The sequence below is a fragment of the Pezoporus occidentalis genome, unplaced genomic scaffold, assembly GCF_034315485.1.
Source record: "Pezoporus occidentalis ecotype Australia unplaced genomic scaffold, CSIRO_AGI_Poc_V1 ctg81, whole genome shotgun sequence".
NCBI lineage: Eukaryota > Metazoa > Chordata > Aves > Psittaciformes > Psittacidae > Pezoporus > Pezoporus occidentalis.
Window position 1 is genome coordinate 1,931,575 of NW_026916170.1, and position 63,564 is coordinate 1,995,138.

General features: G+C 38.5%; 1 protein-coding gene and 1 long non-coding RNA gene across 9 annotated transcripts; one reads left to right on the plus strand and one right to left on the minus strand.

The window, feature by feature from the left end:
• Window positions 1-13,208: 13,208 nt before the first annotated feature.
• Window positions 13,209-32,810, minus strand: PNPLA4 (patatin like phospholipase domain containing 4). Of its 7 annotated transcripts, none has more exons than XM_062603842.1 (9): window positions 32,733-32,810; window positions 31,200-31,504; window positions 30,267-30,393; window positions 24,613-24,797; window positions 20,754-20,848; window positions 20,444-20,579; window positions 19,417-19,482; window positions 15,694-15,846; window positions 13,209-13,768 (listed from the first exon to the last, which is right to left on the minus strand). In XM_062603842.1, the coding sequence occupies exons 2-9, from the start codon at window positions 31,356-31,358 to the stop codon at window positions 13,637-13,639; spliced, it is 1,053 nt and encodes a 350-aa protein (XP_062459826.1). In that variant the 5' UTR covers window positions 31,359-31,504; window positions 32,733-32,810; the 3' UTR covers window positions 13,209-13,636. The 7 variants fall into 7 exon arrangements, with proteins under 7 accessions (XP_062459826.1, XP_062459827.1, XP_062459825.1 ...); XM_062603843.1 differs by having other exon boundaries at window positions 13,209-13,714; window positions 32,713-32,785; XM_062603841.1 differs by having other exon boundaries at window positions 32,713-32,783.
• Window positions 32,811-33,365: 555 nt separating this feature from the next.
• LOC134156069 (uncharacterized) lies at window positions 33,366-42,747 on the plus strand. Of its 2 annotated transcripts, none has more exons than XR_009961818.1 (3): window positions 33,366-34,049; window positions 39,694-40,791; window positions 42,552-42,747. It is a non-coding gene; the product is annotated as an uncharacterized LOC134156069 (long non-coding RNA). The 2 variants fall into 2 exon arrangements; XR_009961817.1 differs by lacking the exon at window positions 42,552-42,747 and having other exon boundaries at window positions 39,694-39,805; window positions 40,666-41,009.
• Window positions 42,748-63,564: the final 20,817 nt, after the last annotated feature.

Below are 63,564 nucleotides of genomic sequence, written 5' to 3' on the forward strand. Positions count from 1 at the left end.
GTGGTGGCAGTTCATACACTCCTTACACATGTAGATAGCTAAATGTAGGTGTTTGAGTCTCAAGCTTACTCCACCCCTACTCAGAGAAAATGAAAGAAGCCTCCAGAATGTGGAAGTATGTTTCATCACAGAGGAAATACAAACTCTGCATGTAGATGTGTTCACAGAGTTAGCAGGTTCCAGATTCTCTGTATGGAAATTCTCATATTCCTGATTTCTAGCTGTTCTGACTAAATCAGATGCTACCCAGTAATGTTCATTAACAGTTTTCTTAATTGCCTTTTTTTTTATCAAATCAAGCTATTCTCCTTCAATGATCTTTGTTTAAACAGTAATTAGTTTTCTATTTATTAGTAACACACAGCAATCCTGAAATTAGCTGACTTCATAAACAATTTGCTTTAACTCAATTTTGCAAGCTGCAGATCCACTGCAGGCACACTGCTGGCATCCCTGTCCACACCTGCTTATTGAAAGAAACACTGCATAAATTTGGTCTCCAGGTTTTAAATGATTAATGGCATTTTTAATTCATAGTGGTTAGTAAAGAGATGCATACACATGGCAAATGTTCTGGTATTGATGCAATTTCCTTTCTTGGCTATAAGAACCAGGAGTTTCTAAATAATTAAGCTAAGCTTGTGAATTTGGTCAGATGAGACTACATACTTTTACCATTTTTCATCTGTGATTTCACCCAGTTTCTCTCATAACTGTGAAAGTAGGGTACAGTTAAAGTATTTGTGTTTCCTTCTTGAATTTCATTTTTACTCCCATTCTGTGCTGGTTGTCATTAGAATGGATCCTGCAGTGCCTTTAACCTTCTACTAGGCTAGACAATAGATTCCTACAAAGGCACCCAGCAGTTCACTGCATTAACTGGGGAATCTGAAGATTTTCACTGGAATCTTCAGGAACAATCACTGGTCATACAGCATCTTTGGAGATCAGGTAGGTTCTCTCAGTGTGCTATCCTCTCACACCTTGTACATCTGATTAGAAACCACAGAGAACTCCTGAGGCCATACACATTATAATCAGCAACAAAACTTTCATTACGAAGCTTTTTTTTAGTGTTAGCCTGCTTTGTTGGACTCTAAATTTATGATGAATAAACCTAAACAATAAACTGAATACGAGTTATGCTACTTGTTTAAGGAACTGCTGAGGAGATGGCTACTTTAAGATGTTATATACTGTAAAGTAGCTCTTCTGGGGTAGTTGTCAAACCATAATTTCACACAGAGACATCCACCTTCAGTTTTACAGACCTAAAAATGTTTGATTGCTTCTCACAGACAAATAACTCCAGATAAGGATTGGTGAAGACATATTACTGTCTTAGACTGCTTGAGTCTTCCCTTATGCCTTGTTATCCTTCTTCATTGCTTCTGCTGGAAATTGGCACAGTATTTATTTTCTCATCTCTTGGTTATACCCTTATACCTCTTCAGAAAAAAGGTATGTATTTGTTTTTCATTTAGAAATTACATACTTATGCCACTTCTCCAGGTATCAATCACAGAGCAGGGAGGCAACTCTCACCACTCATGTAAGTCTTAGCATAGCAAAAAATAATGCTGCTAAGAGAGGAGCTACAACCTCTCTTAAATTCATTCATTAAATCCACCTATCTTTTTCACCAGTCCTTTGGAAGGACAATAATGATCTCGAAACAAGGCCTTTTTAATATGCATTGTCATTGTTATAGCCCTATATCTAATCCCTATTTTAGCATAAAATTAAAAGATACTTTTCAGGTAATCGCATTCAATATCCTAAATTCCCTGAAATTATAACTGAAGTTGGTAATGAGAAACCACACATGAATTGACAGAAAATCTGAATGTGATTTTACTTACATATTAGTATCTCTCTAATATTTTCACAAAACTGATTCTTGTTTTCAGCATCATGAGATGATCCTGAAATAGATCTACACATTGATCCCCTAGTCCTTAGGTATGTCACAGATGTGCATTTCTTTTGAAGATTTAGAAGGTCATTGTTCATGTCTTAACTTGTCTTATGTTTCAAACTGTAAAATTCTTCTCTATCAGCCATTTCATGCTCAGGAAGAATATAAAATATTCAAATATTAGTATCTCTCCGGTGCTAGAGCGTAAAAGCCCTTTTTATGCAATGGCATTTTAATAGTTCTTGTTCTATGCCATAAAAGAGCATTTTTGGATTCCATCTCATTTAAACTTTTCATTAGTTCACATCTTTCATCATGTTTTCTTGATCACAACTTTCACTTGCATAGCTAAGTACAAATGTCTTCTGATTTCTCCGCATGAAAGTGCTTATTAGGCCACATTCACATCACTCCTATGGGACACAGTTTCTTCTCAAACATCATTAATGAATAGCAAAAAAGACTTGAGCATGTACTTATCTTTAAGCATGTACATAAATCTTCTCATTAGCTGAAACTCAAGGCTCTGGCAGGATTTCAGCTCATTACCAATTTTCTCTAGTATTTTAGAAAAATAATATATACTTTTTGTCTTGTGTAACAGTAACGCATGAACTTCAAGGCAAATAAAATACCAATTTTTATTGGCTTTGTTAGTCACAATTCTAGGTAAGCCTTTCTGTTTGCTGAACACTCCACCAGTAAACCAATGCTCATTTACAGCCTGAAATACTACTTAGTATAGTTCAGCACTATTGTGATTATATAGTATTAAAATCGGGTTAAACTTTGGCTGGCCCAAATTCATTCGATCAAAACACTGAGATAAACACAGAGTATAGAATAAATCTATTGCTATCTAATTAAATTAATTTTCTGGAGAAAAAAAATAAACACCCTTTTTGTCTGGTACTGAATTGTTCCTTAAATAGACATGTGAATCCCAGATTAGCTACATTAAATTACTTAATGCTTGTCTTTGATAAGTTTTCTCTGAATCAGTTATTTCGTATTCAAGTCAACATCTTAAAGTCTCATTTATCACTGTTGTTCAAAATGTTATACATAAAACTAAAGTGTTACCTGAGGAATTAACATGTAGAAATGGGAAATTTGAAGAGCTTTCCACTTCTTTTGACTTTCTCTTCAACCTGATTAGTATCAGATATGATCACTAAGAATCATAACCAATTAGATATTCAGATGTTGGTAAAAATAATGAAATGTATCTGTTTATTTGCTGATAACAAAATGAGGTAACAAATGTTTGGGCTTTTTTTGTGATGTACCATTGAATTAATGTGGATTAAAAGAATGGAATTCTTTAAGTCGTAAGTGCAAACAACTAGAATTATTAGAGTATACATCAGTGATTTAAGATCAGCTTAACAAACATCTCTAAAAGTTATCACTGAGAAGACATCGTTAAATAGTGCCTACTGGAAAGTTAGAGGGTTTGGTTGTAGTCTTAATGCTGAAGCCTCTGAAAACATACTGTTGTGGTTTAAGTCCAGTCGGTAACTCAGAAAAACCATGCAGCCGTTTGCTCACTCCCCTCCCTTCCTCCCCCGCTCCCAGAGGGATGGGGAGGAGTATCGAAAGAATGTAACTCCCATGGGTTGAGATAAGAACAGTCCAGTAACTAAGGTATAACACAAAACCACTACTGCTACCACCAATGATGATAAGAGAAATAACAAGGGAAGAGAATACAACTGCTCACCACCCGCCGACCAATACCCAGCCCAACTTAGCAGTGATCTAGCCCTTCCGGGTAACTGCCTCCAGTTTACATCCTGGGCATTACATGCTGTGGTATGGAATACCTCTTTGGCTAGTTTGGGTCAGGTGTCCTGTCTCTGCTTCCTCCCAGCTTCCCCTCCTCCCTGACAGAGCATGAGACTCAGAAAGTCCTTGGTCAGAGTAAACGTGACTTAGCGACAACTAAAGACATTGTTATCAGCACTGTTCCCAGGCAGAAAAGTCAAAACCACAGCACTGCACCAGCTATTAAGAAGGAGAAAAATGACTGCTACTGCTGAACCCAGGACAGATACATAAAGTTTTAAGTAGAGAATCAGTTGACAGTGACCTCCAGGTAGGACTCTGTAAACATGACAGAGGGGCGGGAGAGTCGGAATTTGATTTTAACCCTGAATAAAGGGGTTTTAAGGTGTCCAGCTTTAAAGCATGTCAGTCACAAGAAACAGATTCAGATAGGTTATTCCAAAATGGAGATGTTTTACAGCATCTTACATTCTTACAGCAGGAGAATTGCGTGCATGTTGTTAATTTTTGTTTAGTCTAAAAAGACATGACTAGAATAGGAATAACATGACAGAACAGGAATAAATGGCTCTTTAAAAACATTTTATTGATTTGTTCTTCTATTTTTAAAAGCATGTTTTGTCTGCTCTTTGTAATGAGTTTCCTAGCGATTGCCTCTGGAAGAAGGAATGTCTAAATGCATTATCAGTTTAGCCTTCTGTATCCTTTGCAATTAACATCAAATTTATTTCTTGAGGTGTATTATATTGTTCATGGTGGGTTTTTTTTCCTCTCTTTTACTTCTAGCTGTAAAATCACAGTCATAGATCTACTTCCACATTTTCCCAGTAATTTTTCTCACTGTTGCCTGTGAATGTGCAAGAATATTCTCTCAAAATATTCATCATCTATGGATTCATCCTCCTTCTGCATTAACTGTATAGAATTAGTTTATGTTCACACAATATCCATACAAGGCTTTAATTGAAAAATCAAAAAAATACCCAAAGACTCGGGGGTTGATGTCAGGAACTACCAAAGCTAAAAAATTATGGAAATTGAAGACTGTTTTGAGATGCATAGAAAGTATTCCAAGCAGTGAGTCTGAGTAAACTTAAATAATCCTTACATATAATTTAATACAAACAAACATTGAGGTTTTTTTTTTACAAAGTACCCATTACTGTTGTGTTTGTTTCATTTTTATTTTTTACACTGTTTAGCTGCAATTGTGTTTCCTTGTTTTCCAGTATTTCTGCCCATAATAAAGGGCATGCAAATATTTAAATAATCATATATTGAAATAATACGATACAATTAACAGAGCGTTAACATTACTTTTAATAAAGGTAACAATGACCTTTAGTTTCCCTTGGTCTAATCCCATTTTAATGTAATCCTGTTTTTTTTTGCGATGCCTATCTCCAGAACAATTGTAACTGCTATTTTTCCCCAGATCTTCAAATTCACAGCATGCAAATGGATTTTTCATATCTTTCCATTAGTTTAATAGCCCGCGATCGGCGGGCCCGAAGGGGAGCTGATCTTTTACCACACCCTGCACAGGATGAACCACAGGCCCTCCAGAGGTTGAAAAATGAAACAACTATTAATTTCATTGTAAACTTCCCTAAACTGTGTCAGGAGGAACAAAAGCGCTGGCGGGTTCTTACTCTTAAAAAAACATACGAAGTAGAGAGAGAAAAAAAGGAATGAAAGAAGAACAGAAAACAAAAGAAATAGGCTCACCACCCCATGGATCCAGCAACATCTTGTTGGTCAGTGAGTGGAAATTCTTTCAGCTGTGGCCCCTGTGGTCATTGTCCCCACTACGGTAGAGAGTGGCGGGATGCGCGCACATGGCTGCAGGATGTCGGTTTTGTCTATATTTATAGGGTCCGTTGGAGCCCTCCCCCAGGTGAAGCTCATCCGCAGGGGGTCTGGTGAGCCCCAGGCCCTGTTCACGCTGTGCCCTGGCAGGCACCGCAGGGTCTGTCGCTGTCTCCAGGCAGTTTGTTGCCAGGCAGTTCATCGCCAGGCAGCTCATCTTCACGGCCTCAGGGCAAACAGCACAGGGGGGCAACCCCCACCTTCCTGGAGCAGGATCCCTGCTCTGTGCCCGGCAGTCTGCCCAAGCGATAGGAAGATGTCAGATCCTTCTGTCTTGTAAGTTGTTTTGAGACAAACACAACAAGGGGCTCTTGACCATCACAAGAGGGACAGACAGACTGTGCTTGAGTGTTTGGAGGGGAGGACAATCATGACAATTCCCCCCCCCTCCCCCTTTTTTTGTTCTATTTGGGCAGTGGGAATTAAACAGTGGTCTTCCTCCTCTACCTAAACTGGGAACTAACTGCATCTGCAGTCAAACATATTTAAGCTTCCAGAGTTAGTAACTCAAAACCTTGACTGTGGATGAAAATAGGCAATTCATTTCTTCTCCAGCAAAACTATCTCTTCAGAAGGACTTCAAATTTACTATTTTAAGAATCTCATAAAAATAAAATCCTCATTGCATTGATGTCTAACTTAAAGTTAAAATTATAAATTGGGTTAAATATTAAGGGATAATTAAATAAACAGGGAATGTTCACACATTTAACATGGAGCTTTAGAGAAGTGAGAAATAGCCTCTCCACCTGTTGTGGTTTAAACCCAGTCAGGTAACTCGTTCGCTCACTCCCCCCCCCTTTCTTGCCCTCCCCCTGCTCTCGGAGGGACGGAGAGGAGAATCAAAAAGAATGCAACTCCCACGGGTTGAGATAAGAACAGTTTAGTAACTAAGGTATAACACAAATCACTACTGCTACCACCAATAATAATAATGATAAAGGAAATAACAAGGGAAGAGAATACATCATCTCACCACCAGCCGACCGATAACTCGCCCCCCCAGCCCCACCAAGCTCTGACCGATACCTCCTCCAACCCTGCAGTCTCCCAGCCCTTCCGGCTAACTCACAGTTACATCCTGGGCATGATGTGCTGTGGTGTGGAATACCTCTTTGGTCAGTTTGGGTCAGGTGTCCTGTCTCTGCTTCCTCCTGGCTTCCCCTCCTCCCTGGCAGAGCATGAGGCTCACAAAGTCCTTGGCCAAACCAAAACATCCTTGTTATCAGCTCTGTTCCCGAGCTGAAAGTCAAAACACTGCACTGCACCAGCTACCAAGAAGGGGAAAAATGACTGCTACTGCTGAACCCAGGACATTATCCACCCCTTATTCCATACCATTCACGTCATGCTCAGATCCCACATTTTCAATATACCATCACTCTTATCTCGGTGCACTCTTAACTTAGTGCATGGACCAGTCCCTATAAAGCTGCTGCGTCCATCTGGTCCATGTCAGGCTCCATCTCTTGTAACAGTCTTCCAGAGCAGGAGAGACTGTGTGCAGTGTTCACACTCGTGAATAACCTGGGCAATAGTGTCCATTGCTAGGTCCACCCCTTGATCATGAGTCCATCTCTATGTTGCATCTCTGCTCGGATGGCCTGAAATGCCATGGGCCCACCAGGCTCAAAATAATTCACTGTCCCCTTCAGCAGTTTCTGCAGCTTGTTGCTGGGGACTCCATACAGCTGCCTTCCATCTCCGACGCTTCCAAAGCACTGGAGGGGCCCAGTGGACTAGATACTTGCCCATACTGTCCCACACACCCTGCCACTCATGACTGTCCAGCCTTGGGGAAAATCTCTTGGTCCTCCTGTATCGTTGTCTAACCCCAGACAAGACCCAAACCTGACTCTGCTTAACTTTTGAGATCAGACAAAATGGTTGTGGGTAGCACACAGTCTGTGTGTGTGCCAACATGCTGATCCCCATCACAATCAGCAGGCAGGTCCCAAGGATACCCAAAGGCCATTCAAAACCTTCAGAACTCTCAGTTGATGCTGCTGTACTTGTCACTGGGGCTGGTGCAGCTGCTGTGCTTGCCGGCTCTCCCACCACCAGCTTCTCTTTTCCTGAGTCCAGCTCTTCCTCCTCTGCCTTGCTGGGAAATGCTGCGTGGTCTCCTGCATCCTCCTGGGGCGCGGCAGGCGGCTTCCAGGGGATGCTCTCTGCCGTCGCGGGGCTCAGCTCGGCCGCGGGGCTGGGCTCCTCCACGGGGCTCGGCTCCTCCGCGGGGCTCGGCTCCTCCGCGGGGCTCGGCTCCTCCGCCGCCTTCTCCCGCTGCTCGGCAGCCGCCTCCTTCCTCTCCTCGACCGCCCCGACCTCCTCCACCGGCAGCCGTCCCCTCGCGGCCTCCGGCCCCGCTCCCGCCGCCGCTCGGTCCCCGGGGCCGCTCTCCCGGGCCGGTTCGGCTGCCGCCGGCTCCCGGGGCCGCTCCCCCTCGGCTCCCCGCAGCCTCACGAAGATGGAGAGTAGGGTGAGGGCCAGGACGGTGAAGAGCAGCCGGACGGCCAGGTACAAGTCCACGGCCACGTCCGTCCCGCCCTGCTGCTGGAGCCCACCCGTATTACAAGCCATTGCCATAAAGCACAGTGAGACAAGAACCTTAGCCCAGGCCCCACACTTGATAAACACTAACACAGCAAATACCGGCTCTACGTAAGTTACAACATTCTGAAGCTGTGAGATCAAGAGAAACAACTCTGAGAGCCAATAAATCGTCATTGCGATGAGTGACTATTAATCCAGTCAAATCTGTCGTTATCTCAACCCTTCGAGCCCCACGTTGGGCGCCAAAAAAAAACTGTTGTGGTTTAAACCCAGTCAGGTAACTCGTTCGCTCACCTCCCCCCCTTTCTTGCCCTCCCCCTGCTCTCGGAGGGACGGAGAGGAGAATCAAAAAGAATGCAACTCCCACGGGTTGAGATAAGAACAGTTTAGTAACTAAGGTATAACACAAATCACTACTGCTACCACCAATGATAATAATGATAAAGGAAATAACAAGGGAAGAGAATACATCATCTCACCACCAGCCGACCGATAACTCGCCCCCCCAGCCCCACCAAGCTCTGACCGATACCTCCTCCAACCCTGCAGTCTCCCAGCCCTTCCGGCTAACTCCCAGTTACATCCTGGGCATGACGTGCTGTGGTATGGAATACCTCTTTGGTCAGTTTGGGTCAGGTGTCCTGTCTCTGCTTCCTCCTGGCTTCCCCTCCTCCCTGGCAGAGCATGAGGCTCACAAAGTCCTTGGCCAAACCAAAACATCCTTGTTATCAGCTCTGTTCCCGAGCTGAAAGTCAAAACACTGCACTGCACCAGCTACCAAGAAGGGGAAAAATGACTGCTACTGCTGAACCCAGGACACCACCCTTTAAAATACAAGGCTTGACGTCCATCTGAGCCAAAGATGCAGTTCTGTGAAGAGAACTGAAGGCAGCAGTCACTGAATCAAAGTCACCTTAAAGTATAAGAAGCACACAGAGGTCAATGACTGCAGTGAAAGCTTCCAGCTCTGGCATTTTGGCAAAAATCGCAAGAATTCATACCTAATCTAGCAGACGAAACTAGAAGGACATTTAAGAAGCATCTCAGTCAGATAACTCAGATACTCAAATAGGGCTGTTTTCTTTCCACTTTATAAAACTGCCTCCAGTTCAGATAAATGGACCTTCAAATGAAGGTCAACATGTTTTCTGCACTTTTTCACGTTTCTCAGAAACACTTGATCTATTTTCAACATAGTGTTTGCAAAGAAGTTGGAAGAAGTTCCATTCTGAAAGGTTAAATATTCAGAAAGTTCTGGGGACTGAATACAAGTAATAGGTAGTGTGTTCCAGTGCCTAACACCAACAGCACAAGGATAATAAAAAGACATTATTTGTTATGTTGCAGTCAGCAAGGTCATGTTTTTTTATGGCAGCTTGGAGGAAGTCCAGAGGAGGGCCATAAGGACAATAAGTGGACTGGAGCACATAGAATCATCTGAGGATTTGTAGATCTTGCCTGCTTAAATATAATTCTGTATGGGATATTTAAATGAGAAAAAAATACCTTAGCATATACTTAACAATCTTCAGTAGTATTATCAGAACAGATATATTAACATTGTGCTTCATCTTAAAAATATGTTCACCCTCAGGATAAAACAATACCTTATCCTATCTCATCTTCTTGTGCCTGTACTAATGATTTTCAATAGAATTTGTGAAATCTGAGTTAAACAAAAAAAAACAACAAAAAACCCAGTGGTCTCCCAGGCAATACAGCCATCAGAGCTAGTAGTGTTTCAGCAGAAAAGGCACTTTTTAAAAATAAAAGTATTTTTTGCAATTATCTTCATTGCAATCGCTTATTAACTGCATAATGGTACAAAGTAGGTATGAGCTTTAGCAAGTTTAATTTCCTTCAGTCTTTTAAGATTATTATTAAAGTATTTTTTAAAAAGTTACGCAGCCTATTTGTGTGGCAAGTCCATGAGAAGATGATACTCTGACAAAGTGCGGGTTCTGCTTCCATCCACAGGATTACACCTAAAGCACCTCTAAGAAAAGAAACAACAGAGTCTATTTGAGAAGTATTCTTAAAATTATACACTCATATTTAATTTTGTTTTGACAAAAGAGATCATTAACCAATTTTCAACTTCATGTATTAAGACTTTTTGAAAGAGGACTACCTTATGCTTTTGTAAGAAACTTAAGCAAGCTCGCTAGGATCTTTTCAGAAGAACTGATTTATGACGTTCTAACAGAAAATTCCAGCTATTAGTCAGCATAATTAGCCAGGAAAGATCTAGATCAAAGTGCTAAACCCCCTGGAACGTTCTCTATTCAGAAAGGTTAATATTCACTTCTTGAAGAATATGACATTTAATAGAAAACAAATTCTAAGAGACTCTGATCTTGTTAGATTTCTGTTTCACTTTTAAGTAGAAAAATATTTGACCAATCAAAATGTACAGTTGCCCAGTAAGACTATATAGAGCAAAGATTTTAAACAGGTTTGTTTTGGTGTGTTTTTTGGTTTGGGTTTTGTTTTTTTTTTTTTGTTAGGGACAAGTACAGCCATCTGTATTCCAATTAGGAATGCTGGGATGGCGTATGGATAGGGTTAATACTAATACAGATGACAATACTTAGGAGACTATCTAAAAAGGATCAGATCTTTTCCCATGAAACAGACTGACATAAGTAAAGGTACTTGTTGGCCTTCTTAACCTAGAAGCCATCTTTGCAAACATTACTTGGTTACTCACTTGTCCAGCAAAAGTGAGTGGCACTTACATGCTGTAGAACTGGAAACAACATTCCCCACACCTACAGGTCTCTACTCTAAAATGGTTTTGGAAAAAAAAAAATCCAGCATCCCAACATTGCCAACATTCAGATATGGAAAATGCACTTGGAAGTTAAGAGATTTCGAAAAAGAAATCTCCAAACTCAAACATTGCAATAGTGAGTCAGTAAATACAGACTTAAACACAAAACTGAATTAGGAGGCTTTGAAGTTTACAAAGATAGGAAGAAATCACAACTAATTCAGACAATTAGCAAGACTAAACTAGGAAGCATAATTACCTTTAATAAGGTTATGTCTCTGTTGTAAAAATGCTAATTTTATTCGGAAAAAAAAGGGTTTCCTTTAAACTTCACACCTGATATTTTCAAGGTGATACAGTGGAGGGATTGGAGGAAAGAGAATAAAATGGTTGCTGTTCCCAAAACCTGACTGTTTAGTAGCAGCCTCAGCTTTTTACATGAAAAAAAAAGAGACTGTGACTATCATCCTGAATTACCTTTGGCTGATATTTTCCAAATATGTTAACTGATCAGGAAAACTGCCCCTTTTCAAACAAGCTAAATTTTTTCACAAAAGCAACATGGATTTAAACATAGTTGGCTGAAAATAATGCATTTCTGAATGTGCTTTCCTATGTTTCATTAGGACCAGTTGAACAACTTGGAGAAAACAGGCTTTGGGTAGGTCATACCCAATCAAAACACATTTATAAACTAGTGGTAACTGAAAAATCTCAAGTCTTGCTATGCGTGCAGCAGTACTCACTCTGTACACCAGTGTGGTGACCAAATAGATTTTTCTTCTCATTGAACTTTTGTGCTCCAACATTAAAAAAATCCACTTTACCACAGTGAACACTTCCACTATCTTCATTAATATGATTTTATTCCTGAAACATCTTATACCATCCTATCATTTACATAAAAAGGTCAGTTTCTAAAGCACATAATGTTACCCGTGGCTCTTAGGGCTCAGTAAACATGATAAAGCTTACATTCTTGTGAATAATATTAATATATACTGAAAAAAGTCAGATTTTTATGAGTTAAAGAACATAGCAAACTATGACAGGGTCGATGCTCAAAAGCTACATGCATCAACAAATGAACTTTGCATTTAATAACCTTCTGCTTTAAAAGCATCTTTTAAAAACCCACATCTAGAAAAACAAGCTTTGTACAGGCTCACTACATATATATCTGGTGACATTATTGCTCAGAGAGGTAACTGACCAGAAGATACATGCTGTTTCTGAAAGCCAGTCAGTAGCTCCAAGCCTCCAGAACACAAAGTAAAAAAGAGCGGCTTCAAGTCTCCACCAGAATGCCAAAACAGGTATTACCATTGAATCAGAGACCCAGACCGTAGCAGATCAGTGTCAAAGAAGAAAATTTCTTAACAGTATTATTTTGTATTTCTAGTCATACTGAGCATTACCCTCTGTATAAACGAGCATGCAAGTGAGCCAGGCACAGGTGCCTTGGTAGCACATAAGGTAACTTACTTCAGTTTTACATGAAAAATGCTGTCCCACAGATCTAGAAATTGTGCAGGATACAGTGTTTTCGCTAAAGAACCTCATGTCGTGAGAGAGATTTGCTGCTCTAAAGTGAAAGTAAGGTTCTTTACATCAGTGTTGGGGGGTTGGTTCTTTGTTTTTTTTTTTCTTATTTTTTCATTATCTAAAACAGTAACAAAAGGATTTGCTACCTGCCACATGAATCCTAATCTGATGCAATCTATATATAAATACAGTGGTTATGTGCTGAAGAGGCTTTCAAACAGCTGTAGCAGAATTTTTGTAATCTTATTTTTCAACTCTGTAGATTTTATTCTAGAGGAATTCTCTAATTTCATACATGTTTAATTCAATCTCTTTAAAGAATAAACTTCAAAAGCCCACTTAAAAAGGAAACAGTTTGTTTCTAAGTAAACAGCTGTGGATTTTAGCATTAAGGCATTAAGACTGAAAATCCTGAACATGCAAGGTGAATGGTAAACAAGATATATGAGTCTGAGTTCATTACTGCTGACTCGCTTCTCTCCAGTAGACTGGTTTGGTTGGGAGGGGCTTTTTTTTTTCAGATACTCAGATTGTTACAGCATGCCAAGAAATTTATAAATGAACTCTTGACAAAAATTCCAAGAAAATATATTTATTTAATTTTAGCAAAGAAAACATAATAACAATTTCTTATACCCTTTTTTACAAGACTTTTTATATTCAAACATTACAATTCTGTTACAAATTTCAATTAGTATTTAAAATTTTAGAGGACCGCATTCACTGAAAAAGCCAATAACTTTTTAATATTTAAAAAAAAAAAAAACAGAGTTAGTGCAAATGTTTTATTTCTTCTGGCTAGTGCTAAGCATTCAAGTCCTTTACAATACTGCAAAGTATGTACTGGATCAGCAATATCACAAGCATGCAATTAGCACGCACAACTATTAAATCAAGTGAACAATACAGATCGTAATTTTTCATAGTTCCCAAACTCAAGTCTTCAGCTGAAGCAAAATGGATCTAAGCTTGAATCTCCTCAAAACAAGACAATTACCAGGCAAGTACAATTCCTGATTTTGACATATTTATACAGGTCTTTGGAACACAACCAGTACTTTCTCTGCAGAATCAGATGCAATGCCATTGTGATTTTTATTTTTGCAAACAGGAATTGGGACAGCAATTCCTGAGATTCTGTAGGAATTGTTTTGACAGCCATCAGGTTTTGTTAATTTTCTGTGTTGCATCTACTCAAACCAGTTTTCTTTCAGTAAAAAATGAACAGCGTCATCAAATCCATTTTGGTACAACGACTCCATTTTCTCCTGGTTTGGTGGGAAAAAAGCTTGATTAAGTCTTACTAGGTTGGCCAGAGACAGCTGCAACAGAGCGAGAAGCTATAAATTAGTTTATTAAAGCAACTCTAGACTTGACTGTGTTGCTATCTGTTCTGTCATGTTTCATGCAGCATATGTAAAAACAAAAGTCCAGAATGGCTATGTCTACACTAGTGAATTAACCATGTCCAGGTACACTGCTGAGAGCAAAGACAAACTGGCACTTAGGGTCTGAATAAACGCTAGTAAACTCACAGCATCCAAGACAGACTGCATGCCTGTAAAACTGCCCAAAGTTTCTGAAACATTTTGACTTTGGAATCATTCCTGAAGTGTCTGGCAGAGTGGTCCTGGCACATGCTAAACTTGTGCAAGGAAATATTTTGACAGTTTACTAGTGCAAACAACCACATTCTTGGGAACATTCCCAAGCAATGTTTAACATATGAGTATAAATGTAGCTTGTATCAGCAACAAATTAAGAACTACTCAGCATGTCAAGTGGTCATTTTGATGGTGTAAAAAGATTTCAAAACTTTGTTCTTAACTACAGGTGTAATTAAATTAAAACTAATGTTCATTTAATTTATTAATACTTTAGCTAAAGACTTTATTATATGCAATTCTACAAAACAGTATCAAAATAATCTTCACTATTTGAAGTAAGCAATTATTCAAATTCTGCACTAATAGATGGAGGAGGTTTGAGGAGACACAAAACTGTTCACATTCCAGTACCGACAAATTAAAATATACAACTCTTCATTTTATGCAAATTAAATTGCTAAAAAAAAAACAAAACAAAAAAACCTCTTAGTGCACATTTTTACAGCTCTAAAAGCTAAAGGTGCTTTGAATGGAATAGTTTAAAATGTTGCCCAAGTTTCCTCACAAGTCTGCACCTGCACGACCTTAGAAGCAATGTAAATCTGCAATTAACTTTTTGTCTCTAAAATAACCTAAACTCCAGCTCATTTTTCCTCCTCTAGCTGCACTAGAGTTTAGATACAAATCATGACTAAGAAATATACAGTAACCGATTGCATATTATTTAAATATATATGAAATCAGTAATCATACCTTATGACCATTTACCAAGTATTGCTATGCTTAAAATCTGTGAAACATTATAAAGATTCAGAAATTGGTCTATTTTAGTATTGCATTACATAACACTAATTTTACTCAAATTAAGAAAACATGGTAAGAACTGTCTAAAAGAAACTAAAAAAAATAAAGTACCATTTTTTGTTAATCTTTATTTCTCTTTCAATGGGATTTTTTTGACAGCTAGGTCTACTGCTATTCAATATTTTCTTTCATCATGTCAAAGGAAGCAAGACTGAGGTTAAAGTTTATGAGAAGAACCTTGCAAAGACAGAAATGTCAATGATGAAAAGGAGGGCATAAAAATCATAAAAATCAGTCTTAGCTTACATTTCAGTATGCAGAAATGTTTCTATAACATCTGACTTCTGAGAAAGCACTGTGGTCACAAATGTTCACAAGCTTTCTTGAGCAATGAAGTGACAAGTCATTGCATACCATTTCAAATGTACAACTTAAACTTGTATTTTAAATTCAGTTAGAGCAGCTGATTTCAATAAGCATGAAGGGCTGTTCTGGCATTTCTCTCTCCAAGGTATTCTACAGAAGTCCTATAAACACTCTGCTTAGCCAAAACCAGCTGACACTTAAAGCAAGCCTAGATTATTTACATTTAAAAGCTTGTGATAATTTGCTCAATTTCATACTAGATCAATGTTTTTCAACCTTTCTTCTTTATTCTACATTTTCCTTCCCTTGTATTTAAGAAAAAGTTTACCCTCCATTTGCAAACCAGAAAATGCCAAAATACTACTTAAGTTGATATATAGGCACAAACCAGACACTTAAAAATAAGCATAGCCTTAACTGCACAACTACTTTTTCTTCTTATGAATTTATTTAACAAACAAGCAACTCACCATTATATCTTGTTTTGCATATTTAATATAAAGATCCACATGTCCTTTATCTTGTGGACATATATCTAAACGACCACTGAAAGGAGAAATTGTCACAGTTCTTCCAAAAGGCAAGATAGGAAGGCCATTGGTAATGCCACCATCAACCCACCTCTATTGGGAAACAGAAATATTTTAAAAGTAACCTTAGGACAGTATGATCATGACTGAATACTTCATCCTTCCTGTCCCTCCTCCACCCCACCCTTAAGAAAACTTACAAGATTCCTTCTCGGAATACTGTTAATAACTTGTGTATAATACATAAAAATCAAAGACCTGACAAAGTACACACAGAGTGTTTCATTAATGAGCATTTGACATTATGTGTAAATACATGAGGTATTTATCAAGCTACTGATAAGTCTTGTTAACCTAGCAACAAAATGCCCCAGGCAGAATTTTTTTGCAACACATACATGATAACATCAGATAATAATATTACACATGAAACATATCGTGAAACATATACTCCTCTAAAATATTACTCTGATGCAAATTAGGAGCTGGACAACATGTATGTTCAAGTAAAGCGATTGCAGAAACTAAACCAAAAATGACTCCTCTCTTCTCCCAGAGCCTCTTGTATTCTTACATATACAATACAAGACAGCAATAGCTGGAAAGCTGAAGGTAAAGGTGGAAAAGAGCTGAACAACTATAGCACATAAGAGGGAGCAGATAACAAGTCTGCTAAAGAAGCTGAGTATAGCAAAGAATGAGGAAGGAAAAACAAAAGCAACCAACCGAATTCTTGCAGAGTCCCACATATGAAAGACTTGGGGATACTGGTTGACAAGAAGCTTAACATGAGCAGTGTTGCACTTGTAGCCCAGAAAGCCAACCACATCATGGGCTGCATCAAAAGGAGCATAACCAGCAGGTTTAAGGAGGCGATACTCCCCCTCTACTCTGTTCCCGTGAGAGCCCACCTGCAGTACTGCGTTCAGCTCTGGGGCCCACAACACAGGAAGGACTTGGACCTGTTGGAGCAAGTCCGGAGAAGGGCCACAAAGATGATGTGCTGGAGCACCTCTCCTGTGCAGAGAGGCTGAGAGAGATGGGGTTCTTCAGCCTAGAGAAGGCTCAGGGGAGACCTTACAGCAGCTTTCCAGTAGCTTTACCTACAATTAACCTGGAGAGGGACTTTTTATATGAGCAAATAGCTATAGAACAAGAGGTAATGGCTTTAAACTGAAGGAGGGTAAATTTAGGTTAGATATTAGGAAGAAATTCCTCACTATGAAGGTGGCGAGGCACCAGAACAGGCTGCCCAGAGAAGCTGTGGATGCCCCATCCCTGGCAGTGTTCAAGACCAGGCTGGATGGGACTTTGAGCAATGTGGTATAGTGGGAACTGTCCCTGCCCATGGCAGGAAGGTTGGAACTAGATGACCTTTAAGGTCCTTTCTAACCCAAAGCATTCTAGGATTGTGATTCTGTGATATTTTGTGTCTAGAGGCAGTCTAGGGGCACAAGCCTGGTCTTTACACGGACCACACCCAAATTCCATTTCAGTGCAAGCCAAATGCTTCCCAAAAAGTATTCTTCCTAAAAAGAACACTGTTGCGAGCAGTTTACCCTAGGTTGTATGGACAAGCTATCAAAAAATTTGGCTATTATTTGATACCATTCCAGCAGAAGTGCACCATACTCCCTTACTTACCATGCATCATACACCTGAATATCATACTGAATTACATTTTGAAAATGCTCCCAAATGACCTGGTAATATGTATGCAAGTGACATATGTAGCACAGAGAAGATGCACATTAACTGTTCTGAAGCACATATAAGGCCGGCAGACTTCAGTAGCTAGCAGACAGTAACCTTGACTCCATGCTGCCCTGGAATACCACCTAAGGAATAACTGAAACTAGTGTAAATGCAGACAGACTGAACACTGGCCTTTTACAGTACAGCTTCCATAAAACTTGGAATACGCTAATAGGACAGGTGACCTCACAGAGTCAAATGAATATCCAGTCCATCTTACTGATTTCAGTGCTGACAATGCCTAGATCAGGAGGCTACATGTCACATATCTGGCTCTATACTGAATGCTTTAGGGCCTCCAGTACCCACTCACATAAACTCATTACTATTGCAAGAGAGATCCTAAGTTCCCACCCTGCTCTAAGTGCTGTGGACTAAGAGAATGGAAGCCATATCCATTTAACAGAAAAAAAAAAAAACACAAAAAAAAAACAAACCACCAATGCAATGTTTTACAGAGTATGAGAAAAGTCAGTGAAGACATGCAGAACTAATCACAACAAGTAACAATAAATGAAAACAACCTCATTCCCAAAAAATACTTTTTTTTTTAATCTCACAGAGAGTAGTAAGAAGCTTTGGGAATGACAAACAAGCTTTCAAGTAACAGAATAACCAGTTTCTGCAAAAAAACATCCATTGATTTCACTTTTGAATGCAAAGAATTAAGTTAGGCAGGAATGAGAAGTGTGCACTAGGAAGAAGCTGTAGGTGTTCCAGTAAATACTGCAATACTCTGCAAACCATAATAGCAGAGTTCATCTAATAAAATGAGTTTTAGATGAGCTTTGGACAAAACTCCAAAGCATCTTTTCAATTTCTTAATTGAAAGAAGAACACAAGAAATTTAACAATGTCATTTCTTCCCTTTAACTAATGGCAGAATGAACCCAAACATCCATGCATGACCACTACAATGCACAAACAACATACAAAGACTCCAATCAGATCATGGGAAGCTGCAAGCAACTGTCAGGCAATACTGATTTAAATCCTTCCAACATTTTAGCTGATATATATTGCTGTACACATAATTCTAAAGCTGGCAAACTTTGACATAACAAACTCCAACTCCCTCTTGCTACAAACAAATACATATTGTTTTGGAGATGTTTCTTCTTTGCAGGGTTGCTGTGAGGATTATAGATGTTCTAAAGACATCATGTGGATATGTATGAGGGAGTAAAGGGAAAAGTACCATGTAGTATTTCTCAGAAAGAAAGAAATGGCTATTTTCATCTTTCTAGTTATTACAAACATACTAAACAGTCAAAATTAGTCTTGAAGTATTAATATATTTATGGAAGAAAGACAAAAATATTCTTGAAGATAAATCAAGTACAGGCAACTGTGAAAAGGTTTTCTTATAGTACTGTACACCTCTGAAAACTTCGTAACTGTGTGTTATAGGAAAAAAGTTTATTCTTTAATGCTTGTCCAAAGGTAAGAGATTTGAAAGTGCCTGGCAAGCATGTAATTCTGTACAGACCATGAGAACAACACATATGTAAACAAGCACACATACTCCAGCAGTGTCCAATCTGCCAAGACCTTCCTTACCATTCTTTCCATTAAACAGAAAAGCAGATTGTTGATCCTTTAAATTTCAAAAAGCATTTTAGAGTTGGTAACACAGCTTGTCATGAGAAGCATCTTTACTAAGACATTAAGGAAACAGCTTCATGCACAGAGATCATCTCAGTCTCAGAACCCACATTTTTTGAAACAACCCATGAACAAACTCATGTTACCTTTTTCATGGTGTTAATCTACAGTATCAACAGAAACAATAACTATTCTAATAAATATAGTACTGCAGTTGTCTTCCCTTAAGATCATATAATTGCATCATAAATGAAAAATACTCTCTCACAAAAAAGTTTGTAGTTACACTTAATGAAAAATTACCTCTCCTTTATATTCCACTGGTTTAATTCCTGCATACACTGGTACAAAACTACTTGCCAGCAGGACCTACAGAAAATAAATGAGAAAGAATAGAGAAAAAAAAAAGTGAAGAAAACGCAGCAAAGTAATTCCGAACCATACGTATTTTCATGCATGTATACCCATATTAAATAATATAGCAGTAATCAGTCAATACATTAGTTTTGCAATGCATAAATTTACATGCATTGAGATTTTGTTACCGAGTATGCTCTTTTTTCCCAAAGTGTTAATTATAAAGAAGATCTTATTTACTCTTATCTTTTCCCATCCACAAGAGTAGGGAAAGAAGGAATTCCTTCTTATTCTATTTCCTCCTTTATTCTGCTATATCTTATGATATCCTCCACTAAGGTATAGTCAATTACTAGAAAGAATATTTGCTTTACATGCATCTGAATTCCTCCTACCATTTCATATCAGATTATGTATACAATCCTGATCCAGATTTTAAAAGTGACATTCAAAAGAAGAGACGACCAGTAAAAGATATGCTTTCCAGTGACAGTTAAAATACAGTTTATATATGGTATTTAACATTATATTATATCTATTCCCCACAAGGACCTGTAGAAAGTGTTGGATTTTCAGTAACCTTTCCTTCACTTTCGTGATGAATTAAAGTATAAATGGTATCAATGACGAGATGCAAAAAGACAGCAAGTTGCTACAAAATTTTGAGATTATCTGTTTTACTCTCATCTACTGTAACCATTAGTTACCCTTTTGCTTTTTAAACACACTTTGCCTACTAGGTAGCACTTTAAAGACAAATGAAAGAAACACAAACACCAAAATAACTTGCAGTGGAATTTGTGAAACTGTAGGATGGAATTCTGCTTCCATCATTTATGTTATGGTTGTAGCACCACTGACAGTGTGACTATTTGAGTAAAATAGTGATTTATTGTAAAGCTAATAACATTCTCCTAAGTCTTGAGGAAACTGAAGCATTTTTATTTAAAGCAGCAATATTCAACATCATTACCTTAATGAGGTCCTCCCTGGAGGCAAAATTTGAAACCAAATGATTTTCCCCGTTTCTGGTGTTAGTGACTGACACATAAAGCCGGTTCTCAGCTATCTCATGAACATTAGGAGGAAGAATAGATTCTATGCCTTCCCTAGAGTAATGAAAATGCTTAGCATTATTCACCATCATTATTTTAAAACCTTGCAAATATGTTAGGGGTGAAAAAGTGCTGAGAGCCCCACAGTATAGAAAAAATATGCACACTCTCCAGTTTTATTTAGAGCTTCACACATAAATGATCTTACAGATGCATTAAGATAGGTACCTAAGTGTCTTCATAAAATCATAACCAGGCGTTAAAGCACCGAAGTCCAATTTTCTAACTTCCTCTGCAAATCCATAGGCAAACTGCTTACTTTGCTGGAAATTAAAAACATTCACTATTAAGGATATTTTAGTTATGGGAAGTATGTTCAACTGTGGTATCTAAAACATGCTAGCAGCTAAAACTTTAATCAAGAGAGCACTATAAGATCAGACTGAAATTCTTTTATGTGCTTGGTTTGTAATATTATATGCATAACAAAATGTTGATCCTTTATAAGAATTATTTTGTAAGAAATTTAGATCCCAAATAAAAATAATTATAACACTAATAATACTAATAACAATCCCTCACAAGATTACAACTTTAACAATCAAGGAAAATTAAAGGTTATTTTTCTATGCATTACTACTGCTAAACAGTCAGTTCTCTGAACCATGCCGTTACAAGAATGGTCATTTATATTTCAAGTGTGAAGCCACCTTTTATTTTAAAGACTACTTCAATACTAAAACCATACACAAGATGCCCATAAGCATGTAAAATATTACAATTAACACAATTTCTTCTCACTAATGCAAAAATCATGCTACATAAATACATACACATATATAAATACATGCTACATAAATAAATGCATATATTGATTGAATACAATACTACGAAAGCACTTAATGAATGGAATACTGTGATGGGTGATGACATACAAAGAAAAAGCATTACAGAAAAGCAGACAATAGATTCCACTGCACAGAAAACTTCTTTTATAAAAGATGAAATACCTAGCATTAGTGACTGCAGAAAAACAGCTTGAAGTGTGAGCCATAAGAACTCCAAAGGGAGAGTAAAGGAATTGGTAGCATCTATCTTTTAGCAATAAGATTCTGAAGCAATAAATTATGATTCAGAATGCTTAAGACTCACTATTCAGTATTTATACATATATATATATATTTTATCCTTTCATGCAGACTTCTCTAATGATTTGGGGGAAGAAAAACCTAAATCCAATCTCATGCAGTTTTCTGAAATTCGATAAATATATTATGCCCGTATTTACATATATAACCACATGTTTACAGAGGAAAAGATGTCTATAGATGGATTTGGGTTCTTGGCATATTAGCTTCCTGCATGAAGGACAAATATGCTGCTAGTAACAAAATAAATGATTGATATGACCAGAGGTGAAAAAAAAAAAAAGTGTGTCCTACTGAGAAGTGTACAGGATTTAATGGAAGGAAAATCAGGAAAGCGTTGGGGTAAGGATTAATATGAGATCATGAGCAAGCTGACTGAAGCAGTTAAACTCTGTCACATCACTTGTATGACAGAGCATTCAAGACAGGAAAGCAGTCTTTGCATCCACTTTCTCTATATGGCCTTTGAATAAATGTGTCAAAAAAAGTTCATAAAGAGGCCCATACCTCTTAAAATAACAACCCCTGTAAGGATTTGCGCACATTCATTTCCCGTAAGTTAGATTTGCACCTTTACCCTCTGAGGTACTTGCCATTGCCAGTTCCAAGCCAATTCAAAAATATAAACTAATACATAAACCTAGTTATATGCACATTAGGCAGTTAGGCTTTTGTAGTCAGTCAGCTGCACATTCAGACACCTCATTCTCCAAATACAGAAGAAACAAAACCCTACAGAGAGGCACCTCAGAACTACTATCGTTAAACCTAAGATGATTTAATAAAGTGATGGAGCAAAAGGGAGCTGGATGAATGCAAACCTAGGTGAATGACAGAAAACTACTTTCCATATTACAAGTACTAAGAATAAATCATACCTAGACTCTCAATTCTTGCTGCCAAAAGGGACAACTTCTTACAGATATGACTGTTTTACGATTTTAGTGCTAGAAGCTTTAAACAATACATCTAAATTTAAAACAGTGACTGAGAACATGTTTAGAAATTGTAACTACTTGTATTAAGCAAACTTGACATCAAACATGATCAAGGTACTTTTGAAATAAATACACACTTATCTATAACTTTAGAAGACTCCCTAGAATCCTCAAATCCCATGCCTTTTCAACAGTGACAAAAATCCAAGATATGACAGAAAAACATTTGCAAACTGTCATACTAGAACAGCAACATTCAAAACAAGAAATCCTCAATGGTAAAATTCTCTCAAGATAAGGAAAGGTTGTTTTAGAGCTTTGAGACTATGAGGAGATGGAGAAAATCCTAATTCTACCTTGTCTAACATAGCCATCTCTGGAGAGAGAAGGAAAAAAAAAAAAAAAAAGGAAAACGAATTAACTGATGCAAGATGTAAATATAAAATATTTTAACTCAAGAATGTAATAATATAATTACCCTGATATGAAAAGTTAATTCTATTCAGTACACAACACTGCCTTTACTGAAATTCCATTAGAATTAGGAAGAAATGAAATACAGACTTAGTTTCCACGAAACAATGACAACAAAAAAATGTTCTAACATTTTTACTTAGAAAGATCTTCATACGTTAGACCAGGCTAGGACCAAATGCTCATTGCTCACCTAGATGCTACAATATGCAGAAAAAGTTCCCTGAACTGTTAAAAGTATAGCTGCTGTACTCACCACAAAGGAAATCAGAGGTATGCATCATACCAGACAAACTTGAAATTGAACTACTAGTCAGAGGCTACTAACATCTTAACAGAATTCAAGTAAGGTTCTCTTCACAACAGAGTGGAACTTGCCCAATACCAAATCATATAAAGAATGTACCTGGGGTGGTGGTGGAAAGAAGCCAGGGAATAACTTACTACTGAAAGCAACAGAAGTATAGCTAATTCTGCAAGCTGTGTTCATATCCCAGCAGAAACAAGCAACAAACAAACAGAAAAATCAGTGGCAAAGTGTGGTATCAGCAGGGAATATTATTTTAACCAAATGCAATGAAAGCTTTAATAAGCGAGGCCTGGAGAAAGTTAGGTGATGCTCACTGGACTGAAACCTAAGTGTACTTAGACAAATATCTAACAGCTTTCCCTTCCCTCCCAATAATGCTGTTTATTATAATTCAAAATATTAAAGAAATAGCATTTTGGCAAGGCCTAGTCCTCTATGAAAGTCACTACAGGCACTTCAGGAGGACAAACTATGGGGAAAACCAACCAAACAAAAATGAAAGCTAATGCTCTCCCCACAGAACCTGTAATAGAGTTGTCATCAAATATAACTTTGCTGTCTCTACATGATGCCATATTCACAGTGAGAAAAGAGTGGCATCTCTGGAGAAAAAAAGCACAAAATGCTACAATGATATAATGGGGCTACTGCTGTTACACTGTGAATGGTACTTAGTGAAAAGGAGGTGCACAAGCCAGTTCTTGCACTGGCTAATGAAGCACAGTCAGGAAGGAAAAAATTGAGCCAGTGTGTGGTGTTCTTTGACTTTATGAAGATACATTCAATCTACCATTTTCATCTCCTTTCACAAAAAAAAGGAAAGGATAGTGCTATTCATTTGCATAACAAAGCCTAACTCTAGCCAAGACCACAATGATTAACTTTGTAATGGACAAGGATTAAGTACACACAGACTCTGGCATATTAAAGTATATCTGGCTGCATACAACTGAACATTCACACACATTATATTTACATAGCCTAAAATACAAGTTTCCTATGACAGGTTTTTTTTTTCAATAAAGAAATACTTGCTTCATAAACATTTCTGCCCACTAGTCAACAGATTTTGTTTATAAAAACATATACACAAGTCCTGGTCCTTTACAGCGATTAAAGCAAGAACCAAAATACTTTTAAAAAATTAATGGTAGATGATACATCAAAAATATCCTTGCAAATTATCATGTTCTATACCTACGAGTTTATTAATTTACCTCTATATTTTCTGGTACTGCTAATAAGACAGTGGCAGCCAGTGATCCCGCAGAAGCTCCCGCAAAAGCTTTCACCTCTTTCAGTAACTTCTTACCATGCTTGTAAAAAGCAGCTGCTGCCCCCAAGTGGTAAATACCCAGAAAACCACAAGCTGCAAATGACAGATTGATGTGTTTCATTTTTGCTGTGGAGATAGTTTCACAGTCGGAAAAAGGATCAGTTAATTTTATCTTATAATATACATCTATTCTTTTCGTACAGAACATATAATATACTACATCTAAATAACAAACAGCAATTTATTTAAGAAAAGTAAAAACTTTTGATTACTAAATACATCGAACAAGTAGCATTTAGTTCCAAAATTGGAAACAACCCTAAATTACTCCTTGGGACAAATCCCTTTTTCAATCAAGAAATAAATATACACATATACATATATATATATATATATATATATACACATATATATATACACAAAATTTCATCTAATTTGTCAAAGAAATACAAAGCAAAGGTAGCTACTCAGAAGCGGTAAAAGAATGCCACTGGAGAGCAAACACGGTTAATCATGTACAGTCAAAGTCAAATTATAAAACTGATGGCTACTGTGTCATCACACTCCCCTTACACATACACAGCCCTGAACCCAAATTAATTCTGTAAAGAAGTAGCTTGTTTCCTGCACCTTTGGAACTCATTTGCTTAGTAGTATTATTAGTAATCATTAATAGACAAATTCTTAGAATCATTTCTTATTTAAAAAAGAAAAAAAAAGCCCACAACATATTGTTGCTACTATTAAAATAAGAAATAAAAAATATTAAGCAAAATATAAAGTACTAAATGCAGCAAAACATATTCTGAAGGGGTCAAGAATATTGTAATTTAAAATTAACAAAACACAAATAGAAGCATAAATTCAGATAATTAGGGACAGTTTATTAAAAAGAATAACATATGATGCTGTATATTTTTTAGCTCTTGTTTCTGCAAATAACTACAATTATGAGAGCAAGATATTCCGCAGATTATATTGTACAGATATGCAGGATATTGGACAGATTATCTTTGTTTTAAATAAAAAATAGACACCTAGTCTATCTGGGTACATATCAACATGAATGGGACAAAAAAAAAAAAGTTGGTCACTCAGGAATATACTCGATTTTATTGGTTTGTAATAAGACAGCTGATGAGATGTTTCTTTCGGAAATAATCTACAGACACTGTGGTATCTGTTCTCACGAAGAGAGGTAAACGTACAGAAACAGAATTTGGTTTAAGTTGCCTATTCAGCACAGAGATGAGAGGTGCAGGAAAGGTTAGGATAAGAAACAGGTTTCAAGAACACTAGAAGAGAAGACATACTAAACTGCTAAACCAAACTAGTCACCCATAACATTGTCTCCTTTGAGAACACAGAATTAGTCTCGAGGAGAAAAGACAGCGTACAAAGAATCGTGCCTCGCCTATACCACCCAAGGAGACCTTTCACTGTGCTTTTTGCAACTGGATTTGCCTATCCCACATTGGCCTCTTTAGTCATCAAGGCTCTTGTAGTAAGCGTGGGTAAAGCCCTTCCCAAATCTTCGTTTGTGAAGTCAAGCCATCGATGAATCAATTATTAAAATCCAACAATGTCTCAGTGACAGGGAATACTGTAATGTTTAGTGCATTATCATTTTGCTAAAACACTATACTATCATAAGGTAGTTTATAGACTGTGCTTTACACCCTTTACACTGAAAACCCTTGCACATCCACTTGTAAGTAGGAATACCTGTAAAGCATCTTACACATTTGTACTGATAGAAAGGACTTGAGGTCGACTCTTGCTATGACAATGACAGGCATTTGCAATGAAGTAAATGCTAAATCATGTTGCTAATTTTACAAAGAAAGGATCTTTTAATCTAAATAAAAATCACTGTACTGCAGAGAAGATAAAAGTTTACTCAAGATTTTACTGGAAAACAATAAACACAACTCTGACGTTTTTTTTTTTCAGTCAAGTGCCAGGAAACTAAAACAGACTTTGAAGCATGATTCCATGATGTGCTTCCTTTCAGGCTAGCTAAACTCTCAGGAGTTTAATGAACTGCTGCAGCTGTTTCCATGCGTTCTACAAATTAGGAGCAAAGATACATTTGCATCATGGGCCACTCTGACAAGAAGGTGAACTTGGTCAAAGCAACTGCACTATTAGGTATGAAGAAACACAAGCATGGAAAAATTAACTCCCATTTTTTTTCCAAAAAGATTTCAGTCTCAAGACACTACTAATAGTAAACATTATATAAAATAAGGACCATATTTATGTAGTTGATTGGTCAGAAAATAAGCAAAGTAAGAGTTCACAGATCGCAAGAATTACATCTACAGGACTTACGAAATATAATTTTAAGATAATGGGTAGGATACGGTTATGTAAATAAAACCAAGCATATATATGCTTATGTCCATGCACATCTTCTGAACTTCCTACAAGGCTCATCTACAAAGCATTCCAAAAGGTTATCTCTCTCTACTGTAAGATAATTAGATGTTCACAAAAAAAAAAAACAACACAAAAGCCCAAGCCAAACAAAACACACCAAAAGACGAAAACTAAAGCATACTTACACCGAGAAATTTAAGATTAAATAAAAAAACCCACAACAGATCAGAACAAAAACTACTGCAAATATACTGACTAAAGTCAGATGTCCGCTCCTGTTTTTACAAGGCTTCATGAGGAAATTTCATTTTCTGATGAGTTTTATTCCTAATTACCAGTTATTGTGAGTAACTGCTGTTCTCTTGAGTGTCTGGATACATGGCATTCATTTTTTAATGAGAGTTAATTCTTAATACTTAGATCCCATACTTCTCGCTCTTTATTCCCCTACCCAAGAGACAGAAAGAGATTATTCAGCGAGTATTCACATCAGTAGCTTGACTGACAGAAGGATTCAGTGAGAGATAAGCATGCAAAAAGAAAAAAATAACACTAGGATTTCAAGTCAAGAAATACTGTTAAAGAATACTGTCAGTCTTGTACTCTATTTAGACTAATTTCAAGTCCAAAAAGATGAAGTGAAAGCAACCCAAACAGCAGTTAAAAGTCCTCAACCTTTTTTTTTTCTTACCTCTCCTGCTCCTCCCCCCCCCGTAGAAGTACTTGATCCACTGGATTTGTATGACACACAATATGGCACTGTTTTACAGGTCTCCCGAGAGGACTTCAAATCAAAAGTAACAACAGTTTAGTTGCATTATCAAGGCACTACATTTTTATTAATTGGAATCAGCTCCCAGGTCTATGTTATGTATGTCACATATACATGAAATTTAAAAATACTTCAGTACAAATGTTAATTGGCAGATTACATTCATGTTCAAATGACAGATCCAGCTGTTACATCTAGCTGCATGACTGAGAAACAGGTTTTGCACATACTTGTAATGACACTATGACTGGGTAAATAGTGAGAAGTAAAAATAATAAAACACTGAGTTATAGCATAATTCAGGAGGTCTGCTGCCCAAACCTTCTGCTCAAAACAAGGCCAGCTATCAGATCAAACTGGCTCAGGGCTTGCACTATGCATCTGCCTGCAGGGAGGTTCTGTACATTGCATTGAAGGCCAGTTAAAACAAATCTGTAACAAAGCACTAACCTACAAAGATGATACAGATGAGTAAAAATTGTGGTTCCATAAGAAACTACCTACATGACAGATGCAGCTAAGCAATGTCACTTCACCTTGCAAAGGAATCTGAGTAGAAGATAAGAAAGCAGGCATTAGAGCAATAAATAGAAAACCAATGTACACCCTTTTATGAGAATACAAACTTTCCCTCTTCTTTTGATTCCTGCAAATACATTATGGCAACACTTGATTTGCAAGTTAGAACGGTGAATTTCAGAGACAGTATGATTCAGAAGTGTCTTTTGCTTTGATAATCTAGGTAGACCACTTCTCTTCTGATCAAAACGAATAGTTGGGTTATAACAATTCCCAAGAGGACATGCAGAGAAATTGAACTAAGTCTACAGGATGACTATTCCCCTGCAGATTTCTTACAGACTACCAGAAATAGGAGCATAGTCACATCTGGACATAGGCCATTTTTTCAGCTGCCTGAGCCAACAGCAGAAATCTTGCTATCTTAGAAATGCTTTGAAACACCTGCTCCACAGGACTTCAGAACAAATACTCCTGGATGGTTCAGTGTAAGTTCTGACCATTAAAGATATTATCTATTAACTCAAAGTTATCATATTGCCATGTCTTAGGAAAAACTGTCAACGAAACTTAAAAGATGCATAAGTACATTTCAGCTGGACAGTGCACACTGTAAAGTTCTGTCATAAATATGACATAGCAATAGCACAGAGCAACTGCTTTTGCTACTGCTTTTAGAAAACATTGTCATTTTAACCAAGTAGATAGATACGCTTCTGTTGTATCCAAGAAAAAAAAATAGAAGAATAAGAAAAGAGAAGTAAAAGAAGAATCCAGAAGGACGCTGGTCCTGTTCAATCTCATTACTTTACAGATAATGCAGGAGCATTCAGGAATAAACATAAACCTTAGAATTCTATTTAAAAGATTCTCACATCTGTGAAAACAACAACAACAAAAAAATATGCTGCTGATTAAAAATACACCAGGGAGGGAGTAACAGATGGGGGAGCCGGGGAACATTTTTGGCTTACTCAGCAGTATCTTTCATTTGTAATGCAAAACTAAAAGAGAACGTATGTAAGGAGACAAGCCTGTACAGCAGAATTACGACACAGTACAATACAGCTTTTTCAGAATAGGTACTCTCTTCCTAATTGTCATGCACAAGAAATAGCACAGCAGTTTCTCATACTGCTGTTTCCTGAGCAATATAATGATATAAAGAGCACAGGATCTCAGCGTCTTAACCAATCACAACGACCTCCCTGTCATCTCATTTGTAAATAAAAGCTGAAAATGCCCAAAGCAACTGACTAAAACATCTTTATAAACAAAAATTAAATATGCATAGAATGTGAATGACCAAGCACCCTGAAGCACAGGAACTAAAATATGTGACGCATAACAGCACATTTGAGGATTAGTTATTAGCTAGGAATGATAAAACAAGCAAAATTACAGAAAGAACTGTTTAGTTAGGCAGCACTGCTAAAATAAAGGTTATAACTGTAATGACTAATTTATCTGAATCAGAAATCACCACTCACACAAGAATGTCCAATTTTTTTCACATTTATAACAGAAAAAAAAAAACGTTCACTAGCATCACAGATCATTCATAGCCTTTACGAATACTCAAGAAACTGATTCAGTCACATGGAATAAGCATTGAAAAAGTGTGATGACATTGAAGAAAAAAATTAAGATAATAATACAAAATAATCAGTACACTATGTAATCAGCCATTAAGACATTTAGGAAAAATACACAGGTCCTTGTAAACTAGAAAAATTGTGTATAAGCCCCTTAAAAGGATTTGTGAGTTAATCCTTGTGATTGTTTAGAGTAAAAAATAAACACATTGCATGATACAAAGATTTCAAATTAAGAGTTTAGACCATCTTGATTATTAATACAAGTCTAGAGAGGACAGGGAAGGCTGTTCCTTCTTAAGAAGATGGCAGCAAAAGGCTCAGTACCTTCTAATGAATGTTGGCTTCTATCACACACTCCACTGGGACTTTTTCCAGCATCTATTTTAGTTTCTTCTGCACTTGTAGCCATTCCCATATCTACTACTGATTGTTTATCATTCATCTTTGAAACCTATAATCATACAGTCAAATATTACTATTAAAAACAGAAAACCAGGAAGATATAGGATAAACATTATTTATCCCCAAACAGATCAACAGTCAATTAAAATAGTTGTAAAACCATCTAGATGGTTCTCAATTGCTTAGCCCCCCTAAATAGTTGACACCAGAGTGTTCCACTATTTATACAGGCACAAATTTGTATTTTAAAGAGGAACTTAATTAGACATCTAGAAAAACACTGCTATTTGAAACTCTCAAAGTCAAATTAGCCTTCATTTGGTGTCCTTTCCCATTGTTTTTGTTTATATCCACAGTTTTTTTGTTTTCTGGGTTTTCTTTTTTCTTGTTTTTTTGGTTTTTGTGGGGTTTTGTTTTTAATGACCAGACTCTTATGCTTTTATCCTCCCTTACCAACCCAATAAAAATTGACCTTCCCCTCCCACTCCCCACTTTTTTGTTCAACATTGCCTTAGTAAAGTTTCCAGAGCTCTGGTCCTATACTTCATCAAATGGCTATCACTCTAACTAATAAGCCTGCCAGATATAGTGCAGTATTGCCTGAAGTACAATTTTTTAAAAAATTAGTATTTCCCTTTAACTTAGAACTGTCAGACAAAAAACATCCTTCTGAAACACTGGTTCTCCTGCAACTTGCAGCTGACAAGCCCTCTACCTTGATATACTAAAGGTATCTTCACTTCATAAATAAGGCTGCAAGGTCAAAAGCTTAGCTCTGCAGATTTCTCAAGGAAATTATATTATCACTGTATTGATGCTCATCACTTATACCTACAGCCTCACAAAAATACTTACTTGGAATTGAACTTTGTTACAGGGTGCTCTTACAGTGCGACAGTTCAGAATTCCAATCCAGAACTGCTGAGTTTTTGGTAGTGTACAACTACATGATCTGTTTTTTTTCAACTGAAGCAACAGTATTTGAGCACTACAAAGACTTTTAACAGTCCACATTTTCTTAAAAGTGACCTCTGGATCCAGATGATGTGGTACCTAAACTGATACTCTTAGAAGCTGTTTCACCATGAAGTTACAAAGTAAGTATCGATGAGCTTGGACACCATTGCCAAACACAGTAGAAACTTTCTTCTAAACATAATCTGTTTAAAAACATTAAGGAAAAAAACAAAACAAAATTTAAGAATAGTTGAAAGGTAATTGCACACCAAGGCCCTGATATTGTAACAAGATCCTCTTCACAAACACTTTATTTAAAACACAGATGTATCAACAGTTGATTCACTTGACAGTGAAATAGTTCTAAGCAGAACTTTTGTTCAGTATCCATCTGGCACTGTGTTCTTCACCACTAACCATGAATTCAGTTGTTCATTTCAGAAACAGGAAGGACTAATATTGCTAGCAACACAAGGAACAAGCAAATGAACTGTGCCTTATGATTAACAATGTGGATACTGTGCTCCCTCTACCTCAGCTGAAAAATGTGCAAGGAGTGTTCCAGCAAATTCAAACCAATAGCTCACAAAAACAAAGTGCGGGTGTCAAGATCTTAGTAAGAAAAACTCAAGCACTCTGGCTGATAGAAGACAAGCCTTGGAATCTACCATTCTACAAGGATATCCTAGTAGTGACTTACAAATCAAATACAAGTCTGCTTTAAACCCAGCAAGACCTTGCCCATAAAGAGTAACATATGCAAATTAAGTTTTTCAGATGAAAAACAAGTTACTGCCCTTACCATGAGTGCAAAGAAACCCAGTGCGCTTCTGCACAGGTGAGGTCTCAGGTATACTTATCAACTTCAAACTGAATCCCGACTAAGTAAGTGAGTTTAAAGTTTTCTGCTTCGTCCTGTGCGCCATGAGAACAGGCCTGGAATGCAACTCGATTCCCCCAAACACACACTGTTGTTCAGTAAACAACCGGTACAAACAAGCAAAACACAGCTGAAACCCTGAGACATTTTTAAACGTCACATGACAGCCGAAGCGAACACAGCACTGTCACCGCGCCTTTTAAACTTGTAAACTTAGCAACCGAAGGGCGATTTTTAAGAGGGCCACATCCCTTCAAATTTCCAGCTCACCCCCAGCCTCTCCCCGCCTCCCTTCCCGGAGGCTCCAGCCCCAGACCCTCCCGGGGGTCTACAGTGAAACCTGCGAGCCACATCCCCGGCACCGGGACCCAGACCGAGCCAGAGCGGCCGCACGTCCCTCCATGACGACCACAGAGGCAGGTCCGCGGGGAGCCGCAGAACCTACCAACGCTTACAACCTCCGCTAAGGGGGTGCGCGACGGGTCCCGGGCGGCTCCAAAAGGGCCCAATCCCAACCCTGAAGTGCCCAACCTCTGCACCCAGGAGCGCACCCTGTCCACGGGTGGCTTTATCCTCGGGAGACGGCGAGGGCCTCCCCCGCTGCGCTGCCTTCCCCGGCTGACGGCGACAGCGCCGGCTCCGTGAGCTGCAGCGGGGAGTACGAAAGGGCGCCCACGGAGCCTGAGGAAGCCAAGCGGCGGCGGGGGGGCGGGAGGGAGGGAGGCAGGGAGTACAGCCCTCCCCATGATGCTGCTCCTACGCGCGTGCGCAGCCCGGGGCAGCCCGGCACGACAGTCAGCATGTGAGGGGGACGGAGGCGGTGATCAGTTACGTCCCTCAAGGGGACCTTGTGGGCTGTTCCAGTTGGGGTGGCCTCTTTCCGCCCTGCCCACAGGTGCTGGGTGAGGCAGCGTGCCTGCCTAGGCTGGCCACCTCCTGCTCCTGCTCCGGGGCCTCCCGAGGGAGGGAGGCCCGCCGGGTGCCTTTCTGCCTGACTCACGACACCACTCAGTGAGCTGCCGCTGACAGCCGGGAGACAGTGGCGCGTGTCAGCGCCGCTTTCCGGTCCGGCACTGCGAAGGCGCTTCCTGTGGCTGAAGGGGTGATCTGGAGACGGCATTGGACCTGGGTTTTAGTTTGGTTTGGGTGGTCTTGCCCTTTTGTGTGTGTGTGTGTATTAATAAGGTGAGTCTGCTCACCCTTCTGGCAGGCGAGTAGCAAAGCCAACTCAGCATGTAGATTCCAGGTGGAGAGGGATCCTATAGCCAACAGTGGATGAATAAAACCAGGGAGATAAAAGTGTATGTGTCAAGTCTCCCAGGGGCCTTACTGGAGTTAAATTAGCTGGGGAAAAAATATGTTAGACTTCACATACAAGCCTCCACTTCTGGAGTCCCTTATTACTTTTTGTTGGTATATGGGAAGGGCTGGTATGGGTTTGGGATAGAAGGAGCTGCATCTGTTTTGTGGGGGACCTTGGCAGCTTCTGTTGTCTAAAGTGGTTGTGCATAGTTCAGTCTTCTTTCCAACTTCTAAAAAGCAATAGTTGCAAAACAGAGCCCTGGAACTGTTTTGCAGCAACCAAATAATCTCATGGTGGAGTTACTGCCTTTTCATCATCCTGTGCTCTTTCCCCATATTTACAGGGTGTGCTTGTAGATGAGAGACGAGCCGTAGATGTCTGAGAAAAAAGCCTGCTTTAATTACAGGCAAGAATTCTAATTTGTCGTGGGCAGTAGCATCATGAGCACCACTCTTGCATCTAAATTAATACTTGTTTCACAGCTATGACAAGTGCAAAGGTTGCAAGCATAGCAGGAGGACCCTTTTTGTTCTCATCCTCCCAGATGTGGGTTCATGTACATTAGGTAATCTCTTCTTCCTTCTGTAATATGTCTGATCTATTAATGAACTGGAAAATTATTCCAATATTAATCTTATTCCAATCTTAATACAGATTAAGATTTATGAATTGGTGAGAATGAAAACTTTAATCAAGGATAGTTCCATGTATAGGCAAAGCCACGTCATTGCCAGGGATAGCAGAGACATTGTCTCTCAAATGTAGCTGCTGACACTAGTGTCTGTTTTACCCTTTTAGAAGAAAGTGTAAATAAGACTTCTCCCCCTGTCTCAACTCAGTCCTTTCTCTTGCCCTCTCCCATAGGTAGACTTGATCAGACTCTTATCCATCAAGTGTCAAAGCTAATTATATCTGCAGCATGTTCATGTTTAGATAAGTGTATCCATTTTCAACATTTTTATAGCATGACATGTCTTTCATTCTTTGCTCCCTTAGTAGTTGTTCTTTGTAATATTCTGCCATTTTCTTAAGAATAAAATGTACAAAAAGAAAAGAGCTTACGTGAGTTATATAAACATTCTGATGGTTTTATATGGTGTGTGCCAGAATAGGCATTTTGGAGCACTGATATAGTTACTTGGAAATGTATATAAAATCAGTTCCCTTAACAGGATAAGCTACAGCAGCAAAAGGAGGTTTTGGGATATGACTTTATCTGTGTTACTTTTTTGGTCAGCACAACTGAGTTGGTCAGTATTGTCACTGTAACTTGTCACTGCTAGTAAGACTGAATTCTTATTTCACAGTCCTACATAGAAAATGAGAAGACATACAAAGAAAATCATTGGGAGTGAAACTTAACTTGTCTTTTTTTATTACTGACAAAGATGTTATGTGTGTAATTTGGAAATATATTCATTTTAAAGTTATATCCCCTATTGAATGTCTCTTCTATGAGCTCTGCATAATAAATTTTCATGGGGACAATAGAGGATTCTTCTTGTAGATAGGTGTCATTAATGGATTAAATACCGTTTTTTGCAACATTAATTCAAATTATTGGCCTAGATCCAAATACTGATACACGGAGCGAAAAGTTTGAGAAACATAATGACTTAATGCAGTGTATTAAGATCTGAAGAAATGTCTGGTGGTGTATCACAAGGAAAAAGATAAGCTTTTCTTACGGAGTAAGCACGGGCATATAGGTTACTGTTGAGCAATGTATACTCAAACCTACAGGTCTGACTGGTAGCCACTTGGAACTAATTCATTTCCTCACCTCTGTGTCACAGTCATCTCAGTGCTAAAAAAGAGGAGTGTGACTCCCTCTGTCTTGAAGTCTGTCGGGGCATCTGTGCTCTGAAGGATACCAGGCCCATTGCTGATACTGCACAGCTACATAACCATGGCTCAGAAGACTGAGAAAATTGCAGAGTTGTGAGGAAAAAAAAAGAGGGGGGAGGGGGACAAAAAACCCCACAACCTGTCAGGAAATCTGAAGAGGAGATTCATGTGAGATGAGAAAGCTAAAACTGCAGACACGGTAAGACAAGGAAAAGCATCAACATGGGCAAGTATAAAATCACAAATTAAAACCAGGGTGTCAGAAATGGCACAGCTGCGGCTCTTCTCCTGACATTTGTCTACCTGGCTAGTAAAGACCCTGCATAGTCTTACAAAACATAGTGAGCATATCAATGCCTAATCTAGTAGTGATCATATGTGTATGATAATCAATTAATAATTTTTATACTTCTAAACTGGGTGTATACTGCTAGGAGAATCACTTTGTGCTTGACTAATGTGTCCAAACAGGGACCCAAAGAGTGATGATTACAGGAGATAGAAGTTCACAGATAAAGCAAATGTAGGAACCGTACCCCCAGAAAGAGCTCAAATGAACAGAGGTGCTTCTAGATAAAAAACAACTAGTTTTGCAAGGAGTCCAGTGACTTCATAGGGTAGAAGGGGGTGGGTAACTAGGATGGAAATGTCTAGCTTCAAGGGAACTGTGCGAGAAAGGAGGTATTAACAAAGCTGAAAATGTGTTGAGGCTCATAAGAGAGAAGAACAGTAGCGTAAGTCTTTCAGAAGGTAAAGTTCAACAGCTGGCTTGGAAAATAGCCGTGATACTAATGGCCAATTTTATAAAATCAGATTTAGCAAGCTCTAACAAAGATCTTCTCCAAATGATACAGACATATTACTGAAATTTGTAATAAAAAGGGAAAAATAAATAAAACCAAAATTAAGTTCACATTGTTGAAAGGCAGGGTGAATATAGATCTAGTGCATCAAGTCATGACTGGATCTTTCTAAGGTATACTTCCAAAGAGAATTCTCAGGGAAAAGTACTTCTTAAAGCTGTACATTTTGTGAATTATACCTACAGGAAAGAAAAAAAAAAAATAATTAGTTTGACTGCAAATAAATGTGAAGGTGAAATGCAGTTTGGGGCATTGTATGGGAAGATAATTTCTCAGAGCAGGAAGTGCAGGGTTTTTCTCATTAGTTGCTCTTTCCAGTTCTTGTCTTGCTTCTTTTCAAGTCTGTGGGAAACAAATAAAAAACACTGGGAGTACATCTTTGAACTTTGTTTGTAAACAGTAATATTACTGAAGCCAAGGCAACAGTCCACAGTGCAGAGTTGGGCTTCAATTTCATAGAAGAGGTACAGTTTGCATTAATAGTTTCATTTGTCATTGCAAATAAAAAAAGAGCTTCCAGAGAAGTTACAGAGAAAGTGAAAAAGAGAAAGATTTTTTATTATTGGGAAGAAGAGCTAGATAGATGCATACATTTGAAGTCAAAAGTTCCAGAAAACTTGAAGCGGAGGAAAGGAAAGTTGTTATTTATCAATTATCAGAAAAACACCAAAAAAAATGAAGAAGAAAGTGGATTTAACGTCTGCTCAAAAAGCAAGTAACTTTAGTTACAATAGTAATTCCCATGGCATTGTATCATTAATTACTAGTTACCAGTTTCTGATGGTTCTTTTGATTTATAAGCTGAATAATTGCAGTGTCTCGCAGGATTTGAAGACAAGTCTTTAAACAGTATGTAAGCAGAAGAAACCTATTGTTATCAGCAGGATAGACATTGAATCATTTGTTTGATAAATTTTAGAAAACTAAGATCTCTGATACCTGTCGAACCAAAAACATCAACTGGTGAATAAGCCATAGAATTCTGCCTAAAGAGGGGAAACCCCTGAGCTGCCTAATTTAAATTGTCCTTAGAAATGCTCAACGTGTCTTTTATTTGTCATATTAGATGAAATAAGCACCTGTCTTAAGCTGTAAATTAGAAAGCTGGAACATAGGGCACTGGAAGTCCATTGAACAATGGACTTTCCAGATGCAGCCCTGTAATATGGGCTCTCAGAAGGAATCACAACAACAGCAAAGTATGAGGAATTTCTCCTATTTAGTTGATTTGAACCAAGAAAATCATTCAAGGCAGAAGGCTAACAGACTTTCTGAGCGAAAAAGATAGTATACCATATAGTATATAAGAGTAGCTGATTAGATCTGCTGAACCTTACAAGAGGTTCAGTCCAAGCCTGAAGTGGTTTGTTTGAGTTTAGTCATATCAAACAGTACATACTAGGTTTGTATGATGTAATTTGCAGGGTGACAAGCCTGTAGTTGATTTGAGCAGCAAGTGAGGCTATGATTGACATAATTAACTAAACAAAGCATAATTATTGTGAAGACTTACTGACATTGTGTAATTTAAGGCTCCTTAAATAAAATGGTATAGTACTGTTTATGAGGAACACATAACACATTTTTCATAGTTGTTTTGATTAAAGTTTGTCTTTATCTTGATTTCTGTGTTTCTGTCCCTGTTTTATCACTTGGGGCCACTAAGTTTGCTTTGATCAAGCTGAGCAGGCAAGGTACTCTTCAATTTTATTCCCTTGCACCTGTCTGCGCTTTATCTGGAGCATTGCTTTAATGAAAACTGAGTAACAGCAGCTAACAAAAAGACTGAGGTGAGATTTCCCCTGGGCTGACTTGCAGCTACTATCTAGCCCAAAGATGACATGTTCAAGTTACTTCTAAATATCAAAGAGCAGATAGTTCTTCCCGAGTTTCCAAAGGCCTCATCTGTCTAGATTGAGCAGAGTAGCATTATTTAAATCATGCATTTGATCATATTGTGCCACGTAGATATGCTGCTTTCAGCACATCTCTCAGCAGCCTCTGAGAGTTTAGATTTTGCCTTTATGTATTACAGTTGCCGTGTTCTACCCAAAACCAAGAATTTCAGGTAAAGATATACTTTATTAAAAACAAATTAAATTTTTTAAAAAAGCATTGCTCTGAAATGGGAATTGAAATTCATTGAAATTCCTTGCTAGAAGATTTTCCTGCCCTATTAATTTTTGCCAAAATTTTTCATTTATTTATTTGTTTAGTGTAAAGTAAACATTGGCATTCTACAGTAAGCTAAATCAGCTCGTACCATATCTCAAAATGAAGTGTCTCACCCTCTGGATGTGTCCCTGCCCATAGCAGGGCGTTAGAACTAGATGATCCTTAAGGTCCCTTCCAGACCGAATCATTCTGTGATGCTGTTGAGTGGCTTCTCATCTTTCAGGTACCCAAGGTAGTTGGAATTAGAAGCCTCGCTGTCACATGGCTTCAACAATTGGCATGTATCATAGAGACTTAATATTACTAGAATATTGTAGTCATTGTACAAGAGGGATGAGTAATCTAAAACTCACAGCCTTTTAGACTGGTGTCTCCAGGAGCCTGCTAAGGCTTTTTGGTTAGTCATGATCTCAACAAAAAAATTTATTATAGGCCGTTGTGTATGTGTTGACCCATGTTTAATGCAACTTAAGGGAACAAACACATGCACCAAGAGCGCTGTAGATTATTCATTATCTGGGTAATAAAAGAGAAGGATTGTTAGTTGTTACAGGCTGGGAAAATGTCCCCACCCCCACAAATGGCCATTACTTCCCAAATGACCTAGTAACTTTTTCCTTCATGCTACTTTCCATGCTCAGCCCCATTTGGCCCATGCTTTTTTACAGGGGAAGGGGTTTCAGAGGATAGCAGGGAAATCCTCACTGGGGCTGATGCATGGGCTCAGAGGATGTCCTGGCATCTGTGGTGCTGGGCTCCATCCTGTTGTGTGCCATGCCTCAGCCTGATGCAGGAATGAAATCAGACTCAGAGATTTGCTGAGGGTTATTTAGTCTTCATGGCAATGGACCCCACTACACCTATGATAAGAGCTGCTCCTTGATACCTGATTAAACATTTCAGTACAAACATTTCCTAAAGATAAAATCTGCTAATATTTTATGTACCTTTTATAAATTAATCTGAAAATAACATTATTTTCTGTAAATCATCTGTATGAGAACAAATCATGTATTAACTAACTTGGTCTGCAAGTCCATTTCATGTATATGCATGTTGAGAGTCAGTGAGTGAGTAGGAAGCTCAAATGCAACTGAATCCTGTAAAAATGCAAAAAAAAAATCCTGTAAAAAATGCATAATCTTGTAAAAAACTGAAGATTAAATCAGTTCCCACTTTATCCCTTAATTAAAAAACATGTTTAAAATTCTTATTTCCCTGACTGGAATACTTTGCATGAAAATATAAGACAGAGTAGAAGACAGTGATCTCACTCATACACAGATGTTTGGTTTTAATTTTTCTTTTAAACTTATTTTTCAGCTACACCGTGTTTGTTACAGAAAGTAATTCCTTCTCAAAGTGAACCTTCTACTGTAAACCATACATAAGGTGCCTGGACCCAACTTTTAGGAGTTTCTGTAAAGTCTAAACAGTAGGTGGCACTGCTGTTTGTCTGGTCTTTACAGTTCAGTATTGCCAACAATATTGAGTGGCATTTGACTTTTCCAGTTCCCGTTTCTATAGTACTCTTGATCTGGGCAGGAGTCAAGCAGAAGTCTGACTCGCAAATCTTTTCTTAATAAAAATAACAAAAGGATAAGTTCAATGTTGCCAAGAGTTTAATTTGTTGAAAAAAAAAATAAAAAAATGAATTCCCCCCCCCAGGAAATTATTTAAGATCTGCAAATATAAAGCAGATCTTTGTTAATGTTGCCAATTGTCTCTAAGAATTTCTTCATAATCTTATGACCTGTTGAAAAAAACATAGGAGTGTTTAATAAAATTAGGAGCAGTCACAACAGGGGTGGTATTTTTGCTTTTTTGTTCTTTTTCTATTCTGTTTCTGCTTGATTTTATTATAGCCAAAAGCCTAAGTGACAATGAAGATTTTTGTCAGGTTCTTGGTACTTTAATCTCCCCCAAGTAAAGGGAGTGTGGGGGTGGTGTTTGCATCACAGATATATGCATGTTGTTTGATATTAAGAGTTATCTTTCATAAATGTCCATATAGTTCATAAATCGATTTTTTGTTTATAAGTTTTCATATAGCTGACAGTTTTATGTTTTCCTTCTCGGTTTTTGACATCTTGGGCAGGACTCATCAAAAGAATGCAAGCATGGGCTACAGTCTAGACATGGGTATTTGAGCTAGTCATTCTAAACTGCTTCACTGGTCAGTGAAGAGAAATAGACATTTTTAGAAAGGAACTCATTTCAACCCAGAGTAGACTTTTAAAATATATTAGATGAATCATTCTCTAAAACTGCTTATTTTTCTTTATGGACATTGAGGAAGGTCTAAGAAAACTTCCTCAGAGGGGTATGGTTGAAGTTTGGCAGAATGAACCTCTGTCCTGGCAGTGGTGTAGGCTCACTTGGCTGCCAAATGCTGACTCTGACATTGCTTGAAATTCTGAAGTGAGATCTATTAGTGTCTGGAAGCCAGAAAGCAAAACCTGAAGTCATCCATTAAATAGGAAATTCAGTCAGAAAAAAAGGGCACTATAAAAGCAGAATGGCACATTGCTCTTAAATCATTCCATCTGCCCACAACTTGTCTCATTTCATTTCCTAACATATCATTTAAAGTGTCTACTTTTGCACTCCATCTTTCCCTTTTGTCACAGCCTGTGTGAATGACTCTCTTCATGTTTACAGCTGCCATGTCCATGAACAGGCTGCCCAGAGAAGTTGTGGATGTCCCATCCCTGACACTGTTCAAGGCAAGGGTGGACAGGGCTTTAAGCAACCCGGTCTACTGGGAGGTGTCCGTGTGCATGGCAGGGTGTGGCAGTGTGATTCCCTCCCTGACTCAACCTAACTTTTATCTCTTGTAACTGTCCAAGTGATAACCACCAGTGGCGGTAATGGATGTGTCTGGTCATGATGGTTGCATACTCAAAGTGGATTCAGCGACAGATAACAGTGCAATAGCCAAGGGCTAATATGAGCAATTTGCAACCCCTAATCATAATGCCAGTCAGGGTTCAACTCAAGCCAAGTTTAAAAAAACCCTAACTTCTTTAGCTGATATGCAAACATGACCATGAGTCCATTATCTCACTCCTGCATGGAAGTGGGCTGTGCACCAGGATCTCCCCTTGAGCAGGAACACCTCTCAATGTTACTCCTCAAGGTCAAGAGATTCCTTTCCACAACCGATTCATAATAAGTGATAAATAGTATGCTAGACTTGGAAATATTAGGTAAGTAATGTAAAGGATTGATTGTGCACATGACCCTTTAGACAGAAACTGTTAGCCAAGTCTGGATCCACCTGTACCTAGACTCCTGTCTGAGAAGGAGTTTAGAAATCAGTGGGGTCCTTTATGAACCTCATGACTCAATGGGAAGGTCTCCTTCACAGTTTTGTGTGACCCTGACTTATATGCAGGAAATACCTTGCCACTGAATCTTGGTAAATCACTGGTTTCTATCAATAAATATATTGCTAATTCTCTCTTACCAGTGAAGTGTGTCATTTTATCTATGACACAGAGGGCTGGACTGGATGATATTTAAAGGTCCTTTTCAACCCTAACCATTCTATGATTCTATGATTCTATGATTTTGAAAATACTGTAACTTGTAACAATATTTGTCCCCTGGTAATTAAGCAAATTAGAACTTAGTTTATTTTTTGTAATATACTTTCTATCATTTTATTAGTCTTTGTTAAGCTTTTACACTTAGGAACAGTATAGAAAATTTATCTAAGTAAACTGGTGGTGTGAATATGAAGTAGATTAGTTAGGCCCCATTAATTCTTTGTAGGTACTGATTCAGAATTAAAAATGTCATAACTGAGCTTCCAGACATAAAAAATGTTTGGATGTTAAAACAGAAAAGCATTCTAAAGCATTTCCATCTTTGTTTTCTCTTTCTGTACATAGGTAAAAAGAATAGATAAAACTTTGATTCCTGTTCTTAGATGTGAATTTGATCTTCATAAAAATACCAAAGAGTAATTGAGATAAAAGCCAGACTCCTTGAGTAAGGACATAAACGATCACTTCAGCTTTTTTGGGCCACTTTTGATCTCTGTGTGGCCTATTGTCCCCCCTCCTTATGACAACACAGCTTTCTCCTTCCATACAGGCAGTATGTAATGATTCAACACAGCCTCAGTGCTCAAAATGGTATTTATGAGCAAAATGACTTGTCCTCCCTTTCACCAGGTAACACACCTCAAGAGCACATGATCTCATGTACTATCTACAGATACTGTTAACTGTGTCATCACTAACATTTAACTTAAACGTCTCCTTTTCTGACTGAGACAGTATTAGACTGTGAGAAGAAAGTTATTTGTTGATTTGCTATGACAAGGCATTCTTTTTCTAAAAATAGCTAGTTCACAAGGAATTATGGAAAGTTCAGGCAAAGCAATAGAAAATTTGCTGAGCATGGCAATAGAAAAGACAAAATTACCTGAGTTCTAATTTGTATTTTGATCTGTTATGGCACGTATGATATTAAGTAACTTCAAAAAATATCAGATCTGTCTGTTTTGAGTACTGCTTTAGCTCCACAGCTCCTTCAGATCTACAGTTTCACTTTATATTTTATTCCAGTTAACTTTACTAGCTACAATCATCTCCATCACTGTAAAATGAGCAAAATGCATTATTGTATTGATATTTGCAGGATCATTAAGAGATAACATTAAACAGCATTCGTATTAGACAAACACTTGCTAATTGAAGCTTTTTCCACATTGATGTCATACATAAAGTTCAGATTTAACTTGTACTCGATAGACAGTGAATGAAGCGATGCACGTGATGCATTTGCAGGATCTTTTTTAATTTTTTTAATTTTACCAGTGATGATATAAATTTATAGTAAGTATCTCCTTAAATGACTCGGAGATCTTGCAATAGACACATGTACATAAGTAAAATATATTAATGCACCAAACAGTTTGAAAAGGAGGCAAAAGTATATGTAACATTTTAGTCCTTCAAAGGAACCTGCCTGAAGTTCATGTGCTGAGTGTTTTGTGCATGTCCTCCGCTTTTCCAACTGTGACTACAAAATAAAAGCCATTGCCAGACTCAAAGGAATTTAGCAAAGAACTGAAGCCAGAAAGAAAAAAAAAATCTGCAGTTTAGTAATGCTTACTTTAAAACTACCTGATGTCTCAAAAAATGGAAAATTGAATCTGCCACTTTCTGGAATATCTTTACTAACCATGACTGCTGTAGTAACATTTTCTGACAGATTTGCTGAATCTTCTTGAGAGGTAAAAGTGGACAAAGTATGATTAATTTGATAACATTATCTACCAGGTGCTCAATATTTTAACCTGATGAAGCAGGGGGCTTAATGAAATATTATCCAGTTATACTGTTTTCTGCCCAACTTAAGGAAGAAGTTGAAAGCTTGCTGCTGGGGAATATAGGGAAGATGAAGTTATAACAGTCTAAATAAGATGTATATGAAAAGAATAAAAGGACTCTCTACTTCTATCAATTAACTTATGTTGTCAGTGCTAATGTTTTAGAAATAGTTCTAAGATGTGAAGAATTCCTGGTGAGTCATATTATTTCCTATCTCCCTAACAATTTTTTTTTTTCATTTATATGTGAATTTAGTTCAGTAGGCATTTAAATAGCTTACCTCCAACAAAAACTGTGGAAGTATACCTATTCTGAATTAGCTAAGCGCTGGAAAGCTCATCTGAGTTGAAATCTGTTCCAGATGGGGCAGAGCTGGGTTTAGAATGAAGTCCATAATCTAAGCATGAAGCTACTTGTGGGGAGGATGTGTTCTTCTACCATAAATGCCATCCTGAGAATTTTTTCTAAGTAAATCTTCATTTGAATGGTGAATGGTAAATGGTAAAAACAGTTGGATGAAAATTTCCAGTGTGCCTGTGTGGCAGTCCTGACTATATTCTCTTGTTGTGTATCCTCATGAGCCTTTGCTTGAGCTTTGTAGATACTGCATAAGCAGTCTCATCATATTTCCCACCTTAGAGCTGAGACGAGGTCAAGTCTCTCTGCATCCAGGTGATGTGTGGCAGCAAGCAGCAGGAGCTGCTGTCAAATGATGATGCTGTGAGTCCACATCTTGGGAGTCCTAGGCAGGAGCAAAGAGGTCTGCCTATGAGCAAGGTTTTCTTACTTTTCAGCCCACACCCTTCTCATACTGGGGCAGAGCTTGTCATCTCTGGGAAGTATTGTGGAGAGCAGAGCACTTTGGGAACAACAAAATAATTTCAGAATGCAGGAATTCTTACAGGTGAAATTCAGACTAAAAATATTTATTTCCTTATAAGCACACTTAAAATTCCACAGTAAGTTCAGTATAATTTGCTATTTTATGACAGCCTTTAAGTGCTGTAGATAGACCATGGTAGCTTTTGACATCAATGTGTTCTAAGGGCATGGTATCTGAACATGGCTTAAAATTGGGATATTTTGCTCTGAGAAACTGACAGACACCCTTTTTAATATGTTTTCATATTTGATAGTAGTCTAATTTCAAAGCAATTACATTTATTACATTTTTGTTGCAAAAAACAGGTCTAATTTCAGAAACTGCTCTATAATAACCTTCCAGAATTGAATGTAATTTCAGAAGTGGTATTTTAGGGTATTTTCTATTGGTTTTGTTCATGAAAAAAATATCTCCCTAAATATTCAGTAAATTTATTAATTAGTAAAATTGTCATTTAAAATTATTTTTTTTTTTGTAATATACACATTAATGAATAGATTTTCCCAATAGTTTGTTGAACTCAAGCAATAATACCAAATAGAATGTGCAAATACTTTTTGGAATCATCATCAGAGATGGGTGATGATTTCTTTATGAATAATTTCAGTGTGAAGTATTGAAGCAGATTTAACTATTGAGATAGTTGAATAAGCATTAAACTAACTCTTTAAGCAGAAATATTTAATTTCAAGCTTTTTCTTTGTCCTTACTGCTGGACAAAGCATTTCTCCTTGCTGGGAGTGTTAGTGACAAACCCCCCAAAAAATTCTCTTTTGCCATCATTGTATTGTGAATGAATAACTCCTGCTAGTTTTAAAATACATGACAATCTTCATTATCATAATCCTCATGAGAAATGCCATTTACAGGTAAAGATGCTTACAGAATACACAGAAGTAAACTAATAAATAATGTATAATATATATATAATAAATATATATTATATATATAATATAAACTAATGTATTTTTACATTTTTTTAAAAGAGACATAAAAGCAGCTTTAGTTTACATGCCTCCATCAGGTACAGAATAATGAACACATAGCTCCTGCCTTTGGAAGATGGACTCTCTCCTCCTGTCTACCTGCATGGGAATCATAGAACCTGAGGAAGTAGGGAGTTGCATTTTTATTTCCTCTTGATCAGTCATGGCAACTGGCAGGGAAAAGTACATATTAAGATGTTTTAATAGATACACAGCTTTCAAATAGATATGGAAGGCTTATTGAAGCATTTCGTTTCTGTAAGCAATATAAAATTCAGCTTATTTGATAATAAAACTGTAGCTTTAGACTTATGCTGTGTACAGTGATCTTTCTTTGCACTTTCTTTGAATGTGCAAACTTCAGGAAAACCCTCAGCTACATTTAATTGGCCTTAGTGCTTTCAGAAGCGATAACTAACCTTAGAGATTTTGAGGGCAAAAATAATTCTTTGCCCTTGCAGCCAAACTAATCCAAACAATAAACCCATTGCCACTGGAGAAATGAAGGCAATGTCTATATTGTTGTAACCTGGATGAGACTTCCACGGACAGAGAAAGTGATGCCTCCCTCCTTAAATCAGCATATACACTGACTCGTGTTTTGATAGGAGTTAGATAAACCTCTGAAAGAAATTAATTTTTTTAGTTGCTGTTTGTTTGCTTTTTGATAGTTGTTTTGATCTGCATCTCTGACCCATTTAGGTTTTATTAATTTTGACAGCCCATATTCAGATAAAATGCATGCAACTGGAAGTTTTTGAAGTGCAAGCTGTCAGGTAGTGAAATACTGTAAATCCACTGTATTCCCATAAAGATTTTTTGCTAGAAAAGGTTAAGTTTATTCAGCAAAAACCTGTTAAATTCTTGCAAATACCTGGGCAAAAATTTTATTCTTGTATATTATCTTTTTTTTACTAAAAGTAATTTTAGTACTTTTTGCTTCAGTTTTTTTTTTTTTTTTTTTTTTACTACAAAGGGATTTTGCTTATCATCTTTTAGAGTCTGATTTATTAAATTTCAAATTAAGATTGACAGATTATATTTTGACAGTTTCTGGATATTTATGCTTTCAAAACATGTGACTCCAGGAGGAAATCATTTTTATCGTGTAATCATGAGTCGTACAAGATGAAGAAATTTGCATATGCTTGCCTCAATCTGCAAATATCCTCAAATGGGAAATACCTCGTATCATTTTAGCCTATTCCTGAAATAGTTCAATTTGTGTGGTAATGTTCTTACAGTAAATTTGATTGCAGGCTGGCATATCTCAACTTATATTTCCCTTTTCTGTACAATTGATCTCTGTCCCTCTAATTTCTGTGGTTTAAAATTGAAGAACTTTCATGGTACTGTAAATTTCTAAGACAAAATAAGGCCAGACTTTGAGGGACAACAGAACCAGGGTGCATTTCTAACATTCAATATGTATCTATACATAAAAAAGCCCCCTTATTAAAGGGCCAACTAATAGCAGAAACATCAGGTATTTAACTTTTTTGATGTCAGAAATTGATGTTGGTATGATACACTTGCAAGACTGTAGTAGCTTGGACCTTATGCTGTAGTAATAAGAAAAGCCATTTATTTCAGCTGACCTTATGGCTGTATCACTGGATGTTCTAGAAAGGTATAACTATGAATAACTTTTATTGAAGTTCAAGTTCTTTTTTGAGTAACAAAAAATTGATATAACTTTAAATTCAACCGAAGGAAGGATATTACTGCTGTACACAAAGAGTTGTGGTCAAAGGCTCAGTGTACAGCTGGAGACCAGTAACGAGTATGAAGAGAGGATGAGAAAGATGGGGCTGTTCAGCCTGGAGAAGAGAAGGCTACGTGCAGAACTCATAGCAGCAGCCTTCCAGTATCTGAAGGGGGCATAGAGGGACGTTGGGGAGGGACTCTTCGTTAGGGACTGTAGTGATAGGACAAGGGGTAATGGGTTAAAATTTAAACAGGGGAAGTTTAGGTTGGGCAGAGAAAAGATTCAGAGCAGCCCTGCAGAGAAGGACTTGGGGGTGTTGGTCAATGAGAAAATGAACATGGGCCACCTTCAGTGTGCGCTCGTAGCCAAGAAAGCCAACCGTATCCTGGGCTGCATCAAAAGGGGCGTGACCAGCAGGTGGATGGGGGTGATCCTTCCCATCTCCTTTGCTCTCGTGAGACCTCAATTGGAGTATTGTGTGCAGTTCTGGTGTCCTCAACATAAAAAGGACATGGAACTGTTGGAACAAGTCCAGAGGAGGGCCACGAGGATGATCAGGGGACTGGAGAACCTCCTGTATGAAGACAGGCTGAGAAAGTTGGGGCTGTTCAGCCTGGAGAAGAGGAGGCTGCATGGAGACCTCATAGCAGCCTTCCAGTATCTGAAGGGGGGCCTATAGGGATGCTGGGGAGGGACTCTTCATTAGGGACTGTAGTGATAGGACAAGGGGTAACGGGTTAAAACTTAAACAGGGGAAGTTTAGATTGGATATATGGAGGAAGCTCTTTACTCTAAGGGCGGTGAGGCACTGGAATAGGTTACCCAGGGAGGTTGTGAATGCTCCATCCCTGGCAGTGTTCAAGGCCATGTTGGACAGAGCCTTGGGTGCCATGGTTTAGTGTGAAGTGTCCCTGCCTGTGGCAGGGGGGTTGGAACTAGATGATCTTAAGGTCCTATCCAACCCTAACTATTCTATCATTCTATATGCATAACATAGCTTCACTTCCTGTTGTATTCTCTTCTGTTCCATTCCAGTCTCTTCTGTTCTATTCCATTCCATTTTATTCCGTTCCATTCCCTGCTCTCACAATGCGTTGTACAAGGAGGAGATCCTTATTTATCTGAAATGCCAAGGGAATTTCAGCACCAGAAGCACTTTCAAAGACACAAATCAGAACGGTTACAGGTGGAAAGAGTATTTTATTTCTTTCTAAATGAAGTTATTTGATTTAGTTTATCTTAGTTAATTTTAGTCTGTTTTAGTTTAAACCCTTCTGTTTAGCTCCCTTGCAGCCTGACAAAGGAAAGCCAGGGCAGGAGCGGTGCCGTGGTAGTGGGAGAGCAGTGCAAGAAGAACCCAGCCAGAAAGGGCCAGGGAAGACCTGACAAGGGGTGGTGCTCAATGCTCCAGAGGACAGCAGCAAGTCCCGGGGCCACGCTGGGGCCACCCTGGGAGTCCAGAAGGCTGCCTCCCCCCGGATGCGGGGCACGAGGGCCGCCTGCGTGGAGCACGAGCCACTGCCTTTGGGACACCATGACCCAAAGGAGCCCCATGAAGGGGCTGTGCTCGGCTGCAGAGGAAGGCAAAAAACCCCAGGGACGCTTGCTAGTGCAGCCTGGGGGGAAAAAAGCCCTTTCCTCCCCCAGCTGCAGGACACGAGGGGCCACCTTCGTGGAGCATGAGCACCAGGCGGTAACGCAGCCACAATGGACCAGAGGAGCCCTGACAAGTGGTCATGCTCAGGGCTCAGAGGAAGGCAAAAAACCCCCGGGGACCGGTGCTAATCTGCCCCGGGGGAAAATTCCTTCCTGACCCCAGTGCTGGCGATCGGCTACTCCCTGAGCATGTGAGCAAGACCTGCTCCCGGTCCACACGCTGGTTACGCCTCTAAGGGGACACTGGCACTGCCTTTTCTGCTTCCACCGGGAGCCATCTCAGGGGCTTCCAACACCAGCAAAGTGCCATTGGCCTGATGAATCCTCGCAGCAAGAATCCTTCCCGTGCTTGGCAATGGGAGCTCCAGAGCAAGGGGAGAGGGCACTGAGCCACCTGTGCATCCTTTTTCTTCTGGCCACTGCCACTCTCTCGCCAGGAGATGAGGACGGCGAGCTCCCCGACAGCTGAGGCAGGAGCCCTCGATGACGCTTTGAGCGTGGCCCCTCCAGGAGCTGGAACTGCAGCACAGAACCTCCCGCAGCTTTGTGCAGCTCCACGTGTTCCCTCCTTCAGCACCCCGACAGGCAATTCCCCAGTGCTCAGCAGAAGAGGACGGCGGGTCCCCGGCAGCTGCAGCAGGATTTCCGTCCATCCGATGATGCTTTGAGCGTGGCCCCTCCAGGAGCTGGAACTGCAGCACAGAACCTCCTGCAGCTTCGTGCAGCTTCAAGTGTTCCCCCCAGCAACCCCCTCCCCCCTCCCAGTAATTCCCCCGGTGCCCCAAGGACTTCCTCTCGGATGCCCTCAGGCTGCCAGCCCTGCCCTGGTGGCAGTGCCGGGCACTCTGGCAGTGGAACACGCGCCGCCGCCGCCTTATACTGCCCCAGAGCATTGTGATGCTGCGTTGCCGGGCGCTGGCGCTATGACACAGGGGTGACAGGGCGCCTACAGCCCTGCCCACCGCAGCCCTGCTGCTGCTGCTGCCCCTTCAGCCAGCATCCCTTGGAGAAAAGCCTTTGGGCTGCTGGCCCTGAGGCAGTGCCTGTGCCCGGGAAGCCCAGGGGGATGTCCCTGCCCATGGTGGCCACACCCTGGGCACCGCTGCGGGGTGTCCCTCTAAATAAATCTGTGTGTTCGGGCTGTACCCATAAAGGCTTTTATAGCACGTACAGTCATTTGACGGTGGCGATCCCGAAGGTGAAAGGAAAAGGGTTTGGGTTCCCTCTGCATGAACTTTGCAGAAACATGGAGAGCGTTACAGCATTTCCTCACCATTCCTTGTCAATACACCAATTGGCATTTGCGAGTGCCCTGCTCATGGTGAGGTCTTCTTGGAAAGGAGAATTCAAGAAATCTCTCCTGTGTTTGTTACACAGCTCAACGTTTGTAGCAGAGGGTGTTTAGGTGTTTGCTTGTGTTTGTTAACATTCATGTGTCTCGTCTGGGGATTTACCTCTTGCATTACTACTTGAGTGCAACACTTCACTGACTGCTGCCTAATTCCACGTTCTCAAAAGCTCAACAAAGCCTTTTGATCCCAATTTGGTTTAAACTGTCTGGATCAAGCAGGTTTTTCCCTGCAACACTCATGAAACACAAGTAAGTGACTCAGTTCTGTAGTAGTTTTAAAACCCTCAGTGAAGTATTGTGTAAGAAGAGTATGGAGCTAGGAGATGATGTGTTTCGAGACCATCTTAAGAAGCTGGAAATGCGGAGGCTGAGAAAACTGGGGTTGTTCAGCCTGGAGAAGAGAAGGCTGCGTGCAGACCTCATAGCAGCCTTCCAGTATCTGAAGGGGGCCTATAGGGATGCTGGGGAGGGACTCTTCATTAGGGACTGTAGTGATAGAACAAGGAGTAATGGGTTCAAACTTAAACAGGGGGTGTTTAGATTGGATATAAGGAGGAAATTCTTTACTGTGAGGATGGTGAGGCACTGGAATGGGTTGTCCAGGGAAGTTGTAAATGCTCCATCCCTGGCGGTGTTCAAGGCCAGTTTGGACAGATCCTTGGGTGACATGGTTTAACATGAAGTGTCCCTGCCCATGGCAGAGGGGTTGGAACTAGATGATCTTAAGGTCCTTTCCAACCCTAACTATTCTGTGATTTTATGATTTTGGAACTCGATTACTAATTTTTAAGAAAGTTATGGACTCCAAAATGGAGTTCTTTTTGATTGTCCTAGAGGAAGTCCTTGCTTACGCCAGTTATTTATTACCTTTGAGCTGCCCTGTCTTGATAGACAATTTTTATTACGCCAGAGTGAATCAAGTTCTTAAGTGTTTGATTAATTTTTAGCACTTTCAGTCAGAAAGAGTGGATAGATGCCTTCAAATAGAATTCAGATATATGTGCTGCATTTTTTTATATATATGTTTTTGTTTTTTAAAGGGAACGTAGGTAATAACTATCTTTTTGTGTATTTTCAGCTAATGGAACAAAACAGCCTTTGAGCTGTTTGTAAGCAACATCTCAGTGCATACAATTTACCTGAAGTTTTCTCTAGTATTTTTCTAAAAATCATTAGAACTTTATAGAATTTGGTCCTGATAGCATATTAGTGCCCTTGTTGTTGCACATTCACCTCATGTTCTCTTCTTTGAGCTTCAGATGTCATCATTGATGTTGTACGTGTTTGACAGAGTAAAAGCAGGGGTTAGCTCAAGACATTATTATAGACCTAGCTTTTGAATTTCTCTGAAAGAAAAAAAAGGGCTGTATCTTTTCTGCACCAGTATTTCTCCATGAATCAAGCAAATGAAATTACAAGTCATTAATTTTGTTTGCTTCAGTTCTTCTTTCAATAACACAGCCACAGTCTTTTGACTGTTAGGAAAATCAAACACAATCAAATTAGTCTAGAGTTTAATTCTGGAGTTTACCTGCATATTGTCAGTGCTGCACAGGGAAGCTGCTTCACTTTCATCAACAAAAACTCCAAAGGATTTCATTTCAAAGACTTCCAAAATTACAGCAAAATATTAGTGCTGTGGTTAATTATGTGTAGTTGTTGAATGGAAACCTAGCCTCTGGTCCATTTTTATTCACTGATCATAGAAGGATATTAATCTAGGGTAGATTCATCATGCTTTTGCTTTCAACCTTTTCCCCTGCCCCGTAAGTTGTTAGTTATTTGTCCTCAGTTTCTGAGTCCTTTCAACGGTTTACAGAATTGAGAGAGATTTCTTGATCACTCTAGTTCCCTGCAAGCTGAAACCCATGGTTGGAGGTTTCTGTAAAGGTTGTATAGATCTGTGCTGCTGTGGAAAAGGGAGTCCCTCATTCTCTTCTTCCTAACTCCTCCATCACGTCCTGCCAAACAAAAAAAGTTTTGTTTGTTTTTTTTTTTCTCAGAAAAACCTGTTTCCTATTCCAGAGGTATAGGTTAAAATGACTGCTTATTCCTGATCATATGTAGTTATTCTATATGAACAATTTTACAATATTTAAATAAATGTAGTTTATTTGTTTAATTCTGATTATTCGGTGATTTTCTTTGACACTTAAAGCTCTATATCTAATTGTATTCCTAAATTCTTCTCACTGCAAGAAGATTCCACTTATCCACTTCTGTTTATCAAAATTTTCACTGAAAATCAGCACTCTCTGCTTGTTATTTACTGTATTTTCTCCTGGATTGCGGGGAAAAGGGTATAGACATCTCCAGGTGACAATCAATGCCATTACCCTTTAGATAACTGCTGTAGGACAGGTCTCATTCCACAGACTGCAGAGAAAGCCTTGATGAAGGGTTTGACTAAATACTTCTTTTCAGAACTTAGCACTGTATTTGTCTGAGTTCAGTAACAAGAATCAAATTCAATGACATGAAGCACAAAACCCATAGAAATAATCTTTGTTTGCTAATCTGTGTATTTTCAGCAATTAACAGAAAGGATAGTTGGGCAGCCTGTACGTTTCATTCTGAAATTTCTCTATTGTGGGGCTTTTTTTAAAATGTGGTTTTATATTCTTGTGTAAATGTTCTACCATCTTACGATCTACTGTCTTTGAGTTTTAATAAACAGTTCTCTATTGATGACAAGAAGAAAAAGTGTCTGAAATAGTGATCAACAAAGTGTCTGAAAAGAAAGGGTGAAATGTAGACATAAAAGAATGGTGAGTAGGAAATCAGATGAAACAGGTGGCTCTAGAAGAAGCCAGAAGTAATGAAAAGTACTTACATGTGACAACTGCACCCTTCCCCCCTTTCCTAAATCTTATACTCTTCTGAAATATACATCCTGAATGTCAGGACACATCCTGTCACTGTCTGAAGTGTTAAGGAGAATAAAATTCCAGATGAACTTTTGGGGTTTGATTTTCAAGGTACAGATACAGCCTACTGCAGGTATTAAATATTTCCGAACTGAAGGACATGCCCATATGTATGTATGCATGTGCATTTATGTGCATCTATATCTTTCATATAGATATATATTTTACTGCTGCTGCTGCACTGGAACCCATCAGTTCATAAGCTGAGATCACTAAATTGGAGGTTGAGCTAGATCTGTTTACCGACATTTCCTTAATGAGATTTCTATCATCTAGTATTATACATGCTCTATATTTCCAATTCAGAAGTCTGGAATATATATCTAATGTGTAAAATATAACATTTGACCAACTTGATCAGTCAGTAGTAATTAAGCAGCTGTGATAGCTATTTATATAATTGAAGAAAAAGTTTACAGTCAAAGCCTTAGAGCTAGAATGAGGAGTTCTATTCTTCCGAAATTATAACACAGTGCTACTGAAGACCAAGCCATTTTAAAATTAGCAGAAACTATTTGTAAATACACAAGTATTTTATTTATTCATTTTTATTATATATAATATATTTTACATAGCTTCACATACAGCTGAATTACTGGTTTATGTTTGCATATCAAGGTTTTGCTAGCCAGGGAGCTACTGGGGTGGCTTCTGCGAGAAGCTGCCAGAAACTTCCCCCATGTCCAATAGAGCCAACACCAGCCAGCTCCGATATGGACCCACCATGGGCCAAGGCTGAACCCTTCAAAGATGATGGAAGCAACTCTGGGGTAACATATTTAAGAAGGGGAAAAGCTGCTGCTGGATAGACGAGTGAGAGTATGTGAGAGAAATAGCCCTGCACACGCCAAGGTCAGTGCAGAAGGAGGGAGGAGGTGCTCCAGGCACCAGAGCAGAAGTTCCTCTGCAGCCCATGATGAAGACCCTCAGGCTGTGCCCCTGCAGCCCATGAAGGTCCGCACTGGAGCAGATCTCCACCTGAAGCCCAGGGAGGACCCCGGGCTGTAGCAGGGGTGATGCCTGAAGTAGGCTGTGACTCCATGAGAAGCCTGCTCTGGAGCAGACTCCTGTAAAGACCTGTGGCCTATGGAGACAGGAGCCCACGCTGGAGTTACACAGAAGCATCTTCTTTGGGAAAGTATTTTACAGGTTAAAGGCATTAATTTATTAATTTATAGTTACAAATTTGAAATTTTTGAATGGCAGACACGCAAGGGACCATGCCTATAGACTCCTCTGTGTTAGGCTTATGCCCTGCAGGTGGTGTTGAAGTTCATGCGTCCCTACATTGAGACTATGTTCCACAAAAATGGAGAAACCACTGTATCCATTTGTATCCATTCCTTGCCTGAGGTATCTGGTCTATGTTGTAATTGCATCATGGAGCTTCTCCTTAACATCCTTCCAGAGTTTAACACAGTAGGAAATGTGACACTTGATACTATCAAACATTACCTGCCATCAGCAATTAAATCTCCTTGCTCTCTTTTTTTATGTGCTTCCTTAATTAAGTTATGAATCTGAATGATTTCCACAAATTCCTCAAATTATCTAGTTTTAACACAGTTGGTATAGACCAGTAATCTCTAATCATAGCAGCGTAACTGCTGTTGAGTGGCATCAGGCCCCCCACCAGGGTTTCAGAGGTTCGCATTGCCTCAGTCTGCCTGCTCCATAGGCTCCCTATCTGAAACCTGTCAAAGAGATAAAAGCATCCATTATCTGCCAAAGTATGTTCGGCAATATAATGGTAATCACATAAAATCAGTGGTCTTCTTTCATGCTTAGCATATATTGGTAGGGATGGCTATTTCACAAAATCTATCATTCTGAGAGATTTTGTTTACTTTTTCTCTTGTGTTCATTTAAGAAATATGACAACATGCAGTTCTTTTAAGACTGAGGCCACGGTTTTGTATACAAATTGCATTAGAGGATCATCATATTCCTCACCAGTTTAAACCTACAGAGTACAAGCCAGGACACAAGCTTTCACTACTTACTTCAACGTGTTTTTTTTCTCTGTTTTATTCCTATAGTCTTCTCCATCTAAGCTACAGATATATCAAGGTCTTTGTCCTCTACCTTCTATTTTCTACTTTATAAGTTTGTTGTGTGATTCAAACAATGCTTTGCAATTAATACTTTTGGAAGTCATGTGTTTCTTGGATGAGATGCTCCACTCAAAGAGCTAAAGACAATGCTATAAACAGAGGATCTTTTATACCTGCAGGGGGCATTGCAATACAAAGAAAAGTAGCAATGGAAGCTATTAAGACTTTTCTCCAACCCGTTTGCCCGATGGCATTTTATATGAGGTTTGACTGTCAGGTTTGGAGTCTTTTTTTTTTTTTTTAAAAAAAAAGGTGTTTTTTGAAGATATTAATCAACTTTTTCTTGTGTGCTTGAAGTCACATTAAGAAGAAGATTTAAATTACATTCTGAAGGATGCTTTTCTATGTTCTTGTACGTACTAATATTGATGAGGAGCATTGAGATGATGATTTTAAAGTGGGACATAAAATGCGATTATGTTTGCTCTTACTATACTACATATACTTCTATGTAGTATAGAAAAAGAGTTTTCAAATGATCTGTTAATAACATTTCAAACATCTTTACTAACTTGGTGATTCTACTTAGTCTATACACATTATGAATGTCTTGCTATAATTTTTTAGAAATATATTTATATAGAAGAAACAAGACATGACATCTCAGCTGGCAAGCAGTTCTAATATAAAATGTTATCTAATGTGTTACACGCATATACGAGAGTGCTGGTGGATAAATTGTCACTTTTCATAGAATTAATTAAGTATTGGCTGTAGTAGAATTGTACAGATTTATAACCTATAAAGTTATGAGTGCAAACCATGTATAACTTCCAATTCACAGATAATAAATGGACTTTTGTAAACATAAACATTGGGAATTATGGAATTACACTTCTAAAATAGCCAAGATATGTACATATGAATCTGTATAGAAGCTGAATATGATGATCAAATGCCCTGATAGAGATGTCATTGATTTTTCAACACTTTGCCAACCATTCTCTGCTTCCCAGTTATGGAAAATCTTTCTCCTTAGTAGACAAAAAAAAAAAAAAAAGCTATTAACTATTAGCAAAAATGGAAGTTGACCAGAGTTGAGAGCTGTCACTAGGCAGAAAAAGGTGATTAGTTGGTTTTACTAATCACTCAAAAGGAGAAGACTATCCAACCTCTGCAAGTACAGTGCAATGGCTGTAGTGGTAGCTGCATGATTGATAGTATTTCTCTGCAATTTCAGCTCATTTTACTCCCTTTAGGTCCTGAAATGCCGTTTTTTTTTTGTATCTATTCTCCCAGTAGCAGTCAAATTATAATGACTTACAAGTTTTAGTTACACCGTGGTTTGTGGGAGCCCACTGTTATTCTTTCAAAATGGAATCACGCATCTTTGCAAATTTATATCCAGTTATACCCAGGAAAAATGGAAGACCTATTTCGGTGGTAGAGTAATCATAGATTAGAGGCTTAGCTGAGGGGAGATAATTTTATTTCTGGGATTTATCAGTAAACTGTTTATAAATGCTTTGATTTGTTTGGTCCTTCTTTGTAGATTTAAAGGAAGGATTTGACACCATGTTCCTGATATTCTGCATTTCCTGATAAATGCTCTACAATGCAATAACCATTGTGTTCTTGAAGCAGATCCTTATCTCTAGATTTGTCAAAACTGAATGAAAGGCCACTATAATTCACTTACTATATTTTATTCTGCATTAGGATTTCAATACTTCTGGTTGCACTTTCACTGACATTTTCAAGAATAAAACATTGGCTTGTTTTTTACCATTTTATTCTCTCTGTGACATTGTTCTAGGAAAAAGAAAAAACAGCATTGGAGTTGCATTACTGTTAGGTATGGAAAACAGCTATATCTTCATATAACCCCCACAAAAAGAAAAATATATTATCCATACTAATATAGTGGCATTATCTATTTCAGATGTGTATTTAATTTATACAAATTTCTTAACTGACTTCCACGTTTTTTAAAGCTGTTGGGGAGTTATCTTACAGATTTCTTCACCAGTTTGTCCAGGCAAGGCTGTATTCTATGTGTAAGTGCCTCTTTACTTAGTCAGGCATATTGCATTAATAGTCCTCTAGACTGAAAGCAGATGCATTTTAGTCTTAATAGATCAACTGTTATGTATCACAGTTGTAAATGTAATGGTAATCAAAAGTAGGTTTCTGTGATTATTTTTGAGACACCATTTCAAAAAGAAAGGTAGAAAATAGAGGAAGGAGAAAGGTCTTGATAACATTCACCAAACAAAAGCTAATCAAATAGTCAACAATATGAAAAAGGTTAATTCTTAATTAGTTCAAGATTTGCTTGCTTCATCGAGACATCACTTGTTATTGATGCAATAATGCTTATGCTTTGAATGGCACAGATACTTCTAAGTTTCTTAAGATGACAGAGAGAAGAGCCATCACCTCTTGACACATATTTGTTATAGTTTCTCTTTTGGTCTAGGAAGTGTTAAAGGTCAGGTCTCTGGCATTCAGATTGAATCCCAGGAATTCATACTTGAAGTTTTAGTTTTTCCACATTTTCCACATTTACTACAGTTTGAAGCCCTTTACAAGTGCTATGTGAATAAGATAAATATTTCCTTGTTCATGGGGATTTTAGAACCAAACCATAGAATTTAATGGACAACTGTGATGGAAAAGTAGACTAGAAGTATACAGCTGTTTATTTTCATTTTGTTTCATTTTGAAGGTTTTCAGCTCATCTTCTCTCCTTCCGTAACAGAAAGCTGACAAAGGTGTATCAAAAAAAAGTACAATAAAGTGAACATGGAAAATATGCATCGTGTTATCAATAGTGTTTACCTGTATTTGTAAGTTACATAATATTCCTCAATATTCATTCCTTTAGCTAGAATGACATCTATTTAAAAGATGTACAAAACAGGAAAGATGATTGGTTCAGGACAGTTTCAAAGTAATTCCTTTATTACTGAATGCACAAGGAATCTGAAAGCTTATGTTATGAAATCATAGTTTCCTTTCTTAGCTATAAAATATTTGATCACTTGATGCACAGCCAAATACGTGCATTCCCTCACCCTAACCTTCGCTTGTGAATACACAAAGACAGCTGTAGATTTAATTTTCTGGTGAGAACCAGTTCATTGCTCTAATATAATCTATATATAGAATAGCAATGTCAGATGGCAACTTTGGAAAAATGGGTTACATTTTTAAACCTAGAGTTAACCAATCAACAATAATAATTAATTAAATAAATAAATAAATAAATAATAAAATTAAATTAAAAAAAAGCCTTAATAATACTAGTGCTCTGGGACAGGATTCTTTAGAACCAGCACACAGAAAGGTCTCATACATTCAAAAGCTGACTTCTGTTTTGTCTTGGGTAAGGTTGAGGTATGAATCTCATTGTCATTGTTTCAAGCACTTAATGTCTAGAGTGTTGCTGTTGCCAAGTACCAAGAATTAGCCACAGCAGACAAAACGGACAGCACTTTGAATTAACTACACTGCTTTGTTGGTAATCCCACAATCTGGTCAGATTCTTAGATCTACCAGTCTTCCACATGCTATAGAAGGTGGCTTTCCTTCCTGAGGTAGAGACTTAGCAGCTACTGTTTCATTTCTTCATCTTTTCTGAGAATTCAGGACAGGCTTGATGCTGTCAAAAGGAACTTGTTTGCCTTCAGCCGGTTAGGACACTGAGTCTTTTGATTCATTGTTGTACTAGATTGCAATAGGTGGTGGTGGAAGCCAAAAGAATATTTTCTATCTCCATTTTATATTATGAAAGAGTCTAATAACCTGGCTGAGTAAAGAACATTTAAAAAAAAAAGAAAAAAAAAATAGCACTTAAGACACCCACAGACTTTCAGCTGAAAGATTTCATTATGCTTTTGTATGATGACAATAGGTCTTCAGGATGTGATAAAGGCAGAGTATCTGGCATGAGGAAAGGTTAGAATTACCAAAGGCCTGACAGGGATAGGACATGTCAGCTCACGAGAAATAGAGAAATTCATTCTTCATCTGAGTCTGTAAGCCAGGGGTGGAATCAAGGAAGTGAATCATGCAAGAGGCTTTCAGGTACATAGTTGTCACAAATCTCTTGGATAGTTGTAGTTGGGTGCTGATGAGAGAGGGAAGTATGGACATCCTTGGTAAGCCAGCCCTGGTATCTTAGACAATAACAGAAGGTAACCCTAGATTGTACAACTTTAATTACTCATCTCTAAGTGAAGTGCTGCCCTTCATCAAATTCTCTCTTTCAAGGGGAGAATAAATAGATTATTCCCCCATTTATTTACTTTTATTAAAAAAAGAAAAGCCTCTTCATTAATTTCTCTGCTCAGTTTTCATTTAATTTATTCCTTAGTGTACATAAAGCAAGATCTTTTCTTCCTAAATGCAGTATTCCCTGCTGAAAGAGCCTGCTACCATGGTATAGAGCAGTAGAAATACTTCAGAAGAGTACTGGTTAGGTGCAGGTCCAAGCATCTACAAAATACTTCCAGGAAACTTGAAAGGTTGTTTGGTGAATCACTTTTCAGGGTTGTAGTGATTCCTCCATTCCGTCTCATGCACAGCAAAATTAAAAATAACTTGTGATGAGAAAGTGTATATTGCAAGGAGATTTCATACGTTAATATGTGACATTTGGTCCTCCCTCTTAAAAATATTACTAGCTACCTCATGGAGAAAAATGAGATTTCTCTCTTTCCTGGAATATATGGTCCTGTATTGGCCTTAAGAGCTTATTCCAGAAGCAGAACTAAATTATGATCACATTTCCAAAACATATTCTTAAAACCTACTAAATTGTAATACATTTGTAGTATTTGTCTTGTTTGTAAAGATTTTCTGTACTATCAGCTGGTGGCAATTTTCATAAGGTAGGAACTGGCATATGACAGGCATGTTATGTGTAGTTTTGCCTGTCTATGGTTTGATGCTATATATTAAAACTGCAGCTATTTCTTCAGATGGTGAGGGACAGCCACAGAATAACACAGCCAGTTTGTGGTAGTGGATTAGGAATAAGATATTCAGAAAAAAAGGATGATCAACAGTCACACATTTGCATGGACTGTGTCAGCTTTCAAATCTTATTTTCAGGCAGACTTTCTTTGAGAAGGGAGATAAAATTTGCTGACTATAGGCAGACATTTGGCAGTTCCAACTCATAAGTGAAATTTCTTGAGCATAAAATTATGAAAATAACAGATTTAGCTGTATTACTTGGACTTGAAATGAAAAAGAATCCTAATTTTGAAACTTACAACGATTCATGTTATAGAAATCTTTCCTGCACAGAAATTGGTTTATGGAAGTGGTATTTAATTGCATTATCCAACTTTCTAACAGACTTCTCAGTCTCATGACCTAATTAGTATTGTTCATTAATGTTGAACGTATCATACATACATGACAACTGAGAAAGAAAATTCTAATTAGGATATGGTTGATTAACTTAAGAAAGTGTGTAAATATGTAGGAGTATTTATTTTCTGAGTTTAGTTTTACAAAATAAAATATTCCTTGAAATTCCACAGATCTTAGGTTCTTATTGACATTTAGGCCTTTACAGACTTTGTATTGAACCAAGTGAAACTGTACAGGTCTGAAATATGTTAGGAACTTAAAACTTTTTCATTCAAGTGATGCTGACTCTTGAACTGGCTCGAAATGGCAAGATTTTTTGCCATCTTAAACATATCCTTAACCATAATTTCTGCTCAATATAGAGTAAACAATGTTGGTAATAAAGGCTGCATCTGGCCAGGAGATCACCCACGGTTTAACATGACCCATGTTAAGAACCCCTATGTCCATGTGAAATCTTTTTCCAAAGTACTGCCATAGGTTCTCAAGACAATATTGTGTGCAATAGCTTTGGTCCTTGAGAAGTAAGGAAGTCATCTGACAGTCATTAGATGAACCTCACTCAGGTTGGATGGACTGTTCTCTCTCATCTGCTTTTAGGTTTTATCCACTGTTTGGGTTACCTGAAACACCCCAGATAGTTAATTCTTATTGTCAAAAGACATACTCCCCCACTTTCTTTTCCTAACAGGTTTTACAGTTAGCGTGCAGCCAAGGAAGAGAACCAGAGCTAAGATGGCCACAGAGCCAGCAGGTCTGGGCCCTCTGTCATGACAGCCCCATCCCACAGCAACCACTGAAGGAGCGGAGCTGGGAGAAGTATGGTGATAGCACCAGCCAGAGCTGTGTGTGTGCCCAGCAAGGTCATGGTGACAGGCAGGGCTGAGGTCTAGCCAGGGAATCAGCCTGCAGGTCAGAGTCAGGATCATGTCTGGAGACAGGAAACAGAGTGATCCCAAGATGCTGAGGTTGAAGGCCAAGCCAGGCAGTCAAATTTGTGATATAAGGTTGGGATCAATTTGGTACATTGGCAGGAATGGAAATTGTTGCAATGCAGCTGCAAGGTGACTCAGACAGATACCCACCAACCTGGGGAGTCTTAGTCTTAGTTTAAGAGCAGCTCACAAGGATTGTGAGGGAGCCTTCACTGAGACTTCTTCCAGCTTTTCTTTAAGAGCTCCCCAGCTGGCAGAGGCATCTTGAACATCTCTTCTAAGAGAGGTGGTCTTGAGCAATGAGTGAAAAACTCCTACAGTGGAGGACAGCACTCCAGGCCTTGAAAACTAACTCTGCTGTTTTCCCTTTCACAAACATCCATGTGTATTTGAGCTCCTCCACCACAAGCAGGTTCTCCCTTTCCCCACATGTAGTTTCAGTCTGATGTTGTGAGACCTTTTAATGAAAAATTAAGTCACCAAGAGTTGCAATAGGAGAGAGGAACCAGACTGCTTCTTCTTCATGAAGTTTTGAAACATCTAAGGTATATGCTCAAAGATCTGAATCCTATTCATAGGGAATTTGCTTTTTCTGTTATTAAAATTATACAAATGTGATGGGGAAATTTTGAAACAAACTTTGAGAACTTCTGTTACTGTCAAGGTCTTCTACAGTAACTCACCCTGGTTAATTATGAATGACCTTAGCCAAGATTGTTTTGCTAGCCATACAGCTTTGATACCTGAGAATAGGTAAGAAAAAATTACATAATTTGAATGTTTAATATACTTACTTACTATGAATTAGTGGGGACATAAGATTTTCAGCCCTGGAAGCAAAAGCTGGTAAACATTTTAAATCTAGTTGCAGTTGTGCTTTACTTTAAATTTTTAATTTTGTAAAATGCATTTTCTGCTGCATTTTCTGCCAACAAAGAATAGGGGGATTTGTTCCTCAAGATAAAGTGAATTCTTTTTGTCCTGGATTCAGCAGTAGCAGTCATTTTTCTCCTTCTTAGTAGCTGGTGCAGCGCTGTGTTTTTGATTTTCAGCCTGGGAACAGTGTGATAACACCAATGTTTTTAGTTTTTGCTCAGCAATGTTTACTCTGACCAGGGACTTTCTGAGTCTCATGCCCTGCCAGGGAGGATGGTAAACTGGGAGGAAGCAGAGACAGGACACCTGACCCAAACTGACCAAAGAGATATTCCATACTACAGCATGTCATGCCCACTATATAAACTGGGGGCAGTTACCCAGAAGGGTTAGATCACTGCTCGGGTTGGGCTGGGTATCGGTCAGCAGTTGGCAAGTGGTTGTGTTCTCTTCCCTTGTTATTTCCCTTATCATTATTACTATTGGTGATAGCAGCAGTGGTTTATGTTATACCTTAGTTACTGGACTGTTCTTATCTCAACCCCTGGGAGTTACATTCTTCTGATTCTCCTCCCCATCCCTTCGGGAGCTGGAGGGAGGAAGGGGGGAGAGTGAGCAAGTGGCTGTGTGGTTCTGTGTTACCAGCTGGGCTTAACCCATGATACAGTTATAACTGGATAATGTGCCCCAAAAGCCAAGATTGTGAGTCTTTGAGGAAATTATCACTGATTCTGATAAATGTAATTGTTGAGGAAAATATCACCATAACCAGAAATGCACTTGTCAAGAGCACTGAAGCTCAACAGAGGGACTGAGGATGCTCTGTAATGAACCAAAGCAAACAGCAGTCTAAGTGGCAGAAACTTACTGCACATCATTTATTGGTTAGCTTTGTGAGGGAGCCTTCACATCATTTATTGGTTAGCTTTGGCATAGTGGTTGGCAATAATCCAGCCTTCTAGCCAAAAATCAACAAAACCAAGCTTATTAACTGTAAGTGTACTGACATTATGAGAAGCTAATTATGTATTGCAGGATCCAGGAGTATTGCCAGTTTCCCAGCTCCAACTGTCTCCATCCCTAGATGC

Excerpts from the sequence above, each read along its gene's own strand:
- PNPLA4 (XM_062603842.1), bottom strand. The coding sequence starts at position 31,358 with ATGTGGACTGTTAAAAGTCTTTGTAGTGCTCAAATACTGTTGCTTCAG. Across the intron at positions 30,394-31,199 it reads GTAACAAAGTTCAATTCCAA|GTTTCAAAGATGAATGATAA; the intron begins GTAAGTATTTTT and ends GTATGATTATAG. Across the intron at positions 20,849-24,612 it reads CAGTACCAGAAAATATAGAG|CAAAGTAAGCAGTTTGCCTA; the intron begins GTAAATTAATAA and ends TTTAATTTCCAG.